Here is a 65,140-nt window from a genome sequence, read left to right as displayed (position 1 = left end):
GATGTGGCAAACTTCACTGTTGTCTTATTTTCAGAGTCTTCCCAGCCACTCCGTCTTCAGCACCCGCCACCCTGTCCAGGCAGCAGCCACCAGCACAGAGGCAAGACCCTCTGAAAACAGGAAGATTACGACTCGCTGAAAGCTCAGGTGATGATTAACATTGTTAGCAATAAAGTATTTTCCAAATTGAGGTGTGTACATTGTCTTTTTAGACATAATGGTATTGCATGCTTAATAGACTACAATATTATGCAAGTGTAATTTTTTTTTTTTTTTTTGAGAGAGAGAGAGAGTGAAAAGAATTTCAGGGGGAGAGGGCGAGAGAGTCCTAAACAGACTTCACACTAAGCACAGAGCCTGGTTGGCAGTTGATCTCAGGACCCTGAGATCGTGACCTGAGCTGAAATCAGGTCACGATTTCAGCTGCTCAGCTGACGGAGCCACCAGGCACTCCAGGCATAACTTCTCTATCCATCAGAACGCTATGGCCATGGCCATGACCTACCATATCAGGCTGCTTGGGATAGGTGTGTGTGCTGGGATGCTGTGTGACCCCTCTGCTGAGCCTCAGTGGGCTTTGGGCTCACGTCATCACATCGCCTGAGCAAGTGACCTAGGTATCATTTAAAAAGCTGTCTCTGTGCCACTGGTCCCAGTAGAAATCTAGTGGTAAGAGACATGAGCATGTATGCAACTGAAACCATCCACGATGAGCTGGGTGTGGTCCTATCCACTCAGTCCTGTTTGCAACCCACTGCTGAGTAAGTGGTGGGGCTGGGCGCCTGAGCAGGTTCAGAGGACAAAGACGTAGTTAAGTGCACACACCTACATACCTACCCTGTCACAATGATGCCTCTCTTCGGTGGTCATCTACAGCTTTGTGACCTGGGTCGTGTCTGGGCAGGGTGATATTTTGGAGTAGTGTTGCCCCACCATCACACCAGTGGAACTCTGAAAATTACCAGTGAGCACATATTTTGGTAATGAAAATATGGATAATACCCATTTTGTGGAAAGAGATCTGACTAGGTGTGAAGATGTACACAGACTCCCGGATAGTAGCTACTGCCTTGCCTAAATGATCAGGGGACCAGAAGGAGCAGCATCAAGTGGGAGGAGACAGGGTTGTCCAGAATGGAGGCATGTGTATGCATAAATGATAGGAGTGGGTGCAAAGCATTGGGGTCTTTGACTCAGATAGACATGTCCCCAAGATGGTCTCCTGGGTGGCTCAGTCGGATAGGCATCTGCCTTCTGCTCAGGTCATGATCCTGGGGCCCTGGGATTGAGTCTGCTTCTTCCTCTCCCTCTGCCGCTCCCCCTGCTCATTTTCTGTCTCTCTCTCAAATAAATAAATAAAAATCTTAAAAAAAAAAAAAAGAGAAAGAAATGTTCCTAAGAGAGTTCCCTCTAGACATAGTCCTTAATGACCCAGGGGACTGGATGGCTCATTGGGTAGGTGATAGCCAGCCTCTGTTCTTCCCTGTCCCAGTGTTTATGCAGTGGGTCTATGGAGGAAGTGGCAGAGATGGAGGGTGGTCAGGGGTCTCGTAATGTAGACTGAATTTCAAGAGTGACCCAACTACAGGCTCTTCTCAATGTCCGCCACTTCAGCAGTGGAGACCAACACTGAGTCCTCAATGTTTCTTCACTTGTTCATTGTTATTTATATATTTTCTTTGAGAACTGTCTCTTCAAATTGTTTTGCTCGTCTGGAAGGGTTTTCGTATTATTTGCAAAAGTCCTTATTTATTCTACAAATAATCCTTTATCAGACACACACACACATACACACACGCACTTCTCTTAGTCTTGGCTTGTTTTTTTACATTACCTAATGCTGTCTTTTGAAGAGAAAAGTTTTTAACTTTTTAAAGTCCAATGAACCCTTCTGTTGTTGTGCTTTTTGTACCTTGCTAAGAAATCTTTGTCTAATCCACAGTTGTAAAGAAAGTGTTTTTTAAAGATGCCTTATGGCTTTGACATTTGCTATTAGGTCTATGATCCATTTCATGTGAATTACTATGTATGGTGATGCTGTGAGGTAAAGGTCAAGGTTCATTTGTTTTTCCCAAATAGATTTCTAGTTGTTCCAGCAAGATTATCTTTTCCTCAAGCAAGTACTTCTGTCCCATTAAAAGTCAATCAATCATGTATGTGTGGGTTTACCTCTAGCATCTCTATTGTATATTTTTTCCACCTACCTATCCCTATGTAAATACTACACTGTCCATGAGATTTGTTCCTTCCACAAAAAGTCTTGGAGTAAGAAGATGTTCCAGGTTTATTCCTTTTCAGAACTGTTGTGCTATTATTGCTCTTTTTGTATTTCCACATACACATTAGTGTCAACTTTTCGACTGCCAAAACAGCTAGTTGGGTTTTTTAAAAATTTATTTATTTATTTATTTAAGTAATCTCTACACCCAACGTGGGGCTGAAATTCATGATACTGAGATCAAGGCTCACACACTCTAACTCTGATTGAGTTAGGCGCCCCAGCTAGTTGGGATTTTGATTTGCCTTGCTTACCAGTTTAGAGGGACTTGATTTCTTGACAATATTGAATAACTTTTTCTTTTTTAAAGTTTTAATTTTGATTCCAGTTAGTTAGCATACAGTGTAATATTCGTTTCAGGTGTACAATATAGTGATTCAACACCTTCATACATCAACCAAGGGTCATCACAAGCGCCGTCCTTAATCCCCACCACCCGTTTAAGCCTCCCTGCTACCCACCTCTCCTCTGGTAACCATCAGTTCTCAATAGTTAAGAGTCTGTTTCTTTTTATTCCTTTGCTCCTTTGTTTTGTTTCTTACATTCCACATATGAGTGAAGTCATATGGTGTTTGTCTTTCTCTGACTGACTCATTTCGTTTAGCGTTATACTCTAGCTCCATCTTGCTGCAAATGGTTAAGATTTCATTCTTCTTAATGACAATGTTGAGTCTTTTTAAATGTTTGTTTATTTATTTATATTTAAAGTAGGCTCCATGCCCAGCATGGGGCTTGAACTCACAACCCTGAGATCATGTTCCACCGACTGAGCCAGCCAGCCACTTCCAATGTTGAGTCTTTCAAGTAATGAATGTGGTATTTTTTTTAGTTCTTTAATTTCTCTTAGCTAAGTATTATAGTTTTTAGTCTTCAGATCTTATACATCTATACTTATACTTAGCTCTACTTGTGTATAGTTTTTGGAGTTATTATAATAGTATTTTAATTTTGCTTTCCAATTGTTCCTCGTTAATTTACAAAATAAAATTCAGTTGGTATTTCTTCCCCTTCTATCTGTATGCCTTGTATTCCTTTCATTTGTCTTACTGTTAGCCAGTTCTGAATAGAAGTTGTAACAGCATCATTGACTTGTATCACGGAAGTGTTCAGTATGATATTAAAGGTTTTTAGCAGTATGATATTAAAGGTTTTTGCTTTAGAGGCTCTTTATCTGATTAAGGAAGTTTCCTTCTCTTCCCACACAGCTGAGCATTTTATTTATCAAACTTTGTGCATTCACTTATATTATGATGCGTTTTTGCTTTGTTAGTCTTAAAATGGTGGATAACCTTTATTATTAGATGTCAAACTTGTCTGTCATCTGAGGATAATTCACACTTGGATGTATTGTCAGCTTTTGTTTACCAATATCTTGGTGAGGATTTTTGCATTTGTTTTTGAAGGATATTGGTCTGCAGCTTTCTTTCCCAGTACTGTCTTTGTCTGATTTGAATTTGGAGTAATGCTTGCTTATAAAATTTTTGCAAAGTTTTCCTTACTCTTCCACTTTCTGAAAGAGATTGTATAGAATTGTATTTTTTCACTAAATGTTCAGTGGTATGTGCCAGTGAGGACACTGTGGCTGGGAGTTTTCTTTGTTGGAAGGGTGTTTTAACTACAAATGCAATTTAAAGATGCAATTTATTTTACAGTGCAATAAAAATACAAATGCATTTACAAATGCAATGCAATACAAATACAAATGCAATTTATTTTAAAGAATATTAAGATTATTCCTTCTTGAATGAGTCTTGGTAGTTTGTGTCTTTCGGAATACCATGGTCCATCCATTGAAGGATGGACCTAAATGCTGTTATGCTAAGTGAAATAAGTCAGACTGAGAAGACAAATACCATATGATTCCACTTATAACTGGAATTAAAAAAACAAACAAATGAAAAGCGGAATCAGACATATAAATACAGAGAATAAATTGATGGTTGCCAGAGGAGGCAAGGATGGGCAAAATGGGTGAAGGGGAATGGGAAATACTGGATTCCAGTATCTCCAATATCCATTACTTATGGAATGAGTAAGGTACAGGAATAAAAGGGATAGCATAAGGCATATGGTCAATGATACTATAACAGTGATGTGATGGGACAGGTGGTAGCCACACTTATGGTGAACATAGCATATGTATAAACTTGCCAAATCACTAAGTTACCAACCTAAAATTAATGTAATATTGTGTGTCAACTATACTAAAATAAAATGGGTTGGATCATTCAACTTGCCAAATTTTGGGGCACGGAGTTTGTAGTGTTCTCTTCGGTCCTGTTAATATCAATGTGGTTTGTAGTGACATTCTGTCATTCATTCCAGATGTTGGCAAGTTGTGTCTTCCTTTTACCCATGATCAGCCTGGCTAGGCCTTGGCAATTTTCTTTTTGTCTTATTGAAGAATCAGCGGTGAGTTTCATTGATTTTTGTTATTTTTTTTCTGTTTTTGGTTTTATTTATTTCTGCCCTTTATCATGCTCACTTTGGGGTGAGTGGCTCTTTTTCTGGTGTCTTAAGATGGAAGTTTAGGTGACTAGAAACTATTTTTTTAAAATATGAGTTATTTATTTTAATATGAATATGCTGCTCCAACTTTCCCCCTAAACACGTTAGCTGCATCTCAAAGGTTAGAACGTGGTTTTCATTTTCATTCAGTTCAAAATATTTTCCAATTTTCCTTGAGCTCCTCTTTGCCCCATGAATTATTTAGAAGTGTGTTGTTTAATTTCCAAATAGCTGAAGATGTTCCAGATTATCTTTCTAGTAATAGATTTTAACTTAAATTCCATTAGGGTGTGAAAAGAAGCAATATAGGATATTAATTTTTTTGAATGTTAAGCTTTGTTTTGTAACCGAGGATATGAACTTTGTTGGCCAACACTCCAGGTGCACTTAAAAAGACTGTGTTTTTTGCTGTCGGTGGGGTGCTGCTCTCAACGTGTCAATTAGGTTGAGTTGGTGGGCAGTGTAGTTAAGGTTTCCTATATCCTTGCTGATGTGCTATCTATTTGCTCTATCAATAACCAAGAGAGGAGTGTCAAAGTCTGTGACTGTAACCGTTGGTTTACCTACTTGTCCTTCCATTTCTGACAGTTTCTGCTTTATGTACTTTGAAGGTCTGTGGATTTGTGCATTCACATTTAGAATTACTGCCTTCCTGGTGAATTGACTTTTTAAAAAAATCTCTGATAATTTTCTTATTCAAAAGCCTACTTGATCTGGTATCTTTTGCCATACTATCTTGGACAGCATGGCCACTGTGGTAAATAGAAAGCGGCTGATTGTTCCCAATTCCCAAAGGTGTCCATGCCCTAATCCCCAAAACCTGTGAGCATGTTACCTTGCAGGCCAAGGGGACTTTGTAAATGTGACTAAATTAAGTAGCTTGAGATGGGAACATTACACTGATTATCTGGATGAGTCCAATGTATTCACAGGCTTCTTCGTAGAGGGAGACCATAGGGCTGGAGTAATGGTAGGGGAGGTGAGAATGGAATCAAGGGGCTGCAGTGGTTGAAGGAAGGGGTTGGGGACCATATGCTGCAGGCAGCCTCTGGAAGCTGAAAAGGCAAGGGCACAGATTCTCACTGCAGAGCTACCAAAGCAAGCATCCCTGCTGACACCTCGGTGTTAGTCTGGTGATTCTGTACTTGCGACCTCCAGAACTGTAAGACAATAAGTCTTTGTTGTTGAAAGTCACCGAGTTTATGGTAATTTGTTGTGGCAGTCACAGGAAAGTAACACAGCCTCTTAAGCTTTCTTTTGATTGATGTTTGCAAACATATTCTTTAATTTTTACCTCCTGCACATTGTTTACCAACTGCACATGCCTGGGTCTTGGTGGTGTTAATCCAGTCCTACAGTCTCTGTCATTTAATTGTGCTTTCCACATTTACATTTAATGTAATTACCGATCAGGTTGATTTTAGGTTTTCCATCTTACTGTTTGCTTTCTGTTTGTCTTCCTCTTACTGTTTGTTTCTCCGTCTTCCCTCTCCTGCCTTCTTTTTGCTTTTTGGAATATTTTTAAGTATTCCATATTAGTTTATTGGTGTCTTTTTTTTTTTTTTTTTTTGAGAGGAGGGAGGGGCAGGGGAGAGGAAGAGAGCATCTCCGGCAGGCTCCATGCCCAGTGGAGAGTCTGACACAGGGCTTGACCTCATGACCCTGAGATCATGACCTGAGCTGACATCAAGAGTTGGATGCTTAGCCGACTGAACGTCCCAGACTCCCCTTTCTACTGATGTTTTAACTCTAACTCTTTGTGTGTTGTTCTTAAAATGGCTATGGCTACTGTAGATATTGTACCTATCTAATTTCAGAGTCTACATAGAGTTAATATTTCACATTTTTCAGAAAAAACAATAGCCTTACAACTTACGTTGTAGGTGTCCTATGTATTATATCTACATATATTCAAACCCCACCAGACCTTATTGGTTTTGCTTTCAATATTATAATGAATGTAACAGAAGTATGCTATTACATTTACTTAGATAATTACCTTTTTTGTTCTTCCTCTTTTCTTCCTAGTTTCCCCCTAGAATTCCTTTCTGTCTGAAGACATACCTTATCATTTCTTGTAGAGCATAGCTGCTGGCAACAAATTCTCCATGTGTTCCTTCCTCTAAGAATGACTTTATTTTGCTTCCATTCCTGAACAATATATCCAGAAGAATTCTGGGTTGGCTCTCCGTAACTTAAAAAACTTCTGACCAGGATGATTTCTTTTTTTTTTTAATAGATTAAAAAAAATTTATTTGACAGAGAGAGAGAGCACAAGCAGGGGGATCAGCAGGCAGAAGGAAAGGGAGAAGTGGGCTCCGTGCTGAGCAGGGAGCTTGATTTGAGGCTCGATCCCAGGACCCATGACCTAAACTGAAGGCAAATTCCTTTTTTTTTTTTTAAAGATTTTATGTATGTATTTGACACACACACACACAGATCACAGGTAGGCAGAGAAGCAGGCAGAGAGAGAGAGAAGCAGGCTCCCTGCCAAGCAGAGAGCCCAATGTGGGGCTGGATCCCAGGACTTTGAGATCATGACCTGAGCCAAAGGCAGAGGTTTAACCCACTGAGCCACCCAGATGCCCCTGAAGGCAGACTCTGAACCAACTTAGCCACCCAAGTTCCCCTAACCAGGATGATTTCTGATGTGAAATCTGTAGTTATTCAAATTGTTTTCCCTCTTATGTAACGTGGCATTTTCTCTTTTTTTTCTTTTTTGGTTTTGACCAGTTCAATTTTGATGTATGCGGGCATGGTTTTTAAAGCTTATCCTATTTTTCATTTGCTTAGCCTCTTGAACATGGAAATGTCTGACTTTCAACAAATCTGTAAAATGGACAGTTATTTATTTCTTGAAACATTTTTCCTTCAGTGATAGCATTCTCCTTTTGCTGGCAGATCAGTTATGTAAATTGTTCCACAAATCCCTCAACCTGTGTTCATTTTTTAAAGTATTTTTTTCTCTTCTGCTCAGATTGTAATTTCCTTTGTTCTGTTTTCAAGCTCACTGACTCCTGGCTCTGTTATCTTCATTCTGTCATTAGACACAAGGAATTTTAAAATTTCAGTTACTCAATTTTTCAGTTCTCCAATTTCCTCCCCCCATTATAATTTCTTTGCTGAGAGAAGTCTATATTTTTCTATTTTTCTATTTATTTCAAGAGTGTTTGTCCTTATTTCATGAAGTTTGATTATAAAAATGGCTTTGGGGGCATCTGGGTGGCCCCATCAGTTAAGCACCTGAGTGGCCCCGTAAGTTAAGCATCTTGATTTTGGCTCAGGTCGTGGTCTCAGGGTCATGAGATGGAGCCACACATTAGGCTCCGAGCTCAGCAGGGAGTCTGCCTGAGGTCCCTTCTCTCTCCCTCTCCTTTTGCCCTCCTCCCCCCAAATAAATAAATAAATCCTTAACAAGAAGAGGCTTTAAATTGTTGGTCAACTCAGGGTTGGTGTCCATTGAATATTTTTTCCTTTGAGTGTTACCGAGACTTTACTGTTTCTTTGAATATTACATTAGGAGGCACTGTGTTCTGATAAAGTCTTCTGGGGAATGTGGATTCTTGTTTGTTTGACCAGGTTGTCAACCTGGTTACATCCTCACTGACATTTTTAAAAAAGATTTTATTTATTTATTTGACAGAGAGAGAGATAGAGAGAGAGAGAAACAGAGAGAGAGAGAGAGCGAGAGAATACAGAGGCGGCAGTAGAGGGAGAAGCAGGCTCCCTGCTGAGCAAGGAGCCCAACATGGGACTCTGGGATCATGAGCTGAGCCAAAGCTAGATAGTTAACCAACTGAGTCACCCAGGTTGTCCCACTAACTGACATTTTTACCTGCTTTCGAGGATGTAGCTCCCAGTCACAGTTCAGCTTTCACAGCCCAGGCTGACCATTTCTCTGGTTTCACTTCCAAAAAACCCTTAACAACAACACCTGACTACTGCTACTGGATCATTCTCTCATTTTCTCCACTAAAATGAAGGACAAATGTGTCTTGGGACCTAGTTATTCTATCCTCCATGTGTCAGATTTTCTCTTTTTGGCTTTTATTTTTATGATGTCCAGCTGCATTCTGGGATACTTCCTGAGTTTCATTGTCTAATTCCCCAATTTTCTGATCAATTATCTAATGTCTACTATGGAATCGATCTTTTTATTCAATTAGTGAGTTTTTATCTATGAAATTTCCTTAGCACTCTTTTTTCCACTAAACGCTTCTTGTATCATGAATGTCATGTCTTCCTCTAACTGTCTGAGGTTTTAAAGCATGCTTATTTTTAAATCTCTTCCCAATTTTCAATTTATTCCCTTTGTCTTTGTTGGGAATTCCCACAGTGCGTGGGGTCTGTGCTCTATTTTTCATGGCATGGTTGTCACATGCACTTGGTCATTTTGCCACCGAGCTGATCTTTCACAGAGGTTGTCACCCCCATTTCCCTGCACTGTGAAGCCCTAAACAACTGACCAGCTTGCAATTGCTTCAGACTCACGGTTTGTAGGTGTGCCCGACGGAGGGCGCCGGCAATGCACGGCGGACTCAGACCTGAGCTCCACACATCGACGCCCGCCCATATTGCATGAAGGGCTTTTGCCCACAACTGGATAAAGGAGCTGAATTCTGGGAGTTAGCTCGTACCGAGGAGAGGGGACACTGTAGTCCCTGTTCAGACAGGCAGCAGCTTACACTGGGAACCCCGTGTCTCCTCTGGGGCTTTGCCCCCTGTCTCCACACATACACAGCAAAAATCCAGATCCTGGGCTGGTCCCTGGGACTTGCGACCAGGCCTACTCAGCGCTGGTCTCTGCTTGTTTAGGGATTCACGCTGCACTTCTGCCACTTCAGTTACTCTAATTCAACTGTGGCCATGAATCTAACAAAGCTTTCCGTGAGCTTGCCGTGGATGTTGGCTGTGGCCTTCAGCTGGCCCCATATGAACTCTGGAGCTGTGGTCATCTCAATGTCTGCAAACCACACATGAAATCACCCCAGATGAGCCCCTCCATGCCTCTGGGACCCCAGCGGTCCTGAGGGTAGAGGCCACTGTGTTGTCACTATGAGGAACAGGAGACTCAGAAAGGGGAATTATCTGCTGAAGAATGACATTAAGTGTTTCAGCTCTAACTTCCATCTCCGAATTGCCTCTTAAAACCCTGTGCCGGGGAAGGAATTCACAGTATGGGATGGAGAGCTCTGCCCAGGGGAGGACTGGACCCGAGGAGGCAGAAATGAACTGGAGGTTCAAAAGGAGCGATGATGATAAAGAGGGTGCTGACTTAGAGAAAGTAAGTCAGGGAAGGGAAGTGTGGGGGGCAGAGAAAACCCATGATCCCGGGGCAGGAGGAAGGGCCATGCTTCCTTCTGAGAAATGACGATTTGTCTTCAGGGCACCTCCCAAAGCCTGCCTCTCCCTGGGTCATCCTCCGGGGGTGGCCCCACTGGCTCCTCCAGGCACCAGACGGACGGTGGAATAGCCTGTGCTCCTCGTGCTCTGGAGCTCATGTCCACTCACTGGATACACCCGGCCCGAGACCCTCTTAACATGGTCCAGCCCATCCCAAGACTCAAGGAGCGGGGCTGCACCAGCGCGTCAGCCTCCCCCTGCGCCTCCAGCTGGGCTTCCTCTCCCCGGTTCATTCCTCCCCAGAGGATCCTTCTGATCACCAGGCTGGTCTGATCCTATGGGAAGCTCCAAACCCTCCTACACTCTCCTTCAGAAGGTCCAAGTTGCACCATCTCTTCCTCCAGGCTGTGACTGTTAGACCAAAGCCATCAGCCCCAGCAAACACAACTCACCCTCCAACATCTCCCCAAACACCACAAACTGAGCTATTAACAAGGCCACTTGCCTTCTCCGGCCCCTCAGCCAAGCTGCCCCTGGCCACCTCCTCTCCAACCTGCCATCCTGGCTCACTCTGCTCAACGCACAAGCGTTTTGTGTGACAGGTTTGTGTAAGGGCTTAAGTGAGGAAACTACACACACACGGCCTAAACACGGACCAACACACCACCTGGGGAGCAGGTAAATGCTGGGGGCGGGGGGGGGTCTACTAACTGTCAGTATTTCCTAGAGCGTTAGTCATTTCCAGACGGAAACTTGTTTGACTGACTACTGGTTAAAATCTTCCCAGGCGTGCTCCAATCCTGTGACAGGCCCCAGCCTCAGTTCTGAGAAGAGCTCGAATCGTTTTGGTGGAGGACGCCCCCCACGTCCCATCTCTGTGCTCATCTCTGCCCCAGCTCACGCCTTCCGTCACTCCATCCCCCAGGACTGCTCACAACAAGGACCCAGACTCTGAGATGTCTACATGTTACGATTCTCACGATTCCCTGTGTTCTCTTTTCTTTCAACTTGGAACAGTCTTACAAGGCTATAATAGAATCGTTTCCCACCTAAATATTTGTATTGTCTGTTGTCACTAGCCACAGCCCCTCTAGTCCAGGGAACGAGTCTGTCACCTCACCAATGAGTCCCCAGTGCCTGGCACCATGACCGGATGTGGCCACTGCTCACTAAACACGGGCTGATTGCCAGCGTGGTGGGAGGAAGGACGAAAACTTACATTGACAGAAGCTCAGGAAAGGGAAGTGTCTCAGCCCAGGTCACCCAGCCTCTGTGCGAGACAGGGCAGAAGGGGAACTGAAATTGGGCTGATTCCCAGGCTCTGCCCTACCTCCCCCAGCCTCGAGTCCTAGAACCAGTGTTGCCCTCTAGACTTGGGCTTGCTGGGGAGGAAGCAGACAGAGTGGGGTCTGGGGAGACAAGATTCAGTCTGTCTGAAAGATCCTAGGACCCGCTGCTCTCGGGTCACCCTTCAGGGAGAGCACAGAGAGGCCCTGGCAGGGGCTCTTCCCCTTCCTGTGAGGCCATCCCTCTAGGACCTGTGATGAGGAACACGGGGCCTGGGTTGTACCACACCCCATGCATCTGTCCGTCCAGCACACGCTGAGGACTTTATAAGCTGTCTGCACGGCTGGGGACCATGGGATGCAGCGCCAGGACCCTGACCCTCACTGCTCTTCTCTGCCTCGGTGAGCTTTCTGGAAAAGAGGAGGGATGGAGCCGCCCCACTCCTGCCCCCAGGTCCTGGTCCCTGGGAGACCTCGGGACTGGGGAGGATCAGTAGGGGCAGAACTTCTTGGGGGAGGCACGTACACAGCCCCAGATGTGACCCCAGCACCCAGGGGCCCAGACCAGGCTTGGAGCAGCTACGCGTGGGTGTGGGAGTCACTCATAGGAACTCTCTTCTAGGGCTGTGTCGGGGTCTGTGGGACCAGGCACAGACGGGTGAGTCTTCCCCAGATCTCCTGTCTCCACCAACAACCCCCCAAGCAGCGGGGGGGCAGGGGGAAGAGGGTCAGGGTTGATGGTGACTCATGTGGGAGGGGCCTTCAGGTGACAGGTGGGAAGCTGAGAGAAGGGCCCCCTTGCAACTCCCCATCTGATTCCTTTCCAGGGACCCTCCCCAAACCCTCCATCTGGGCTGATCCCAGCCCCATGGTCACCAAGGGGAGCCGTGTGACCATCTGGTGTCAGGCGTCTCTGCAGGCTGACGACTACTATCTGTATAAAGACAGGCTCTTTGTGCCCTTGGAGACCTTGGACCCCTCACGGGATTCCAGCAACAAGGCCGGTTTCTCCATTACACCCATGAGCTCACACAATGTAGGGAAATACCAGTGTTTATATAAGATCGGGAAGATCTTGTCACAGCCGAGTGACCTCCTGCCTCTGGCAATGACAGGTGAGGGCAGGAGCTGGTCCCCTCCCCTTGGGCCTTTCCTCCAGGCAGAAGGGAATGGACTGTGGCTTCAGGGGGACCCCTTGTTCACAGCCCACAGTACATGGGGCCCATGGGGTCCATGGGGTGATGGTCCTGTAACCAGCTCCCTCCTTCTCCCTCAGGACAGCATGAGGCACCCTCCCTCTCAGCCAACCCAGGCTCTGTGGTGGCCTTGGGAGGGAACGTGTCCCTCTCCTGTAGCTCATCGTGGCCACGGGGGTCATTCCGTCTGCTGAAGGAGCGGGAGGCTGATGTGCCCCAACACCTGGAGTGGATGTTCCGTCGTGAGAGGGGGCAGGGGATCTTCCATGTGGACTCCGTGAACACCTCCCATGCGGGGACCTACAGATGCTACGTTTCTCCCCAGTCGTACCCGGATTCGTGGTCACATCCCAGTGACCCTCTGCACCTTCAGGTCATAGGTGAGGGAGCCACAGCCTCACCCCATCTACCTCCTGGACCCCGATGACTGACCTAAGCTATATGCATAGTGGAACCCTGGGGTTGATGGGGGGTGATTGACACTGCTGTCCTGGGGCCAGAGCCGCAGGTGGGAGAACTTGGAAGGGGCCTATGAGAGCCTCACTGCAGGCCCTGGGCCATGCAGGGAGTGTGTCCCCAGTACCACTGTCCCCTGCTGTCCAGGTGTCTACAAGGAGCCCTCCCTCACGGCCCAGCCGGGCTCCCTGGTGCAGTCTGGAGACAGCCTGACCCTCCAGTGTCACTCAGAGACTGGCTTTGACAGATTCGCTCTGACCAAGGATGAGGAGCTCAGAGCTCCTCAGAGTCTAGAAGGGCAACCCAGCCCCAACTTCCTCTTGGGCTCTGTGAACCGCACCCACGGGGGCCAGTATCGATGCTACTGTGGACACAAGCTCTCCTCCACCTGGTCGGCCCCCAGTGCCCCTCTGGGTGTCCTGATCACAGGTGAGGAGCCCCCTGACCCATGTCCTAACTGTCTGCTCAGGGCCTGGGACCAGTTGCCCCTGGGTGATGGGGTCCAGGGAGAGGGCCAGGAGCACAGGCTGAGGTGGGATGTGGTCTAGAGACAGGGACTGAGAAGGGACGGTGAGGGCATGGAGATAAAGGACACCACTCAGAGAGATGGGAGGTGCTGAGAGGAGTCCTGCACAGAGTCCCTGGGAGAGGATGGTGGCCCCCCAGCCCAGGGTCAAGGGCAGGTGGGGAGGGGTGGCTCTTTACATGTCACGACCTTCCTCTCCCTCAGGAATGTATGAGAAACCGTCCCTCTCAGCCCAGCCGGGGACTTCAGTGTCCTGGGGAGAGAACGTGACCCTGCAGTGTCGCTCTGAGATCTGGTTTTATACCTTCCACCTGTTCAAGGAGGGGTCCCTCGCTCCTCCCCAGGTCCTTCGTCCGCAGTACACAGCAAAACATTATCAGGTCAACTTCACCCTGAGTCCTGTGACCTCAGACCTGGAGGGGACCTACCGGTGCTACGGCTCACACAGCAACCACTCCTACCTGTTGTCACAGCCCAGTGACCCACTGGAGCTCCTGGTCTCAGGTGAGGGGCCCCAATCCTGTCCTCTTTTGTCCTCAGGGGAGTGCCAGGGTGGGATGGGAGTGAGGGGGTCACAGGTGACACTCTCTGGCATGGCTTCTCTCTGGGGTGACCACAGGGCTCCAGGAGCTCTGAGCCTGGGCCAGGTGGCAGGTGGGGTGGTCATGGCAGAGGGAGAGGGGGGAGCCCAGTGCGGGGTGGAGCACCCTGAAGTGAGGAGCACGTAGCCCCTGCCCCTCACCTCCCTGTCTTGGTCCCAGGAGGCTCTGAGGATGCAGCGCTCAACCCACAGAGGGGTAAGCGGGGTCTCTGGTGGGAGGTGGTGGGTGGGAGGAGCTCAGCCCAGTCTTGCCTCAGCCCCTTCCCAAGATTACGGCAGGAGAAATCTCCTTCTCACTGGGACAATTCCTTGGATTGCAAACCTGACTGCAAAGGGCAAGCAGGTGGCTTCATCACTGTGCGCAGGGCAGGTGGGGGCAGCAGGCTCGCACGCAGGGTGTCTGAGCTTGCCTTCACAGGTTGGGGGTCTCGGCCTGAGAGCAGCTTGGGAGTCAACAACAAGGCTCGGAAGTAACACCCCCAGGTTTAGACCCCGGTTCTGTTCCCAGCTGTGGGCTCTTCGACAAGTCATGTCCCTCTCCAGGGCCCAGGCTCACCATCGGCACAACAGGCCTCCCGCCATCTTCCGCAGGCTTGCTGGGAGATTTCAGTCAAAGTCATGGCCCTCCCTCCTGCCCTTGCAGATGCGCACACTCCAGGTCCACACAGGCCCTGTGGGGGCGTCAGGCCTGTGCAGAGTGGGAGATGGATCTGGGCTTGGGTTTGGTGGACAGGTCTCCACGCCCGTGTTTTGTCGGGAGGGCAAAGGGGCAGCACGAAAAAACCCCAAGTCCCACGAGGGAACCCATGGCCCTGGTTCCAGTCTCAGTCCTGCTGCCTCCACCCTGGGCAACCCGAGACATGTGAATGACCTCTCTGTGCCTCAGTTTTCTGTCTGTGGAGTGGGCGGGAGGGGCAGCATTCGTCTGCTGGGTGAAAGTTGATGGGGTCAGAGCTGAATGCACAGAGCCAAGTAGGTGCCTGGCACACAGTAGGTGCTCAGTTAAATGGCATCACTGGCTCATTCATGGTGTGGCTTGTGCACAAGGTCACCACTTGTACCTGTATGTCCTCATTGGGGCCTCAGTGGCCTTCATCCTTCTGCTCGGCCTCCTCGTCGTCCTCCTGGTCCGACACCGGCGTCAGGTCAAAGGCAGGAAGCCAGGTAAGAAGGGAAGGGGGTGACAAATCCCAGGGGGTAGTGGCTGCCCAGTGGGCCGACCAAGGGTGGGCTCATGGCAGCGGCCAGAGGGAAACAAGAGTGGCATAGAAGGACTCCAGCATCTCCCAGCAAGAAGCTCTAGAAAGAAGGGTACACGTGGGCATGTGTGAATATTGTATCCTTTTGCCTTTTCGAAATTACAAAATGTTTGGAAACACATACAAGCTTTGTTTTTTACTGTTTAGCACTGCTTTCTCTGTATGGGAGGGGGGGACGGGCGGGATCATAAAGATCCTCAGCTTAAGGCCCTGGGAGTGTTCCGGGATGGGGGCCTGAGGCTGATTTTCAACTCCCTGCAGCAGCGGCAGCGTCTGAGGACACAGGCCTGTACAGGAGGTAAGAGCACCCTGAGACCCCGACTCTCGCTAGCCAGCGGCCCCCTCACTGCCGCTAATACCACTGTCTCCTCCCCAGTTCAGGTCCTGAGGCCACCACCCAGGAGGAGACCTTGTGTAAGGGGAAGCACGGGCTGCCCTGGGGGAGGGAGGAGGTGGGCCCAGGACAGGGGTGGGCAGGGGCAGGGGGTGGGGGGAGGGGGGCAAACAGCATCTGACTCCCTGTGGCTCTGTAACTGTCACTGTCTCTGGGCTCCTGCCATGTGACTCTTGGGGGGTCTTGGCTAGAGAGGGGCCGCCTTGTTCTGTCCCCACCAGATGCTGTCGTCAGAGACACACAGCCTGAGGACAGACAGCAGGACAGCCAGGTGAGCTCCCTGTGCTTCCGACCAGGCTCCCTGCTCACGTGGTAAACCCAGAGGACACTCCACCCAGCAGCAGGCCTCTCCCTTCTGGAAGTCTACTGTGCTCTGTGCTGCAGGGGACCCCACTCCCCTGGGCCTCTTCTCATCTCCAGCTGCTGGGACACTCGGGGCGAGTGCGCAGAGTGGCTAGTTAGGGCTGAACAGCCTGTGCCCTGCACAGAGGGGCGCAACTCCACGCCCTGGGCCTCCGAGAGGACGCCTCCGCAGCTCCACACACTATGGTCCTACAGCGACTCAGCCCTCTGCTTCCCGTTCCTTCTTTCCCCAGCAACCCACCGCACATTCACGCGCTTCACCCTGGCCACCGAGCTGAGCCCCCTGCAGCGGTCGCGGGGTCTGCCTTGATGGCCACTTCAATTCCTGCTCCAGCCTTCCCCATCACCTGATCCCAGGCCCAACCCCCAGTGTCCACACCACAGGCATTTCCACCTCACACCCCTCCCCCCCAGATACACTGAAGGAGGCAAGAGTGGGCTCAAGGCCACCCCTCACTGTCTAGCAGGGCCCTTAGCCCCGCAGGGAGTGCCATCCTCTCCTCCCCAGCCTCATGCCTTTCCTCTCCCCCGGCTCCAGGCTGCGATTTCTGAAGACCCTCAAGATGTAACCTACGCCCAGCTGAACCACTTGGCCCTCAGACAGGAGACAAGTGCACCTCTTCCCTCCCAATTAGGGGAAGCACTGGATGAGACCCTGTATGCTGCTCTGGCCATCCACTAGCCCAGCAGACTCATACCCCCCACTCCAGGGATCTGGAAGGCTCCCTGCAGGGACCCTGGAAGGCCCAGGAGCGGCCCCCAGCCAGCTTGCAGGTAGGACAAGAACCAGGAACTCAGGAGACCTTGTGGAAGTTGATTGCTTCCAGAATTTCAAGGACACAGCTGATCATACAATTCTGGAAGGATACATAGGAAGCCCCAAGTCTGTTCGTTACCAAGTGGCAACCCTTGTGGTGTAGTGGGAACACAGCACTAAGCTCCAAGAGCTAGGAACCTTCTGGAGGCTTCCTGGCAGCTTGGCAACATCCCAGGACCCAGGGCCATCACACTGAAACTGAGCACTTTCAAATGACCTGAGAGTCCAAGGCCTCAAAAGATGGGACTCGTGAGCAGTGAGGTTGCTCAATGGCAAAGGCTTCCCGTTTCCTGAGACCAAGCCCTTTCCTCTGTCCCATGCAGCTTCTCAACAAGGCAGAGAAAAGGGAAGCTGGTCTCCCTCCTGACCTTTGTTCAGAAACTCTAGATGCGGGGGAGGGGAGCAGGGTGCCTCAGCTGTCCCCTCCCAACCACACCAATATAAGCGTTGAAACCAGCCTGTCCTTCCCGTCCAGAGCTCCCCAGCAAATCCCAATTAAATGCGTTTACCCTCACCTGCAACCCAAAGGTCAGCCTTCAGCTCCTGACAACCCTAACCCTGACTTCTTTTTCTGAGGGCAAGATCCAAAGCCCTTAAGAGACGCTGGGCTAGCCTTGCCTCCACTTGCTACTTCCTCTGCCCAGAAAGGAATCACCCAACCCCCATGCAAATAACTGGCTCAAGAACTTCCCCTAACACTGCTGGTGTCCCCGCTGAAACACAGAAGTGGTGTTTTTGCTGCTCACCACTGTACCCTTGCCCCAAGGAGTGAGGACCACCAGCTGGCAGGCTCACCAGGCCCTTCTGAGGGGGTGGCAAGGACTAGCTGGAGGGAACCTGATCAAGGACCTGGCCTGTGCCTCTCCCCACCCCGAGGCTGCTATGTTCAGAAAATGGAGGCAGACAGATACACCAATAAATACCAGTTCCAAAGCATTGGTTCTTTTATTATGTGACTGGGAAACTAGACAATCCATGGGTCCTGGGGGGTAGGGGGTGGGGTGGATGGGAAGGGTAGGTTCAATCCTCTTCTTCGTCATCGCCGGCGCCAGCCCCACCCTGGCCCTTCTTGGCATTCTTCCTCTTCACACGCCCTGGGCGGCCACCCCCATACGGAGAGCGTAAGGAGAAGTCAATGTGCTTCTGGGAATCCAGGCGGACGATGAAGGATGGGATGTTCACCACTTGCTTTCGGACCCTGGAGGGGGGATGGCAGGTGAAGAAGGGATGGGGAACAAGACCCCAGTGGGAGGAAAACATTACCGTTTGCTGCTTGGACTCTGACTTGGTAGGAGGGTGTTTCTGACCCTGTAGTACCTGTGTGTTCTGGAAAGCTTTAGAGCATCACTCAACTCAACCAGACCACGAAGTAAGAAGGGAGAGCCCTGGTGGCAGCCAGTAACCCAGGGTCAGATTTTCAAGGTGGAACCAAGCCAGGCACAGGGCTTTACTCTCTAAGGTCAAGCCTCCCTGTCCCCGAAGCAGCTACCTGAGACTCCAGTTCTACAACATCTGACAAAGGGCAAACTGAGCACCCAGAGAAAAGACCCAGCTGTCCCCGCAAGCCAGCAGACTCCTATAGTCCTGGCACCTGAGCATCAGACCACGGGCTGTAGTCAACTTGGCAAATTAATGCTGGTTAACAATAACAGGCTCTGGACTGAGTCCACGAGTGGGTACAACAGACAGCTGTATCCATGAAGCCACCCACACCAGCTGATGCCCACCTGGGCACACCAAGCAGTTACCTGTCCAGCTGCCCGAAGAAGCCTTCGCAAGGTGTACGGCTCAGGCCGCAGTGACCCTTGCGCTGGGCTACAAGGTGGGGGATGAGGCTGTCCCCAGCACCCTATGAGCTGTTTGCAGGCGCCAATCTTACCCTCAAGGTGTAGTCACACCTTTTGTCACCTCTGAGGGCTGCATAGGAGGTAAGGACAGCAAACTTAGAGAGAGGAATGGATACAAGATAGACTCAGTCAGCTCCCTAAGGGAGTTACCTGATGTGGCGTTGGCGGATCAGCACACGGGCGTGGTGGATGGACTTGGCCAAGCCCAGCTTGAAGACCTGGGTCTGCAGACGCCTCTCCAAGAAATCCTCAATCTTCAGACCCAGGATATAATCCAGCTTCATCTTGCCCTCGTCCAGCACTCCAATGCGCACCAGTCGCCGAAGCAAGGCATTGCCTGGTAGGAGGGGAAAAAGCATTGATTGTGGTGTCTGGCTCACCTCTGACTTCATGGAGCTTAAGGAGCTCCATGGAGCTATGACGAGTGGGAGCTAAGAGCCCATTCCAATTTAAGAATTAATGTAGCAGCCACTGTGACCATACTCCCATCCTACCAGTGAGGGCAAGTGCCCACACACACCTCTGCTCCCATGTGAAACCACCACCTTCCCTGGAAGCGTCAGGAGAGTAATGAGACAATCCCTAGAAGAGCACTTAGTATCTCCCTGCAAAAAACTATGCTGCTATCACTTAACCATTATGCCCACAATGAAGCCTGGTGGTCAAGAGCCAATCTCTAATCAGGAAAGCTCTATTAGTACACTGGACTGGCAGTACCTAGCTTCTAGACCTGAGAAAAGCTGCAGGCCAGGTAATGCTTAACAGGAGACATGGTATCTTCCCATTTCCAAATATCAACAAATATAAAACACCTAGAAAAAGATTTAACCAAAAAGATGAAAAACCTGCACACTAAAAACTATTTAAGATATTGATGAGAAAAAGACTGAAGACACAGAATGAAAAGCTATCCCATGCAGAAAGTTTGGAAAAATACTGTTAAAACACCAGTGCTACGCCAGCAATAAATGAATTCAATATAATCCCTATCAGAATTCCAGAAGTATTTTGTTTCCTTTTTTTAAAAAAAGATTTTATTTATTTATTTGACAGAGATCACAAGTAGGCAGAGAGGCAGGCAGAGAGAGAGAAGGAAGCAGGCTCCCTGCTGAGCCTGGGAGCAGAGATCCCAGGACCCTGGGATCATGACCTGAGCTGAAAGCAGAGGCTTTAACCCACTGAGCCACCCAGGTGCCCCAGTATTTTGTTTCTTAACATTTATTTCAGAGAGAGAGAGAGAAAGAGCACGTACGCATGAGCTCATGTGCTATGAGCACAAGAGGGGCTTGATCCTGGGATGCTGGGATCATGACCTGAGCTGAAGGCAGAGGCTTAACCAACTGAGCCACCCAGGGGCTCCGCCAAAGATGTTGTCCGTGTAAGCAGAAGAATCAATCCTAAAATTTGTATGGATCACAAAAGACTCCATAGCAATCTTGAAAAAGAGAAAATGCTTGCAAATCATGTATCTGACATAGGTTAACACCAAGAATACACAAGCAACTCTTAATCTATAGCAAAAAACTCCAAACAATGTTATTTAAAAATGGGCAGAGACATACAGATGGCCAGCAGGTACATGATCAGGTGCTCATCGTCGCTGATCAGGGAAATGCGAGTCAAAAGCAGTGAGATCACCTCACACATGTGAGACTGGCTGGAACTAAAACCCAACAGACAATGGTGCTGGTGAGGATGTGTAGAAAAGGGAACCCCTGTGCAGATGGTGGGAATGCAAAGTGGCAATCACTATGGAAAACAGTATGGAGGTTCCCCACAAGTTAACTATGATGATGCAGCAATCCCGCTTCTGGGTATTTACCCAAAAAGGAAAGCGCTAACCCCATCTTCACTGCATTCAACAGCTGAAACAATGTTAAGTGTCCACAGACAGTTGAATGGATAACAGAGGGAGGGGAGTATATACACACAGTGGACATTATTCAGCCATAAAAAGAATAGAATCTCGCCACCTGCCAACAACGTGGATGATCCAAGCGCATTCTGCCAAGTGGACTAAGTCAGAGTCAAATCCCATGATCTCACTAGTATGTGGAATCTAAATCTTTTCTATTTTTTAAAGATTTTACTTATTTATTTGACAGATAGAGATCACAAGCAGGCAGAGAGAGAGGAGGAAGCAGGCTCCCTGCTGAGCAGAGAGCCCCACACTGGGCTCAATCCCAGGACTCTGAGATCATGACCTGAGCCAAAGGCAGAGGCTTTTAACCCAGTGAGCCACCAAGGCGCCCCTTGTATGTGGAATCTAAACAAAACCACCAGCATCACCAAAAAATACCTCAAGATCATAAAAAGAATACATTATGCGGCTGCCAGAAGCTCAGGGGAAAGAAATAGGTGAAGGTCGTCAAATGTACAAACTGCCAGTTATAATACTTACTGTATATTACAAAATTGCTATCTTAAAAAAAAAGGAAAAAAAAAAAAGATTTTTCTTATTTGTCAGAGAGAGAAAAAACACAAGCAGGGGGAGCAGCAGGTGCTGGATCAATGCAGGGCTTGATCCCAGGACCCCGGGATCATGACCCAAGCCAAAGGCAGACGCTTAACTGACTGAACCACCGAAGTGCCCTCTATCTTTTTTTAACGCTTTTTGAAAGCTGTTAAGTAAACTCACTGGGATCATTTCACAGTATATAGAAAAATCCAATTGCTATGCTATACATCTGGAACTATATAATGTAGTCTGTGATTACACACTGGTTAAGAAATAACTATAATACTCAAATATTAATTAAAAAAAAAAGCCCGACAGGCAAATAAAAACAAGTTTGGAATTATCTACCAGCTAGGACAGTTTTCTGTTCTTATGCTAGAGAACAGAAACTTCAAGAACTCGAAGTTTAAAATCTCTTCATAGACTTCTATGTAAAATGAAACCACTATGGGGCGTCTGGGTGGCTCAGTGGGTTAAGCCTCTGCCTTCAGCTCAGGTCAGAGCATCGGGCTCTCTGCTCAGTGGGGAGCCTGCTCCCCCCACCCCCCGGCCTACTTGTGATCTCTGTCAAATAAAATAAAACAAAAAACTCCACTATCATTAAAAACAAACGTTTTTCACATTTACTACTGAACCACCCACACACTGTTCAAAAACGGGGAGGCCCGGCCACTCCATCAACACCAAAAAGTTATATATGTATAATAAAAGTAAAGTAATTTTCAGTGCACACTGAATAAACTTTGTCAATAGGAGTACCTGGGCTCCACCTGGACAAAGCAAGGTCAGTCACAATATTTTACAACTGGATATTAACAGACACAGTCCTCAGAGGCAGAGGCCCTTCTCTGTCATGGCACAAGACAACTGAAGTGGCTTAGTTCCTGAGCTGAAAAACGTAAAGTACCAGTTTCTTTACCGCTGCCATCAGGAGAGAGCCCATACCTGGATGGACCCCAGGCCACGTGTTGGCTACAACTGGTTTAAGAGGTTTTTCAACAGACCAGAATCAGAGAAGCTTCTTGCCCTACTGCAGCTGTCAGTGGGAAAGGCTGGGCCTCAGGCCATACCAGTGACAAATGCCTTCAGACACTGGCAGAGACTGTGGGCCCCTCCTTCTTGTCCCATGGGGATAAATGGCTTCCTTTGCTAGAAAGCCTACAGCCTACGGTGCTGCCTTCCCCCTGTAGCTCCCACTTCTGCCACAGGAAACCACAAATACTCCCGGGTTACCTCTGGATCAACCCTGCCCAGCCGGCCACTCACCTGCCTCTCTAGGGCAGACTTGAGCAGCTCATCTACAGAAAGTCCTTCAGGATGTCCTCAACGACCTGTGGCTGGATCCCCAGACTGTGGGATAAATACCCACCCGAGCATCCCCAGGAAAAGGGATTCCTGAATTTTTCACCACTGTGTGAGCTATTTTTGGTTAAACAAGCTCCACACCTTTCTAAACTTTAAATATGCAGGGGTGGGGGGGGCGCACACGCCTCGGTGGCTCAGTGGGTTAAAGCCTCTGCCTTCCGCTCAGGTCATGATCTACAGGATCCTGGGATACAGCCCCATATCGGGCTCTCTGCTCAGCGGGGAGCCTGCTCCCCCCCCATTTGCCAAATAAACAAACAAAATCTAACAAAACAAAACAAAACCGTCTAACATGAGCGACCACCTATGCTCAGTCATGAGGCCTCCGGTGTCACGGCACATTTCCGTCTCAGGCGAACACCGGGAGAGGAACCCGATCAGGACGCTCGCTGACTTGGCGCGGGGTTCCCAGCCCCTCCCCCTTCCCACCACCAACCAAGGCTGCCCAAGCTCCGGCGCAGAGCGGCAACAGGAGGACGGCCGGCCATCCTAGGGGTCACCGCGAAACCAGTGGTGGCGCGTGTGCACTGTGCCCCCACGTGAGCGTCTACAAACAAGGCATCCCTTCCACATCTGGGGTCATCGGAGTCCCTTCCCGGTCACAGATACTGACGCGCGGGGTCCCGTTCCCCAGGCTCCCCGAGCACCGCAGCCCACCCCTACAGCCGGTTCGCGGCCTCCGACCCACCGCAGTGAGGGGCCCGGAGACGCTAACCCCGGGGGCTGTGCAGCGCCCCTTGACATACGAGGGCTTTAGAGCCGGCAGCCGGGGAACTGGCATGTGTCTGTCACACACACACACACTCACCCTCAAAGAGGCGCCGCGGGTCCTTCTCGTCCAGCGTCAGCAGCTCCCGTGCTGCCTTGCGGATCTTGGCCAAGGTGAACTTGACCCTCCACACCTCACGTTTGTTCCGGAGCCCATATTCGCCTGCCGAAAGATGGCGCTGCTAGCGTGGCCGGGCCCCGGGCCCAAGCGGCACGCTGGGGGCCCCACCCCGCCCCCGCCCCGGAAGCGGAAACCCGGTCTGGGCCTCTCACCGATCAGCTTCAGCTCTTGGTCGAGCCGCGACTTCTCGAAGGGCCTCCGAGGGGTCACGTAGGTCTTGCGACAAACCCAGCTCCGGGCCACCGGCATGTTGGCTGCGAGCCTGCGCGGGGGAAAAGCCGAGCGCGTGAGGGGCCGCCTCCGGGGCCCACACCGCCCGCACTGCCGCGGGGCAGTCCCGTTCCGCCCTCTCCCAGCTCGTCAGCGTACTCATCTAAGGTCAGGGGGTCCTCACGACCTTGTTACCCACACCCCGAGGAGATCGCAGCACAGCACACACCCCCCCGTACCGTAACGTCCGAGCTCTGGGAAAGAGGAGCACGCCCGCCCCGGCCACGCTTTTATAGCAACGATGCGGCCTGGTGACGTCATCGCGCACGCCGCAGGCCTGCACCAATCAGAAGGGGAAGCATTCGAGACGACAGGTCGGGCCAGAGCGGCGAGCTGAGCTGGAGGACCGTGGCCCCGTGGCCACGCGGGTCGCGGCGCACGCACGCTAGGAAGGGGGAGGGGCGTCTCCCCCACTCTCCTGCTTGGGATCGTGTGAGTCGCAACGTAATGGTCCCCTTCTCTGGGCCGCAACAGCACCCGCTCCGTGGAACACCCCCGCCCCCCACGACACCCCCAGGGCTGGAGCCTGGAACCTTCCAGGATAGGCCCGGTCAGTTCCCGACTCCCGAGGTCCACGGCTCTCAACGTCCCGTAGCGGCACACGGGTCTGGGCAGCCCGCGCAGAGGCCAGGCCTGCCGAATGCCTGGGTGTCCTGCGCCGCGCTGCCGCGTCCCCGCGGTGTTGCAGTCCTGCCCCCCCCACCGTCCCCACACCGGGAATCGGGCCTCACCCGGAGCAGCTCGCCTGGCGCCCACCGCCCCCACTTGGGGGAAGTCACCCTCCCGCGCCGCGGGCCTCCTTCATTCACTCCAAACCGCGGCTCGTATTTTGGGATTTCCTTTGGGTTTGCGGAACGGGGGAGATGTTCTGATCTTGCTATTTGTTCGTCTCCAGCTTGGCGCTGTTTATCGCCTGCAGCAACTTGACCTTTCTGGACATCCAGACCACCAAGAAAGCACGTAGTAAAGCAAGACAAGGGACTTTTGGTTTCCCAGGGCATTTAAAAGTTCTATTCATGTTACAGGGTGGTCTATGACGTGCGCAACAGCATGTCTAAAAAACCCACAATGCACACAGCTCAATTTTAAAAATACTTCATTTTGGTAACAAGTGCTGACCATCATCTGAGCCTTCAGGGTGGTAATCTTTCTGCTGCTGGAGAGGCTTGCTGTTAGGGGTTAATTGGACATGTAGGTCCTCAGGGTCAGGGTCCCCAACAAGAAAACACAGAGCCAGGACAGCTGAGAGAAAAACCGCACTAGCATCCTGTTTCACAGCTTAGACAAAACCATGATAGCATTCTGACTAGCAGCCTCTGCAGAAGCGACTTTTGCAAAACATCCCGAAATAAAACAATTAACGTAAAACATTGGTCACCATCACAAGTTGAGGCATTTAGTCTCCAGATCAGCCCTAAAGATCATCAACAAGCAAACAACCCAACAGGTGAATGGGTGCATAATCAAAACCCTGATTGGGATTTCTTAGCAGCCAATCTACAGCAGACCCAACTCAGGATGCTTAAGATAGTTCCTCCAAGGAGCTTATAAGATCCCTAGACTTGAACTCCAAAACAGCGACCTTGGGGTCCCTCCCTCTCTGCGAGCTTCGTACTATGCTCAATAGACTTGACTGCCCATCACTCTTCGTTGGGTCTAACTCTTCATTCTTCGAAGCAGTGTGACCAAGAACTGTGGGCACTAAGGGAACAATCCTATAATGTTGTCTCCACCATGTTGGTGGCTGCTACCTGGACAGGGTCAGGGATGCTGAAGATGGAGTGGCTGGGAATACTCTGAAAATAAGACAACAGTGAAGTTTGCCGCATCAATCGACTCTTCCTGTCCCAACTTCTTGGTGGCCGGTGATGCTGTTTGCCAGCATTTAACCGCAATAGGACTGCTTTCTGTAGCTGCTTTTGAAATTGGAAGTCGAAGCTCTAAAACTCTGCCGCTGCTTTACCAAGTCTGTGTGATAGTCCAAATCCTCAGTTGTCATTTCAACAACGTGCACAGCATCTTCTCCAGGTGTAGCTTCCGACTCAGGGAAACCCTCTCTTTGCTACTCCTTCAGAAGCGGCTCCTCGTCCGTTCGAGTTTGACCGCGAGCTTGCCGTGGTGCAGTCCCTTCTTCAGGCTCCACAGCAACTTCAGGTTCTCTTGCTCTTCCCACCACTCTGATAGTGACTTCGTCCCTGAAGCCTTGAGCCCTTCAGAGTCACCCATGAGGGTTGGAATCCACTTCTTCCAAACGCCTGTTAAGGTGGGAGCTCTTCCCATGAATTACCAATGTTCTTTTATTTTTTTAAGTAGCCTCCATAGGTGTAGAACTTGAACTCACCACCCTGAGATCAAGACCTGAGCTGAGATCAAGAGTTGGATGCTTAACCGGCTGAGCCACCCAGGCACCCCAAATCCCAAGTGCCCTTAATGGCGTCTAGAATGCTAAATCTTCTCCAGAAGGTTTTCAGTCGACTTTGCCCAGGTGCATCAGAGCCATCACTAAGGCAGCTACAGCCTTGCAAATCGTGTTTGCTCATGCTAAGACCTGAATGTTGAAAGGACGCCTTGATCCATGGGTTGCAGGACGGGTGTTGTGTTCGCAGGTGTGAACACAACATTAATCTCGTTGAACATACCCATCGGAGCCCCTAGGTCACCAAGTGCATTGTCACCAGGGACAAGGATGGTTGTTTTCCCTCTGACCAGTAGGTCTCAAGACTGGGCTTAAAATATTCAGTAACCATGTTGTAAAGAGATGTGCCGCCATCCAGGCTTTGCTGCTGTGCCGACGGAGCCCAGGCAGAGGAGATCGAGCATCATTCCCGAGGGCTCTAGGAGTCTCAGAGTGTCCCTGAGCACGGGCTCCACCTCGAAGCCCCTGCTGCCTTAGCCCCTGGCAGGACTCAGCCTGTCCTCTGCGGCTTTGAGGCCGGCACTGACTTCTCTCTAGTAATGGGAGTCCTACATGGCATTCTCTGCCAGCAGGAGGCTGTCCTGTCCACACTGGAGATCCGTGGTTAGTGCAGTCGCTGAGGCGGATCACATCAGCTGGCTCCGGGTAACTCGCGGCGGCTCCTGTGTCAGCACTAGCTGCTTCGCCTTACACTGTCCTGGGGACGGCTTCTTTCCTCCCACCTGCTGACCCACCTCTGCGGGCTTCAAACGGGTCTGCAGGCTCCACGCCTCCCTGGGCCTTCACAGAATTGAAGGGAGTCAGGGCCTTGCTCGGGATGAGCTCTTGCAATAGTGTTCAGAACCTTATCCTTTGTGCTTACAGCTGGGCCGTTTGGCACAACAGACCTGGCTTGGGCCTGAGATTGGCCTTCGACCCACCTTCCTCCCTAAGCTTAGTCAGTTCTCGCGCTGGATTTAGAGGGAGAGACGTTCAGCTCTTCCTTTCACCGGACCCTGGCAGGCCATGGTGGGAGTATTAACCAGCCTGATCTCAGTACTGCCGGGTGTCAGGGAGCAGAGAGGCCCGGGGGAGAGGGCGCGAGACGGGGAACGGTAGGTTGATGGGGCGTCGAGAACCCACATTCATTGTCTTATGTGGGTGTGGTTTGTGGTGCCCCCAAAACAATGATGATAGTGACATCCAAGCTCACAGATCACCATCACACACACATACACAATAATGATAATAAAGCTTGAAATATTGGGATAATTACCCAGATCTGACCTAGTGAGACGAAGTGAGCAAAAGCTGTTGGGAAAATGGCACCAGTATATTTTTGGATGTGTCTGAAGCATGTGTGTATGTGTAATGGCTCCTTGAAGCATTTCCATTGCATTGGCCTTGGAGTCCTTGTCTGAAACAGTGTTGGTGGAGAGCTAGCATCTATGCACCTGCTCTTTTTCACTCCAAGGAGATTTTCCTGGCTCTTGTTATGATGAGTGACCTTAAAATTTCTTTTCTTTTTTCTTTTTTTTTATTATTTTATTTATTTTTATTTCTTTTCAGCGTAACAGTATTCATTGTTTTTGCACCACACCCAGTGCTCCATGCAATCCATGCCCTGCCTAATAACCACCACCTGGTTCCCCCAACCTCCCACTCCACGCCCCTACAGAACCCTCAGATTGTTTTTCAGAGTCCATAGTCTCTCATGATTCATCTCCCCTTCCAATTTCCCTCAACTCCCTTCTCCTCTCCATCTCCCCTTGTCCTCCATGTTATTTGGATGAGTGACTTTTTTTTTTAATGGAGACCTGGCGGGTTTGGATGTGATGTTTTGAGGGTCTGGATCTTTTATATCTTCGGTCTCAGAGGCCTCTCCTGGCACATTGCTGGGGTGCTGACTCATTACTGCCATGTGGAAGGCACAGAGTCCAGGGGCCCCACGTGCCCTCCTGTGACCTCAGCTGTGTCCTTCCTGGGGTCTTCATAGTCTGAGCCTGGCGGCCGATTTTGCTCCACTTTTCAGAGTACTCATGGGTCTTGTTTATAGTCTGTGGGAGTTTCACCTGTGAACAATGGGGTTCTGCAGGGAAACGGGTGTCCACTTCCTCTTGGCCCCAAACAGGACCTCCGAGATGCAATTGATTTTTGTATATTGATTGATGTTTCAAGTGACGTGGCATAAATCCTTTTCAGATTAGAGTAATAGGTCTTTACCTTATTTTGGATAGTTCATGCATACAATTTTGTGATCCATGAATAATCATACTATTCATTCATTCATTCATTCATTCATTCAGTTTCCAGAAGGAAAGAAAACATTATTATTATAGAAACCTAAGAGAACCCAAGTCAGGATGCTTAAGATAGTTCCTCCAAGGAGCTTAAGGAAGAGGAATAGAAGAGGAAATGATTCCACACATCGATGAAGGTAATAGGAGGCAACAAATGAGAATTAGGCAAAGTAACGTCGAATTGGGCACTTACAGCACCCAGTCTCATCAGCTGGGGGTGTCCAGGTGGAAACAGCCAGGCTGGAGTCCCTAGTCTATCCATTCAGTACTTAGCACGTTTTCCCCCCTTTACTTAATTGGTTGGTTCTTCTCGTCAGATTCTCATGTCAATTTTTGTTTTTTCAGGCCTGATAAAACGGGCTGGGGAAGTACTCCATCTTTCTCTATTCTCAGGGGAAGCCTGTGTGAGTTCGGTATGTGTGTGTGCACGTGTGTGTTCGTGTGTGCTACATGTTCATGCGTGTAGACATGTCCACAAGTGTGTGTGTGTTCACATATTCACGAGTGTAGGTGTGTCCATGTGCTCGTGTGTGTATATTTCACAAGTGCGTCAGTATTTGGGGGCATTCACCAGTGAAACTTTCCAGACTCAGTTCACCACTTTAGTGGGAAAAACTTTAACTGCATACTCACTGCGTTTTACACACAGTGATTCCGATTTTCTATTCATCCTGGTGTCTGTTAGTTTGGTAACCTGTATTTCTGAGGATTTTGTCTGTTTCATCTACCTTCTCTAATATTTTGGCATAAAATTGTTCATAATATAATAACAATTAATAAGAGTGAACATAATAAACTCTGTTATCGATTTAAAGTGTGTAGGATGTGATACTGTCCTGACTGGTGATGTGTTGTGTGCCTTCTCTCTCTCTGTTCCTTGGCCATTGTGACTAGGATTTCAACATATGATGAATATATACAAAAATGAACATTTTGGGCTTCATTGATTCTTCTCTATTTTTTTGTTTGACCTCATTAGTAGCTTCTCTTATCACTTTAATTTCCATTCTTCTACCTTCATTTGGAATAATTTGCTATTCTTTTTCTAAATTCTTGGTACAATAGCTTAGATCATTGACTTGGTTCTTAATTTTCCCATTTCACTGGTTTGATGTATAACATTTACATTATCCTTCAGTGTAAACATTTTCTTGTTTCCTTTTTGATTTTCTCATTTCTTTCATGGGTAACTGGGAAGTCGGTTTGATTTCCAAAGTGTAGGGTTATTACAATCTTTGATGGCAGAATTGGTGACTCCCAGGGGGTCCCAGGAGTTCTTACTGGTCCATGTGAGGAGTCCAGGCTGGCTAGGGTCATTAGGTGGCACCCACTGTGGGCAGCTCCTGTGCCTTCCAGGGTCCCTGTGGTCCCCCTCTCTGGAGTATGAGGTCTGGGTCCCTGCGGGGCTAGTGGATGGTCAGAGCAGCATACACACTGGGCTCTGCTGGGGGGGTCCCCTGATTGGGAAGGAGCGGATGCCCATGTCTCCTATCTGAGAGCCAAGGGGTCCAGCTGGGCGTAGGTCACATCCTGGGGGGCGTCAGATGCAACAATCTGCAGTGGGGAAGAGAGGGAAGGCTTGTGATTGAGGAGGGGGATGCCTGGGAACTCAGAGAAGAAGGGACCCACCTGACAGTCCATCTGTCTGTCTTCCTCTGCTTGTCTGTCCTCTGAGTCCAACAGTCCCTCCGACATGGGGGAAGGAGAAGTGGCCAGTCCATACCTGAGTCTTGATCTTGACCGGCTCACCTGGACGTACGTTGTTCCCTGGGGGTCTTCATCTTGTGTCTTCTGCTGCAGACAGAGAGTGAAGCGGAGGTTTGTCTTTTTGATTCCCCTTGACCACCTCAGACAATTTTCCCCATGGTTGCCAGAGCGATGCTTCAAACTTTCCTGCCCATTAGGTCACTTTCCTGGTGAACTCCCCAGGGGCTTCCTGAGCCTTGGGGCATGTGATTCTTACTCTGGCTCTGATTCTGTTCCGGACAGTGTTTCTTGCTCATTTGGTTGCAGCTGCATGGGCCATGCTCCTGATAAAGCATGTTGCTGCCTCAGGACCTTTGCACCTGCTATCCTGTGCCCTGGTTTTATCTTCCTTGGCCACACGTTGCCCTCGAGGATGCTGCCCACTTCCATGCATATTGTCCACCACCCACAAAGTGAACTCATGGAGGGTGGTCAGATTGGCTCACAGCTATGCTGGCAGCACTAGGTGGGACCTGGCAAATGCTGCGCTCCCTGTATTATTTGCTGGGTGAATGAATGAAGGGACTTAGTGACCAGTGGGAGAATCACTTCTTCATGCACTCTCTTGAGACGTGAGTATGGACCCCGATAACCAGAAGTCAGACAGTGGTTGGGGAGCCAGACAAGGGGAGCACAAAGGAGGCCCCACAAGGTCACAGTGGGCTGATCCTGGGTACCCAAGAGCGTGAGGGCCTCTGAGGGACACTACTGAGACTGGGTGGTGTGAGGACATGGAAGTGTCCACTGGATTCAGTTTGGCACCATGAAGACCCTGGGGTCTGCTTGAGAGTGGGGGTCTCACCCGATGGTCCAGCTCCACCCCCTCCTCAGGCTGAATGTCTTGCATGGCAACATCTGCTGGGACAGAAAAGGGTGTGTCTCTTGGCAAGGTCCCCTGAGCCCTCCTCTCAGGGCTGCAGACCCCACCCTGCTCCCAGATAGGGAGCTCTGGGCTGCAGACCCCACCCTGCTCCCAGATAGGGTGTCTGCCGTCCCGGAAATTCAGCAGTGGCCTGAGGGGCATGTGGGAATTCAGTCCTCTCCCCGGACCCGGGCCCTCCCAGCCCACCCCCAGCGCGGCCCCCTTCATCTCACAGAGGCTCTCCTCCTGGGCGGCAGGGGCTGGGCTGGAGCTGGGGAGGAGACAGGGTGTTAGGGGGGCATAGCAGAGGCAGGTGGGTGGGAGTCTGGGGGACTACAGGCAGGAGTTACCTGTCGTGCAGGCCTCTGTCCTTGGGCTCTGGGTCTGCAGCCCCTGCAGGATGTTGGGAATCAGTGTCCCTCTGGTCTGGGAGGGTATGACCCCCACCCCCAACCATGTGATTCTAGGGAAAGGCGCCCTTCACACATACTGTCTGTGTGTTTCTCCATCTCCCCAGTTTGAATGGAGGGAAGTATCTTCAACTGGCTCGTGGGGGCCGACCTGGGGGTTTCTTTCTAGATTCTCTGAGTTGAGATTCTGCACAGGTGTCCTTCTATGCTGGCCTTTCCCACCACTCTGGTTTCCCTCTGGCCGCTGCTCTGAGCCCACCCTCTCGGCCCACAGGGCAGCCACCACCCCTGCAGCCCTTCACCCCCTCCTCTTCTCACCTGGCTTTCTGCATCTGACCCGATGCCGGTGTCGGACCAGGAGGAAGACGAGGAGGCCAAGCAGCAGGACGAAGGCCACCGAGGCCCCAGTGAGGGCGTACAGGTACCAGTGGGGACCTTGTGTACGAGCCACACCATGAATGAGCCAGTGATGCCATCTACCTGAGCACCCACTGTGTGCCAGGCACCTGCTGGGCTCTGTGCACTCAGCTCTGACCCCGTCAATGATCACCCAGCAGACGACTGCTGCTCCTCCCGCCCACTCCACAGACAGAAAGCTGAGGCACAGAGAGGTCATTCACATGTCTCAGGTCACCCAGCCTGGAGGCAGCAGAGCTGAGACTAGAACCCGGGCTGTGGGTTCCCTGAGTTCTCCTCATGCTGTCCCCTGTGCAGACACCAGCTCGGGGCTCTGGGCTCCTCATCTGGGGCCCGGCCTGTCCCAGCATCTTCTTCTGGAGCTGAGGGTCCTTCCAGATTCCCCTTATTACCTGAATGCCCCCAGCCATTGTCCTCCCTCCCCTCCGCTTACAATGTCACTGTCATTGCTGCAAAGGGACAGAATTCCCCATAGGACATGACCTGGGGGGCTTCCCCATAAGCCCTTCTCTCCCAGGATCAGAGTCATGGTCTATGGGAAATCTCTGTTCACGACTCTCTCCTTTACAGTTGGGGAGACTGCCAGTGCCTCCGGAGGACCCTGAACTGAGGGACAGCTCAGAACTCGTTCCCCATGGACCCACCAACCAAGGCAGACAGAGATCCTCACTCACCCTCAGAGCCTCTGGGGTCAGTAAGGGTGAGGCGCCGGGCCTCCCGTGTTCCGCACTGCACCTGGGGGCACCTCACCCTCCCTCTGCCATGACCACCCTAGCCCCCTTCCACCAGCCTCAGAGCTCCTGGAGCCCCATTGTCCCCCTGGCATCTCTGAGAGCCTAGAAGAAAAGTCCCTGGAGAGCAGCTCTTGTGACTCACCATCTGCCGAGCCTGGCCCTGTGGTCCAGGGGCCTGTGGTCGGAGGGCCGGGGTCCGTAGAGGGTCCTGAGGAAAAGACAGGAGTGTGGAGGGGCTGGAGCTTCCCCTGAGACCCTGTCTCTGCTCTCACTCTTCCTCCTCATGTGCCCTGTGACCCCCAAAGCTCCTCCTCTCCCAGGAGAATCCTGGGGCTGGGGCGGGGGACGGGCAAGCTTGGGAGGACCCTGTTTCCCTCCTGCACTGTGAGGGGTGGACCCTCTGCGGACACTCCCTTGGAACCCCTCACTTCCATCCTAGACCAGATCCCTCCTGGTCCCAGGGCCCTGAAGAAAATGTTGGGACACAGAGGGGACAAGGTCAGGGACCCTCACCTGAGACCAGGAGCTCCAGAGGATCACTGGGCTGTGACAACAGGTAGGGGGAGGTGCTGGCGGAGCCATAGCACCTGTAGGACCCCCCATGGGCTGAGGTCACAGGACTCATGCGGAATTCAGCCTGGTGCTGCCCAGCTCGGTACTGTGACCTAAGACGCAGCGGGGGATCGGCTGCCCCCTCCTTGGACAGAAGGAAAGTGTGCACAGAGCTCCATGATTGACACAGCAGGGTCACATTCTCTCCTGGGGCCACCATGGGTCCAGGTTGCACTGAAAGGGAGGGTGTGTAGGAGAGCTGTCCTAGGGAGAGGAAGGGCGGGTGAGGGACTGTCCAGCCCTTGATCTGAACTGCGTCTGTCTGTGTCCTCCGAGTCTGTCCCTTCCTATCCCCTGTCTCTCTCTGTCTCTCTCCCTCCCTGGTGGCCCCACACCCCTGGTCCCGGCCACCACCACCTGGGGCTCGCCTGGCAGGACCTGTGCAGAGTCTGGAGTCCTGACAGACGCTGTGAGACCTCACCTGCCAACAGGATGTCCACGGGGTCACTAGGGGCCGACCATTCAGAGGAGAGGTTGTGTCCACCGTAGCACTTGTACCGGCCCCCATGGGAGGGTCTCACCAGGCCCAGGTAGAAGGTTGCCCCCGAGAGCCCAGGCTGGGTCTGCCGCCTAAGCCGCCGTGGAAGGTCAGGTGCCCCCTCCTTGGACAGAGCGAATTTGTCGTAGCTGACATCAGAGCGACACTGGAAGGTCAGCCTCTGTCCAGAGGTCACGACAGTGTCCTGCTGGGTCAGGAGGGAGGGCTTCCCCGACACACCTGGGAGAGACCAGCCGTGGATGGCAGGGGCTGCTTCTCCCCAAACCTCCCTTCTCCCGTCCTGATCCCCAGGTCTCACCGTCCATCACAGTCAGTGACGCTGACCTGCGAGTCCCCGTGGTCCCCTCACCCACCCTCTCATTGGGGCTCCCCTGGGAGCAGAGTCCGCGTTAACCTGTCTGGTGCCTCAAAACACAGATGAGGCAACAGTCAGACTTTCTCACCTGAGACCAGCAGCTCCAGGGGGTCACTGGGGACCGACCACACCTGGGGGGTGTTGCTGTAATAGCCGTAGCATCGGAACGTCCAGCTGAGGCTGGGGGTCACGGGGCCCACAGGGAACAGGGCCTGGGTCCCCCCATGGGGGGCTGGCTGGGAGCCCAGGGTCCAGGAGGGCTGGCGCTCTCCTTCCTTCATCAGGATGAACCTGTGGAATCCCATCCGTGAGGCACACTGGATGGTCACATTCCCTCCTGAGGTCACGACAGGGCTGGGCAGAGCTGAGAGGCTGGGTTTGCTCTGGGATTCTAGGAGAGGAGGAGGGGGTGGTGTGAAATGAGGCTCAGACCCCCCACATTATCCCCAGGCTGGGCTGTGAGAGGGAGACCCCTGAGAGCCCCCCTTCCTGAGGGCAGAGCCTGGGGCTGGGACCCTGAGTGGGCTCGCACCTGTCACCACCACCAGCTCCAGGGGGTCACTGGGCTCTGACCAGCCAGTGGGACTGAGATAGTCACAGCGGTATCTTCCTGCATATATGTCTGCCATGTGTGTGATGGGGAATTTGACCTTGTCTTTGGATTCCAGTGGCTTCTGTCTGTCCCAGGTCTCTAACTCTCCCTCTTTATGCAGGCGGTACTCCTGGACTTCCAGGCCCCCCTGACACCAGATGGTCACAGATGTCCCCCAAGGCATCACAGAGCCTGGCTCAGCCCAGACAGTGGGTCTGGGGAGGGTCCCTGGAAGGAAACAGAGGCTGGGACAGAGACCTTCCCCACCCCCAGATCCCAGCTCAGCCCCAAGCCCCCAGACATTGCCCTCGGTCAGCCCAGAACATCTGTTCTCCATCCCCTGCTGCCTGGTGGGTGACCCCTCTCCCCAGTGAGGACATGGGACTGGGATCCCTGGGATCAGCCTCACCTGTCTGGGCTTGGTTCCTGGAGCCCAGACTCAGCCCTGGAAGAGAGTTCTGTGAGAGGTTTGCCCCGAATCCTAGCAGATCCCCTCCTCCCGTGAGCTTCCTGAGCCTGGGATCTCTGACAGACCAGGGCCTGTGTGTGGGGTGGGTTCCTCCCAGACTAGAGTGTCCCCTCTCCTCCCCAGATCTCACCGAGACAGAGCAGGGTTGTGAGGGTGAGGGTCATGGCGTCTCCTCTCTCTGGTTCCGGCTGTGCAGATGGAGGGTTGACTGTGACTGCAGGACAGACAGACACACCGGGTGTGGCCACGGGGAGGCCAGTCTTGCTTGTCACAGGGTTGTCACGTCATCAGTCCCAGAGGAAGAGGAACGCCCCTCCTCAGGCCCAGTCTGTTTTTGGTGTCCATGATGGTGCAGCGGGTGGACCTCTAGGCTTCCTGAGATGCCCCATCTGGGTGAGGATACCAGGGCAGTTCCTTCCCTCCCAGAGCCTCCTCCATGGGTCTCCTTCATCCCCAGCACACCCCTGGGTCCTCACCATGGATGGGTCCCCAGACCCAGAGCTGCTGCAGGGGACATGGGTTCCTGCTGTGCTGGGGAGCTCATGTCAGCACAGATACTCATGTGACATCTCTGAATGGCTCAGGTCAAGGTCATGGTGACAATGAGCCCAGAGGAGAGATATGGGCACATGGGGAATGGAACACTACCCCGCTCATGGCCCCGGAGTGTGGGCTCTCTTTATGACACTGCTTCTAAGGACTTCTCTGTTTTGCTCTGTTTTGCTCCACCTCTGGCCTTGCTGGGAACATCCCAGACCATCCGTCCTGGCTCCTTGGTGCCCCTTGTTCCTGGGGCTGAGCTGACCTCCTCACCCTGCGGTCTGTGTGCAAGCATCAGGGGACGTGTATTTGGGCTAGAGCTCTGATTTTGCAGGAAAGCGGATCTTCACCGAACTATTCTTGGACTGTCCACTGCCAGCCTGACCTTGGGCGGCGTGTCCTTGCTCTGCTCCTCAGTTCCCATCTGCTGATGTCGTCCTGAACTGCATCCCCCAGAGTGAGTGTGGGGATTGGGTGTCGGGGTCATGGGAGGGATGGGGAGCTGTGAGTTTCCAGACCAGGTAAGAGGAGCATGGGCTGGGGGTCCCGTCGCGGTGATGGGGTCCCGGGTCCAGACTCTGCATCCAGGTGGCTGGTTCGTGTGCCCGCTGGAGACCTTGTCTTCTCTGAATACCGGATTGCCGCTCATAGCACATCTGAACTATGCAGACACAGAGACATGCAGGTAAAGGGGAAATGAACTTCTCCAGAAGCAATTGGAACCCCAGCAGAGGCAGAGAACTAAGCTGAGTCCCCGCTGCTGCGTGGGACCACAGAGGGCTGGTAGGGATGATTTTTGCACCCGTGTGGATGCAGAGGGGTTCCCCAGGGTCCTCTCAGTGGGGAAGGCATGGGGATCCTGGAGGTCAGGCTGCATCCTCAGGAGAGACAGGAAGGGCTTTGGGGGTGGATCCCTCAACACACAGAGGGAGCCTCTGCCCCTAGGACTGCGATCATACCCTCCGGGGGGTGGGGGATGTTTCCCAGCATCCCACTATAGAAAGAGAATGGGAGAGAAGGCATTTTCAGAAATTCATGTTTTTAGGTAGTGGACTATTTTCAGTCTGTGAACGGGTGCCAAGTGTAGTTCACTTCACTTAGAACAGGAATCCAGGGGGCGCCTGGGCTGCTCGGTGCCTTCAAGTCTCTGACTCTTGATTTTGGTTTAGGTCATGATCTCAAGGTCGTTGGATTGAGCTCTGGGTCCAGGCTGAGGTCAAGCTCTGTTTTCTGCCCAGAGTATGTTTGTCCCTGTCCCTCAGCGCCTGCCCTCACTTTCTCTCTCATTTAAATAATAAATAAAATCTTTAAAAAAATTAAGATTAGGAACCCAGATGTGGACAGGAGCCCAGGCGTGAACAGGAGGCCAGGATGGAGAAGGTACAGCATGAAGGAAAAATGGCAGACACATAAGCACTGGAAAATATTGGAGACAGACACAGCCGCACACACAAGCATCCCCACATGCGCACGCGCGTGCACGCGTGCACACACACACACACACACACACACGTGCACTTTGGGGTCTCCAGTGAGGTGTGTCCCCTGCAGGATCACATTCACTAGTGAAGATGGTGTGTCCATGACTCCCACCTGGGTGCACAGTGCATTCACATGGCTCCTTGATGTTGCCCATGATGGGTGTGTATACGCCAAAGAAATGGGCAAATGTTATGAATCACAACTTAAAATAAACAAACATTTATTCCTTGCACCTCACACATCCCTGAGCTCACTCAAACTGATGGTGTCTCTGGAAGATTCCACCAGGTGTCACAGCACGAGGACAGAAGAGCTCTGTGAGTCTAGAGAGGGTTCAGGGAATGGTTTTGGAGTCATCTGTTCCAAAGCAGGCCTGATTTTCACCAACTTATTTACTTGTGAAAACAGAGTCTGTGTTTTGGGCTGAAGGAATGGAGGACAATAGTGGACATCAGGGAAGGTGGAAATGGAAAGTGAAGGAAAATGTATCCCCTGAAGGTGGACCAGAGCTGCCGCTGTAAGAAGGTATGAACCAGCCCTGCTGTGTGGGATGAACCCTCAAGTCACAGGGATGAGGAAAGACGGGGCAGTCAAGGATGTCCAGCAATGCAGGAGGGAAAGCACCACAGGTCACGGGGGACAAGTCCTGGGCAAGAAGCAGCCCAGACATGTCCTGCACCTGAACCAGGCTCCCCCTCGATGTTGTCAGCAGACAGATCAGCGAGGGTGAGCTGCAGGCTTTCCTCCAGATCCCTCTGGGCACCTGGGATGCATGCCCACAGCTCTGCCATATGGAATGGTGGCTTTGTTCCCCCTCATGTTTAGCTCCTGGCTGTGTCTGGGGTCCTTCTCTTGCTGTGCTGAGCCTCTAGCAGCAGAATCCCGAGGACCACCAGGATCAAGGCAGCCACGCCCATGCAGGCCAGATTCTCCACCGTGTAATCTCTGGGGTCCAAGCCTAGGAATGAGGACAGAGAGGTTGCAGAGGTCAGAGAAGACCCACATCCCCCATATCCTGCATGTCCACGCAGGGGACCTGCCTCCCCTGGACAGGACACCCCTCTCCACAGCAGTCCCATCACTTAGAATTTCTCCTAGTCTCCACTTCTGGGGTCTGACTTGTTTTGGGGTGGGCTCATGGTGCCAGCTGCTTCTGCAAGTAAGATGGAAGCTGATGGAAGGAGTTGGAGACCCCCGTCTAGCCTGTCCTCAGCTTGTCACTATGGATAGTTCCTGAACTAGCCCTTCTCTGCTCTCCTCACTGGATTCCTTAAGCCTCCTTGTTCTCATTAATTTCAGACTTTGCTCCTGAGTCACTCGGGATAGATTCTGGTTGTGCCCCACCAGATCAGGGTTGCAGAGAAAAATGGCCTCCCAGCACAGAAATCATCATGTCCTTGCATGTTTTCTGCTCAGTATGGTCTGTCTGTTCCTCAACAGGAGGGTGGTCGATCTGTGGCATGTGGAGACAGGATGGGGACAGGAGAGTCTGGACTCAGGCTTTGGGGAACTAGAGGCAGGTCAGGGACATGTGCCCAGAAGAAGGAGTCTCCATCATCATCTCGCTATTTGGGGACAAACTCTAGAAATCTCATGAGATTTGAAGTTGGGATAGATAATCATTTTGTTTGTTGAAAAGACAACCTCTGTTCCCACTAAATCACAGACCAGACCTGAGGAAGTGCATACATGTGGATTTCATATACGAAATCATTGACATCTCTTAACCCAGTTTTCATATGAAAAGCAAGAAAGTAAAAAAAAAGGAAAAACAAAATATGAACCAATTCTTATTATAAAGATTCATCCAAATAGTCTAAGTAATATTACCTTATTGAATTCAGAAAATACCAGTGAACAGTAAATGTTATGTGGTTGGGTTAACCCCCAAATGTCTGAAACCAGGAAGCCTTTCTAAAGAGCCTTGTATTGTTAAAATCAAGGAAAAAGCATAGCTGTTCAGCAGACAGACATCTTTCAGGAAAATAATGCATTAAAAAAAATTTTAAAGATTTTATTTATTTACTTAACACAGAGAGAGAGAGAGAGAGAGAGAGAGAGAGAGATCATAAGTAGGCAGGGATGCAGGCAGAGAGAGAGAGCGGGGGAAGCAGGCTCCCTGCTGAGCAGAGAGCCCAATGCAGGTCTCGATCCAGGACCCTGAGATCATGACCTGAGCCGAAGGCAGAGGCTTAACCCACTGAGTCACCCAGGTGCCCCCCAAGAATGCATTTTTAATAAGATCCTAATGAAGCAGGAAAATGAGTTGAAATAGATAGGTCAACAGTGCTTTCGATATAAAAATAGATTTTTTAATATAATTTTTTATTTTTTATAAAAAAATAGATTTTTAATGAGCTTGCTTTTAAAGTCAGTTTTGGGTATAAATCAAGTTGTTTCCGTGACGTGAATCTTGTGGCTATTTTCTCTGTCCTTTGAAGCGAGAAACATAGCTGTGCATTTTAGACATGAGACAGTGAAATTTCCACGTGTTTGTGGTTATGATCATTTTCGGCAGCATATTGAACAGTGGTTGAAAGGGAGAGAGCACAGTGAGTTCACAGGATATAAAAATACACCCAAACTCACACTTCTCTTAGGCTTGCTCAGCAATTACTCAGACAGCTGACGTACGTGGTGTTAGAGTGGGTGAGATGTTCCTATAACAGACTATGAAGTGACACCACTTAAAGGAATGAAGTTCAAAGACTTTGAAGTTCATGTATGTGACAAATCACTGAATGTTATACATGGAAAAATAACAAAGTGAGACTCATCGAAAATGTGCTAAGACTCGGTAGCACCAATAGAAGAGTTAGTAAAGGATCTGTACTCAAGGGACTACAGAACACTCATGAAAGAAATTGAAGAAGACACAAAAAGATGGAAGACTATTCCATGCTCATGGATCGGAAGAATAAACATTGTTAAAATATCTCTACTGCCCAGAGCAATCTATACTTTCAGTGCCATCCCAAACAAAATACCACCAGCATTTTTCAAAGTGCTGGAACAAACAATTCTAAAATTTGTATCAAGCAGAAAAGACCCCAAATCGCTAAGGAAATGTTGAAAAAGAAAAACAAAGCTGGGGTTATCATGTTGCCTGACTTCCAGCTTTATTATGAAGCTGTGATTACCAAGACAGCATGGTACAGGCACAAAAACAGACACACAGACCAGTGGAATAGAGTAGAACCCAGATATGGACCCTCAACTCTATGGCCAACTTATCTTCAACAAAGCAGGGGAAAATATCCAGTGGAAAAAAGACAGTTTCTTCAATAAATGGTGCTGGGAAAACTGGACAGCTGTGTAGAGAAGGATGAAACTTGACCATTCTCTGATACCATACACAAAGATAAACTCAAAATGGATAAAAGACCTCAATGTGAGGCAGCAATCTATCAAAATCCTAGAAGAGAACATAGGCAGTAACCTCTCCGACACTGGCCACAGCAACTTCTTTCAAGACATGTCTAAAAAGGCAAGGGAAACAAAAGCAAAAATGAACTTTTGGGACTTCATCAGGATGTAAAGTTTCTGCACAGCAAAGGAAACAGTCAACAAAACAATGAGGTAACCCACGGAATGGGAGAAGATATTTGCAAATGACACTACAAACAAAGGACTGATATCCAAGATCTGTAAAGAACTCCTCAAACTCAACACCCAAAAAAACCAGATAATCATGTCGAAAAATGGGCAGAAGACATGAACGGACACTTCTCCAAATAAGACAAACGGCTAACAGACAAATGAAAAAATGTTCATCATCACTAGCCATCAGGGAAATTCAAGTCAAAACCACATTGCGATACCACCTCACACCAGTAAGAATGGCCAAAATTAACAAGACAGGAAACACCAAGTGTTGGAGAGGATGTGGAGAAAGGGGGACACTCTTACACTGTTGGTGGGAATGCAAGCTGGTGCAGCCATTCTGGAAAACAGTGTGGAGATTCCTTAAGAAATTAAAAGTAAGGCTACCCTATGACCCTGCAGTTGCACTACTGGGTATTGACCCCAAAGGTACAGATGTAGTAAAAAGAAGGGCCATCTGTACCCCAATGTTCATAGCAGCAATGTCCATGATAGTCAAACTGTGGAAAGAGCCAAGATGCCCTTCAATGGATGAATGGATAAGGAAGATGTGGTCCTTAAACACTATGGAGTATTATGCCACCCTCAGAAAGGATGAATACCCAACTTTTGTAGCAACATGGATGGAACTGGAAGAGATTATGCTGAGTGAAATAAGTCAAGCAGAGAAAAGTCAATTATCATATGGTTTCACTTATTTGTGGAGCATAAGGAATAACATGGAGGACATTGGGAATTGGAGAGGAGAAGGGAGTTGGGGGAAATCAGAGGGGAGACGAACCATGAGAGACTGTGGACTCTGAGGGCTTCAGAGCGGAGGGGCAGGGGGTTGGGAGAGCCTGGTGGCGAGTATTAAGGATGACACGGATTGCATGGAGCACTGGGTGTGGTGCATAAACAATGAATTCTGGAACACGGAAAAATAAAATATAATTTTAAAAATTAAATTAAAAAATTAAATTTAAATTTAAAAGATTTTTTAAATTAAAAAATAAATAATAATAATAAAAAGACCTGGGAGTGCCAAAGCTTGTTCCCCACAAGGACTGTGTGAATCCAGTCTAACCCCAATGCATACAGGAGAAAGAGGACTGGTTTCTGAGTCTGGCGTCCTTGTCACCTGAGTTCCCTTTGCCATCATCTGCAGGTGCTGCTCTAGAAGGTATGAGAAGCAGACACAGGGACACTGGACCAGCGACCACACACAACACAGAGTGGACACCAGTGTACATGGACATGGGGTGCAGCCTCCCTGGGGACTCCCGTGAGCCAGACTCCACCCTCCTGGCTCTCAGGTGTGCACCGAGGGGCATGGAGGCCCCCAGGTGAGCACGGGGGTGGGGGCAGCAGAGCGGTGCCCGAAGGTGGGGAGGCTTCTGTCCAGGAGAGCGTACCGGGGGGCTGACAACACCATCAGATTCTGCTATGGAGGGACAGGAGGTGAGTGGGAGGCGCTGTTCACTCACCATTGTCCTCGCTCACCGCCCACGCAGCCCCTACTCCTTACTCTGCTGAGACTGCAGGATGGGGGACCCCGGGTGCACACTGTGGATCTCCCCAACCTTTCAAGGGCAGGATCCTCCTCTGTGGAGCCCCTGCAATCCCCACATGTGTTACTACGTCAGGCTTTCCAGAGACTTGTGTCCTGAGCTGAGCACAAGGTCAGGGCCGCTCACCTGAGACCAGGACTCCAGGGGATCACTGGGCTGTGACAACACATGGGGGAGTGGCATGTGCCAGCCAGTGCCACCAGAGAACTCTGAACTGAGAGGCAGCTCAGAACCCGCTCCCCATGGACCCACCCACCAAGGCAGACAGAGACCCTCACTCACCCTCAGAGCCTCTGGGGTCAGTAAGGGTGAGGTACCGGGCTGCACCTCCCCCACTGGGCCCCTCCCCCTCCCTCTGCCACGACCACCCTAGCCCCCTTCACCAGCGTCAGAGATCCTGGAGCCCCATCATTCCCCTGGCATCTCTGAGAGCCTAGAAGAAAAGTCCCTGGAGAGCAGCCCTGGGGGGGCCCGTGGTCAGGGGGCCGGGGTCTATAGAGGGTCCTGGGGAAAAGACAGGAGTGTGGAGGGGCTGGAGCTTCCCCTGAGACCCTGTCTCTGCTCTCACTCTTCCTCCTCATGTGCCCTGTTACCCCCAAAGCTCCTCCTCTCCCAGGAGAATCCTGGGGCTGGGGTGAGGGACAGGCAAGTGTGGGAGGACCTGTTTCCCTCCTACACCATGCATGAGGGGTAGACCCCTCTGCTGACATTCCCTTGGAACCCCCCACTTCCATCCTAGACCAGACCCCTCCTGGTCCCAGGGCCCTGAAGAAAATGTTGGGACACAGAGGGGACAAGGTCAGGGACCCTCACTTGAGACCAGGAGCTCCAGAGGATCACTGGGCTGTGACAACAGGTAGGGGGAGGTGCTGGCGGAGCCATAGCACCTGTAGGACCCCCCATGGGCTGAGGTCACAGGACTCATGCGGAATTCAGCCTGGTGCTGCCCAGCTCGGTACTGTGACCTAAGACGCAGCGGGGGATCGGCTGCCCCCTCCTTGGACAGAAGGAAAGTGTGCACAGAGCTCCATGATTGACACAGCAGGGTCACATTCTCTCCTGGGGCCACCATGGGTCCAGGCTGCACTGAGAGGGACGGTGTGTAGGAGAGCTGTCCTAGGGAGAGGAAGGGCGGGTGAGGGACTGTCCAGCCCTTGATCTGAACTGCGTCTGTCTGTGTCCTCCGAGTCTGTCCCTTCCTATCCCCTGTCTCTCTCTGTCTCTCTCCCTCCCTGGTGGCCCCACACCCCTGGTCCCGGCCACCACCACCTGGGGCTCGCCTGGCAGGACCTGTGCAGAGTCTGGAGTCCTGACAGACGCTGTGAGACCTCACCTGCCAACAGGATGTCCACGGGGTCACTAGGGGCCGACCATTCAGAGGAGAGGTTGTGTCCACCGTAGCACTTGTACCGGCCCCCATGGGAGGGTCTCACCAGGCCCAGGTAGAAGGTTGCCCCCGAGAGCCCAGGCTGGGTCTGCCGCCTAAGCCGCCGTGGAAGGTCAGGTGCCCCCTCCTTGGACAGAGCGAATTTGTCGTAGCTGACATCAGAGCGACACTGGAGGGTCAGCCTCTGTCCAGAGGTCACGACAGTGTCCTGCTGGGTCAGGAGGGAGGGCTTCCCCGACACACCTGGGAGAGACCAGCCGTGGATGGCAGGGGCTGCTTCTCCCCAAACCTCCCTTCTCCCGTCCTGATCCCCAGGTCTCACCGTCCATCACGGTCAGTGACGCTGACCTGCGAGTCCCCGTGGTCCCCTCATGCACCCTCTCATTGGGGCTCCCCTGGGGGCAGAGTCCGTGTTAACCTGTCTGGTGCCTCAAAACACAGATGAGGCAACAGTCAGACTTTCTCACCTGAGACCAGCAGCTGCAGGGGGTCACTGGGGACCGACCACACCTGGGGGGTGTTGCTGTAATAGCCGTAGCATCGGAATGTCCAGCTGAGGCTGGGGGTCACGGGGCCCACAGGGAACAGGGCCTGGGTCCCCCCGTGGGGGGCTGGCTGGGAGCCCAGGGTCCAGGAGGGCTGGCGCTCTCCTTCCTTCATCAGGATGAACCTGTGGAATCCCATCCGTGAGGCACACTGGAGGGTTACATTCCCTCCTGAGGTCACGACAGGGCTGGGCAGAGCTGAGAGGCTGGGTTTGCTCTGGGATTCTAGGAGAGGAGGAGGGGGTGGTGTGAAATGAGGCTCAGATCTCCCACATTGTCCCCAGGCTGGACTGTGAGAGGGATACACTTGAGAGCCCACCCCCTTCCTGAGGGCAGAGCCTGGGGCTGGGACCCTGAGTGGGCTCGCATCTGTCACCACCACCAGCTCCAGGGGGTCACTGGGCTCTGACCAGCCAGTGGGACTGAGATAGTCACAGCGGTATCTTCCTGCATATATGTCTGCCATGTGTGTGATGGGGAATTTGACCTTGTCTTTGGATTCCAGTGGCTTCTGTCTGTCCCAGGTCTCTAACTCTCCCTCTTTATGTAGGCGGTACTCCTGGACTTCCAGGCCCCCCTGACACCAGATGGTCACAGATGTCCCCCAAGGCATCACAGAGCCTGGCTCAGCCCAGACATTTGGTTTGGGGCGGGTCCCTGGAAGGAAACAGAGGCTGGGACACAGACCTTTCCCATCTCCAGGTCCCAGCTCTGCCCCAAACCCCTAGACGTCCCCCTCGGTCAGCCCAGAACATCTGTTCTCCATCCCCTGCTGCCTGGTGGGTGGCCCCTGTCTCCAGTGAGGAGGTGGGACTGGGACCCCTGGGGTTAGACTCACCTGTCTGGGCTTGGTTCCTAGAGCCCAGACTCAGCCCTGGAAGAGAGTCCCTGTGAGAGGTTTGCCCCAAATCCTAGCAGATCCCCTCCTCCCGTGAGCTTCCTGAGCCTGGGATCTCTGACAGACCAGGGCCTGTGTGTGGGGTGGGTCCCTCCCAGACTAGAGTGTCCCCTCCCCTCCTCATATCTCACCGAGACAGAGCAGGGCTGTGAGGGTGGGTGTCATGGCGTCTCCTCTCTCTGGTTCCGGCTGTGCAGATGGAGGGTCGACTGTGACCGCGGGACAGACCGACACAAAGTGTGTGGCCATGTGGTGGCCAGTTCTGCCTGTCATGGTGTTGTCACGTGAGCAGTCCCACAGGAAGGGGAACAGTCAGTCCCTCCCCTGAGCCCTGCTTTGGTGTCCATGACGGTGTGTCTGGTGGACTCCCAGGCTTCCTAAGATATCTCATCCAGGTGAGGAGACCAGGGCAGGTCCTTCCCTCCCAAAGTCTCCCCATGGGGTCTCCTTTTCACCAGCACACCCCTGGGCCCTCACCATGGATGGGTCCCCAGACCCAGAGCTGCTGCAGGGGACATGGGTTCCTGCTGTGCTGGGGAGCTCATGTCAGCACAGATACTCATGTGACATCTCTGAATGGCTCAGGTCAAGGTCATGGTGACAATGAGCCCAGAGGAGAGATATGGGCACATGGGGAATGGAACACTACCCCGCTCATGGCCCTGGAGTGTGGGCTCTCTTTATGACACTGTCTCCAAGGACTTCTCTGCTTTGCTCGGACACTGTCCACCTCTGGCCTTGCTGGGAACATCCCAGACCATCCGTCCTGGCTCCTTGGTGCCCCTTGTTCCTGGGGCTGAGCTGACCTCCTCACCCTGCGGTCTGCGTGTGAGCATCAGGGGACGTGTATTTGGGCTAGAGCTCTGATTTTGCAGGAAAGCGGATCTTCACCGAACTATACTTGGACTGTCCACTGCCAGCCTGACCTTGGGCGGCGTGTCCTTGCTCTGCTCCTCAGTTCCCATCTGCTGATGTCGTCCTGAACTGCACCCCCCAGAGTGAGTGTGGGGATTGGGTGTCGGGGTCATGGGAGGGATGGGGAGCTGTGAGTTTCCAGACCAGGTAAGACGAGCATGGGCTGGGGGTCCCGTCGCGGTGATGGGGTCCCGGGTCCAGACTCTGCATCCAGGTGGCTGGTTCGTGTGCCCCCTGGAGACCTTGTCTGCTCTGAATACCGGATTGCTGCTCATAGCACGTCTGAACTATGCAGACACAGAGACATGCAGGTAAAGGGGAAATGAACTTCTCCAGAAGCAATTGGAACCCCAGCAGAGGCAGAGAACTAAGCTGAGTCCCCGCTGCTGCGTGGGACCACAGAGGGCTGGTAGGGATGATTTTCCACCTGTGTGGATGCAGAGGGGTTCCCCAGGGTCCTCTCAGTGGGGAGCACTCAGGGCTCCAGGAGAAGGTTGGGCCACAACCTCTTGAGAAACAAGAAGGTGTAACTGTCCCGCAGAACAATGTATTACTTAAAATATAACCCATGGGAAATTTTACTAGTTACCAAGTACATTTAGATGCAGTCTCAAGAAAAATACATACCGGCACCAGGCCTCTGGGGAAGAGGACGATATAAGGCCTTGAAGCAGAGCAGCTGGGGATGCCGGGTAGCTCATGCTTCAGTTTTTGGTTATCTCCACTCCCCGACCCCCTGCCCAAGAGGGCCTGTGACTAGTTAGATAAGTCCTTTTTTTCTTTCTTTTCAGCCCAACAGTATTCATTGTTTTTGCACCACACCCAGTGCTCCATGCAATCCGTGCCCTCTCTAATACCCCCACCTGGTTTCCCCCAACCTCCCATCCCTCGCCGCTTCAAACCCCTCAGATTGTTTTTCAGAGTCCATCGTCTCTCATGGTTCACCTCCCCTTCCAAAGTCCTTTGAGTGTGCTTGTTCAACTCTAAACTTTATACTACTTTTACAGACATGTTTTGCCCTCCTTGTTTATCTACAAGGCATGTGACTAGTGTTTGGCCTTCTTCAGCTCTTCTGTTGGTTACTGTTTGTTTCTATCTAATAAAAACAGGACTGAGGAGTTGTTTGGGGTGACAGTCTTCTCTACTGTTGTCTCCTGCGCCCTTTCTCTTGCAGCTGACTTGTTTGTGCCTCATTCTTCTCCCGTGCGACGCCAGGAAGCGGCAAGTGGCGACTGAACAGGGACCAGAAATGAAACTGGAGAAGAAACCCCAACGTGAGTTTTGCACGGCCATGCCTTTTTCCCGCTGGTGAGTTGTGAGTACTTAGCGCAGGGTATGGGGAGTCTAGAGAGCACAAACGATTATCGCCCTTACGTTTGCTTACTGAGACGGCTCCTAAAGGCGGGAAGAGCAAAAGTCAGAGAGGGCCAACTAATGGAGCTTTTAAAAGTAATTTAAGAACATTGCTCCTGGTTCCCTATATTAGGGACTTTAGATTTATAAACATGGGAAAAAAGTAGGTCATGACTTAAAACTTTTGTATGCTAAAGGAAAACCAATTCCAATTATTATATGGTCTACTTGGACCCTCATTCACTCTGTTTTGGAGCCTTTACAAACCCCTGATTTGGAGAATGATATTGAATGTTCAGGAGAAACTAAAAAAGAGGAACCTGAACATGCCATCCAGGAGGAGAAAGAAATTACTAAGGCCACCGTAAAGGAATATATAAGGGAGGAATCTCCTCCTCCTCCTCCAATAACAGAACAAAAGGTGCAAATGGCACTGCCACCATTGGCCCCACCATCCTATAAGAAGGCACCATTTAGTGAAAAAGATGAAAAAATACATGCTATCAGCCATTCAGAAAGGCCTCCTTGAAGCACAGCGAGCGGGAGACCTAGATGCCTTACATTTTAATTTCCCAGTTATTATTAGAGAACATGTCGCTCCAGGACATGATCCTAACAACCCTAATGGTGAGACCAGGCATGAGCTTTTTTCCCTTCAAATTATTGAAGGAACTAAAACAGGCAGTACAAAACTATGGAGTTAATTCTCCATTTACAATGGGAATCACTCAAGGCATTGCAGAAGGCAATTGACTCATTCCGATTGCTTGATCATTGTTAGCAAAAACAGTTCTATCTTCAAGTGAGTTCTTGCAATTTATTTATTTATTTTTAAATTTTTTAATAAATATATAATGTATTTTTAGCCCCAGGGGTACAGGTGTGTGAATTGCCAGGTTTACACACTTCACAGCACTCACCACAGCACACACCCCTCCCCCCAATGTTCATAACCCCACTACCCAATCCCAACCCCTCCTCCCCCCAGCAACCCTCAGTTTGTACTGTGAGAATAAGAGTCTCTTATGGTTTGTCTCCCTCCCGATCCCATATTGTTTCATTTATTCTTTTCCTACTCCCCAACCCCCCATGTTGCATCTCCACTTCCTCATGTCAGGGAGATCATGTGACAGTTGTCTTTCTCTGATTGACTTATTTCGCTAAGCATAATACCCTCTAGTTCCATCCACGTCATTCAAATGGCAAGATTTCATTTCTTTTGATTGCTGCATAGTATTCCGTTGTATGTGTATACCACATCTTCTTTATCCATTCATCTGTTGATGAACATCTAGGTTCTCTCCATAGTTTGGCTATTGTGGACATTGCTGCTATAAACACTCAGGTGCACGTGCCCCTTTGGATCAATACATTTGTATCTTTAGGGTAAATACCCAGTAGTGCAATTGCTGGGTCATAGGGTACCTCTATTTTCAACTTTTTGAGTTCTTGCCCTTTAAAACATGGTGGCAAGATCATTCAGAAACAGCAACTGCCCATAGCAGAGCTAGTAATGTTCCTATTTCCATGGAGCAGTTCATAGGTGTTGGGCCATGGGCCTGGGCGCAAGACCAGGTACAAATGAATGAACAAGCTATTGAGCAGCTCCGGCATTGTTGTTTGAGAGCCTGGGAAAGAATAGAATCTCAGGGAGAGAAGTGCTCTTCTTTTCAAAAGGTGGTACAAGGTTCAAAAGAACACTATACGGATTTTATTGTGAGATTACAAGAGGCTGTCAAAAGACAGATAAATAATCTGGAGGCTGCTGATACCAGTCTTCAGCTGTTGACTTATGAGAATGCTAATGCTGATTGTAAGAAACTGATAGCACCCTTTAAAGCAAGGGAACACTGACGGATTATATTAAGCTATGCCAAGGAGTAGGAACAGAGACCTATAAAGCTGATTTGTTAGCTCAAGCAATGGCTGCTCTGACCACAGGAAAATTTCAAGGACAATGTTTCAACTGTGGGCAAGTAGGGCATAATAAAGCTCAGGGTAGGCAAAAAGGAAAATTCCCTCCATCAAATGTAAAAAATAAATCACCTGGTCTCTCTCCTAACTGTAAAAAGGGAAATCATTGGGCAAGTCAATGTCATTCCAAATTTAGCAAGGATGGATCCTGCCTTCAGGGAAACTTATTTTGGGGCAAGCCTTCAGCCCCAAAAAACAAGGGGGCCAATTCTCCCTTAATGCCCAGCTTTCAAACAAATGTACTGTTTCATATTTATTACATGCTATGGCTTGTAGTGCTGGATTAGATATCCCCATTCCCAAAGATTATCTCTTAATGCCTACCAAGCTTCCTGCTAAAATTCCAACTAATATTTATGGCCCTTTACCAAAGGGAACCACTGGGTTACTTTTGTGGGAGATCTGGCCTTACTTCAAAGGGAGTACTAGTTCATACTGGCATTATTGATTCAGATTATACTGGTGAACTTTCAGTGATGTATACTACTGCGGCTCCATACCATTTTCAAAAAGGAGACTGAATTGCCCAGTTGCTATTTGGGCCCTATCTACAGGGTCAGTCTAAAAACAAACAAAGAAACTCCAATGGGTTTGGAAGCACTGGGAAAACTGGAGCATATTTGACTGAGAAAATTTATCAAGATAGACAAATTTGTCATCCTAAAATACAAGGAAAGGAATTTTCAGGTCTAACTGATACTGGAGCTGATGTCTCTATCACAAGCTCATTACATTGGCCTAAAAAATGACCTTATAATTCCTCTTCTATTACTATTACGGGATTATGGCAGGCTAGCAATGTGTGTCAGAGCTCCAATATTCTTTTCTGAGAAGGACCTGAGGCTCAAAAGGGTTATCTGCAGCCATATATTGTAGACTTACTCATTAACCTTTGGGGGCGAGATTTATTAAATCAATGGGAAGCCTCTCTGGTTATACCTTCCCCTAAGGAGGATTACCAGATTTTTCACTGAGGGCCGCTGCTCCTGAACCCATTAAGTTACATTGGAAGAAGGACAAACCTGTTTGGGTGGAGCAGTGGCCCTTAACACCAGAGAAACTACTTACTTTATAAGCCCTGGTCGAGGAACAGATAAGAAAAGGGTATATTGAAGAATCTCACAGTCGTTGGAATTCACCAGTGTTTGTTATTAAGAAAAATCAGGAAAATGGAGAATTTAACAGAACTTCGTATGGTTAATTCTGTTATCCAGCCCATGGGGTCTCTCCAACCTGGATTGCCCTTGCCTAATCTAGTCCCACGCAAATGGCCAATAGTTATCATAGATTAACAGGATTGCTTTTATACTATACCACTTGTTAAGGAAGACTGTCTCCGTTTTGCTTTCACTATTCCCAGTGTAAATTTAAAAGAACCAGCCAAACGATATCAATGGAGAGTTCTACGACAGGGAATGTTAAATAGCCCCACTATGTGTCAGGAGTATGTGGCAAGAGTTATACAGCTGGTTAGAAATCAACTTCCACAAATTTATCTCATCCATTATATGGATGATATATTATGTGCAGCCTCTGATAACATGAAATTGCAGGGGGCATTTAAAATGCTTCGATTACAATTTGAAAAATACAAACTAATTATAGTTCCGGAAAAAATACAAGTCACTACACCTTTCTCATATTTGGGCTTCATTATGGATAGGACCTCAGTTAAACCACAGAAAGTTCAAATCTGTAGAAATAAAATTACAACCTTGAATGATTTGCAAAAATTATTGGGAGCCATTAATTGGATAAGACCTAAAATTGGAATTCCCACCTATGCTTAGCAGCATCTATTTGCCTCTTTAAAGGGAGATCCTAATTTAAACAGCCCTAGTACCCTATCAAAAGGGGCCTTAAAAGAATTACAATTTGTTGAAAGCCAGATTCAATCAATGCAAACAGAGTCCAGCTTGAGATACCATTAGATCATCTCATTTTTCATACCCCACATAAATGCATGGGATTAATTATTCAGGAAAAACTAATCATAGAATGGGTTTTTCTTCCAAATAATACTGTTAAAACACTCACTACCTATATAGACCATATTGACAGTATTATTCAATTAGGAAGAAAAAGAACCCGCCAAATACAGGGATATGATGCGCAGGTTATTGTTCTGCCTTTAAATAAGACACAAATTGAAATGGCATTCCAAAATAATTTAAATTGACAAATTGCCCTTAGTGGCTTTCCTGGAAACACTTCTTCTCATTATCCCTCTTTACCTGTTGTTTCCTTTTTAAAACCTACCGCTTTTGTCCTTCCTAAAATTACTTCTAAAAATCCAGTAACAGATGCCCCTACTTACTTTTCTGATGGCTCCATCAAAGGTGAAGCCTGTTATAATGGTCCTACCTCAAAGGTCATATCTACTATCGGTATCTCAGCACAGAAATCAGAATTAATGGCGGTTATTACATTGTTTCAAGATGTTTCTTCTGCATTTAATCTGTTATCTGATTCTTTATATACAGTGTATGTTTTACAGCATATTGAAGCTCCTACTATTTCTACACTGATGTCTCCCTCCACTCATTATTTCATCATTTACAATCCCTTATTCATCAGGGCTCTGCCCCTTTCTATGCTACTTATATCTGACGTCACACTGGACTTCCTGGGCCATTAACCAAAGGTAATGAAATAGCTGATTCTCTTGCTTTCTCAGCTTTTCAGGAAGCTTCCGATTTTCACTCTCTTACACATGTAAGACTTCATTGACTTCAACACAAATTCCCTATCGCTAAGGAACAAGCAAATTCTATTGTCCACTCCTGCCCTTCTTGTGTTGCCATCAATCTGCCTACACAGCCAGCGGGCATCAACCCACGAGGCATAACAGGCAATGAAATATGGCAGATGGTTGTTACTCACATCCCTTCATTTGGGAAACAATCCTTTATTCATGTTACTGTAGACACATATTCTTGCTTCATATGGGCTACAGCTCAAACAGGAGAAACTGCTGCACATGTTGTCAGACATCTCCACTCTGCCTTTGCAGTCTTGGGAATGCCCAAAGCTATAAAAACTGATAATGCACCTGCTTAGGTTTCCAGTAAGCTTCAATCCTTCTGTAATTTATGGAATATTAAACATTCCACTAGCATCCCATATAATCTTCAAGGACAAGGAATTGTAGAGTGGGCTAATCAAATATTAAAATTACAGCTTCATAAACAAAAAGAGAAAATACAAGGTCCTTCTCAAGAAATATTAGCACAACTTTTATTTACTCTTACTTTTTTGAATTGTGATGATAAAAACACTGCAGCAATAGAAAGACATTTTAGTAAAGAAAAACAAGACAAGACCTATCCTCCAACCTGGTGGAAAATTATTACTTCTAATCAATGGCTCCCTGGTAACTTAGTTACCTGGGGAAAGGGATATGCATGTGTATTACCCGACGATTCCGTCGAGCCCAAGTGGGTGCCCTTTCATTTCATAAAGTTTCGTCATGAGCAAGAGGAAAAGATTCGGATTTGAACCAGTCCCACCTACCATCAGCTTTGAGGGTCTCACCTTAAAGAGCACTCAGATCACAATACCTGGGACAGACAGAGCAAGGATTCAACTTGGGGCCAGATAAAGAAGCTGACCAAGAAAGCAGAGGCAGTTCTGGAGAATGAGCAGCGTCCTTTCGCCCCTGACAACATGGTGGTAACTATGATGGCTCTCCTCACGGTAGCCGTAAGTCTTCCTGGGTGTTATGCACAAATAAATGACTTTACTTATTGGGCTTATATACCCAATCCTCCCCTTCTCCTTCCAGTAGAGTGGGGAGAAGATATAATACCAATTTGTTTGAGTGCCTCAAAATGGGTACCTGGAATTTTGGATCCTAGATTGCCACGATTGTCACTAGAGGAGGGCAGAAATATTAATCTTACCTTAGGATATAAAAATAGACTAATACGTATCAACAATCATTCCAGTTGTCTTATCCCTGATGATTAAAGATGGTCGGTGGACTTTCCTACTGATAATTATCGGACTGAAGTTCAGTTACATTTACTCTCCACTAGAGGATTCCTAGCCAATGAATATCAGGGTCCTAGCTATAGCACAGCAGCACCCCCTATTCCCGAACTCAAACTGACACAAATGTGGTCTGATGAGGGAATTCACTCTTTATGGGAGGATTGTGGAGCTCCTCACCCCAGTATTGTTATTAATGATTCCTATGGAATTGTATGGGACTGGTCCCCTAAGGGGATGGCAGTCACCAGTTGCACTGGGAGACCCTGTTCCTCTCATCGAAATTTAAAATGGCAAGTTTTTGATGATCTCATTTTACCACAAACCTTAACCTCAGGAGATGCACCTCTGGCCTGGCTTGGGCAAGGACTTTCCATGCCATCCCCTTTTGTGAATTATCATAAAAAAACAAAAGAATTTATGGAAAGTCACCACTGCTTTAAATCACATAAGAGTTTGGGATGGCTCTTACATTTGTCAGTGTAATAACTATGCATTCTCCTTTTTCCTAATGAAAGAAGAATGGGTAAAAGCTTGTGTTAGAGATCCCTATGTTTTTGTTATTGGAAAAATGACTTTTGATCATAAAAATAGAGAAATAAACTGATGTAAAATGTTCACCTGTGTGGATGAGAATGTTTATGCAGACAATTCTATCATTCTTATAGCTAGAAGAAGAATAGGCATCTGGTTACCAGTGAAACACCACCGTGTTTGGGAAAGCTCTCCAGATATGCATGTACTTTTAACTGGGTCCATAGAACAAAAAGATTTCTTGGGTTGCTTATAACAGCTATTTTAGGAATTATTGCCATTACTGCTACAGCTACCACCACAGGAATAGCCTTGCATCAAAATGTACAAACCACACAAGTTGTACAAAAGTGGCACAAGAATGCTAGCAAAGCTTGGAATCAACAAATGATCATAGATCAAAAATTAGATGAAGGTATTTCTGATTAAGAAGCAGCCATGAGGGCGCCTGGGTGGTTCAGTGGGTTAAGCCGCTGCCTTCGGCTCAGGCCATGATCTCAGGGTCCTGGGATCGAGTCCCGCATGGGCTCTCCTCAGCAGGGAGCCTGCTTCCTCCTCTCTCTCTCTCTGCCTGCCTCTATGCCTACTTGTAATCTCTCTCTGTCAAATAAATAAATAAAATCTTTAAAAAAAAAAAAGAAGCAGCCATGATATATATAGGAGATGATCTTCAAAATATAAAGCTTAGGCTTCACATTTTATGTGACTGGAATGTTTCTTCCTTCTGTTTTACTTCCCATGCCTATAATGAATCAGAAATATCATGCAGCAAGATTCGCTGTCATATCACTAATCATTATGGTGATAATCTAACTTTAGATATTAAATGACTTCAAGATACTACTCAAGGCATTACTCACTCATCATTACAATCAGTTCCAGGAGTCAGTGTTGCACAAAGGATTAACGATATTCTGTCTAATTTAACCTTTTTACTTGGATCAAACAAACTGGTCTCAGTGTTATAGGTGGAATGATTATTCTTTTTTTTATTTATTTATTTTTTATTTATTTTCAGCATAACAGTATTCATTATTTTTGCACCACACCCAGTGCTCCATGCAATCCATGCCCTCTATAATACCCACCACCTGGTACCCCAACCTCCCACCCCCGCCCCTTCAAAACCCTCAGATTGTTTTTCAGAGTCCATAGTCTCTCATGGTTCAGCTCCCCTTCCAATTTCTCCCAACTCCCTTCTCCTCTCTATCTCCCCATGTCCTCCATGCTATTTGTTATGCTCCACAAATAAGTGAAACCATATGATAATTGACTCTCTCTGCTTGACTTATTCTACTCAGCATAATCTCTTCCAGTCCCGTCGATGTTGCTACAAAAGTTGGGTATTTGTCCTTTCTGATGGAGGCATAATACTCCATACCGTATATAGACCACATCTTCCTTATCCATTTGTCCGTTGAAGGACATCTTGGTTCTTTCCACAGTTTGTTGACCGTGGCCATTGCTGCTATGAACATTGGGGTACAGATGGCCCTTCTTTTCATTCCATCTGTATCTTTGGGTTAAATACCCAGTAGTGCAATGGCAGGGTCATAGGGAAGTTGTATTTTTAATTTCTTGAGGAATCTCCACACTGTTCTCCAAAGAGGCTGCACCAACTTGCATTCCCACCAACAGTGGAAGAGGGTTCCCCTTTCTCCACATCCCCTCCAACACATGTTGTTTCCTGTCTTGCTAATTGATTATTCTTTTTATTGCTATAATCTTTTTATGCTTAGTCCTCAGACACACGCAAAAATCCCTCCAATGACTGATGGATCAAGAAGTTGCTAAATCAACTTTTCTACTTCTGTACAAACAAAAAGAAGGAAATGTAACTGTCCCTCAGAACAATGTATTACTTAAAATATAACCCATGGGAAATTTTACCAGTTACCAAGTACATTTAGATATAGCCTCAAGAAAAACACATACTGGCAACAGGCCTCTGGGGGAGAGAATGATGTACGGCCTTGAGGCGGAGCAGCTGGGGATGCCCTGGCTCGCTCAGGGTGGATCTCCACCTGCCTCATTTTTCCGTTATCTCCCCTTTCCCCCCGGAGAGCACCTGTGACTAGTTAGATAAGTCCTTTGAATGTGCTTGTTCGACTATAAACTTTATACTGCTTGACCAGAAATATTTTGCCCTCCTTCTTGTTTATCTACAATGCGTATGACTAATGTTTGTCGTTCTTCAGCTCTTCTGTTGGTTACTGTTTCTATCTAATAGAAGCGGGACTGAGGACTTGTTCTGGGCAACAGCCTGTTTTACTGTTGTCCCCTGCTCCCTTTCTCTTGCAGCTGACTTGTTTGTACCTCGTTCTTCCTCCTTGTGCCATCATGAAGTGGCAAGAAGGGATTCAGGACTGATTGCCTTAACACCCAGAGGGGGCTTTCTGTCTTAGCACTGGAATCTTACACTCACACAAGGGGAAGCGGTTGCCAAGGGCAGAAACCGCTGTGGGCATGCCCACTTTGCCATGCCTAAGTCCTAGAGAAGCTATAGGAGGAACCTGTCTGGAAAATCAGGTGAGTGGAAATTCAGCCTTCCAACAAGGGTCACCACAAGAAGGAATCCTAACAACAAGAAAGAGCCCTACTAAAGACAACCGTAATGCTCATTAAGAATGCTCTCACTGTACATCTGAAAGTAGAATGCTAGGAAGATACAGAGTTATCTTAAGTGAAGGCTGTGCTTAAACGTCTGAGAGAAAAAGGAGGACGCTGACTTTTTGAGACAAGAGGCAATTGTAGAAATGAATTAGAAATCTTAATGGTGGGCACCTGGGTGGCTCAGTGGGTTAAAGCCTCTGCCTTTGGCTCAGGTCATGATCCCAGCATCCTGGGATCGAGCCCCACATTGGGTTCCCTGCTGAGCATGGAGCCTGCTTTCTCCTCTCCCTGCCTGCCTCTCTGCCTACTTATTATCTCTGTCTGTCAAGTAAATAAGCAAAACCTTAAAAAAAAAGATAAAAATGAAAAGCTAAACAGGAAGCTAGAACAGAATATTGAAGAATTTTTCCAGAAAGTGGAATATCTAGACCAGAAAAGGAAATTTCAGGCACTTGAGGTAGAATGAAGACGACCAAGGTCACAGGTAGCATGTCAGGAAGAAAGACCTGATAACGTTGTCTGCCAACAGCGTAAGAGGTAAGTAGTGGAGCATTTTCCACAGATGAGGAAAGACCATTTAAATGGTAGTGGACACATATTTAAAAATAAAACCCGTATCTTGATACTTCATAGTAAAATGCAGAAATCCAGGGTACATTAGCTTTTAAAATTCTACATTTTATCATACATTTCAACATAGTTAATGTTATTTGTGAATTTCACCTCAATTGAAAAATATGTAATGACGGCTGGTCTGGGCCACCAAAACTTCCTGAAACTCCTTCCTGGGGAAAATGCAAATATCATTCATAAAATGAGGTGCTCACTCAAAGGCAGAAAAAGGTTTCAGAAGATACTGAAAATCATCGCCAAGGAATTCATTATTGGGAAAGGATTTTACACTGATCCAGGTTTCTAGTGAGGGCGAACATGAGAACACCGGCAGAGACAGATTCCTTTGTTCTGGGACCAGGAGACATATCTGCCCTGTTGGGACTCCAGTCCCCTCACTCAAGTCAGCGTGTCAGGCTGTGCCTTCAGGAGAGATGGAGAGGAGCTGTGGGTTAGATCCTCAACCACCAGTTGGCTTTTCCCTCCAAACAGTTGGGTCTTGTCCTTTCCTTAGGGTGAGAAGATGTTAAGAAATATCTAGATAAAGAAAGACAACCATACCTGCCAGAGGAAATCTTAGCAGTGATTTCCGAAGTCTTCCATATTACCCAGTCCTTTCTAAACTTCATATAATTAAAGAAAAAAATTTTTTTTAAGATTTTATTTATTTATTTGACAGAGAGAGATCACAAGTAGGCAGAGAGGCAGGCAGAGACAGAGAGGAGGAAGCAGGCTCCCCGCTGAGCAGAAAGCCCGATGCGGGACTCGATCCCAGGACCCCGAGATCATGACCCGAGCCGAAGGCAGCGGCTCAACCCACCGAGCCACCCAGGCGCCCAATTAAAAAAAATTTTAAGTGTAGTATCTATTTTGAAAACTTGTTTTTACTAATAAAATGTCCTTTAAAAAATTCAAATTCAATTAACCAACATGTAGTACATCATTCATTTCAGATGTAGAGCTTAGCTATTTATCAGTTACATAGAACACCCGGTGTTCACTTAAAAAAAAATCATCATGCTAGTTTGTTCTAGTGTGTAGAAGAGAAATTGTCACTCCTGAGACCTGGATTTTTTTTACTGTGTTATGTTAGTGACCATACAGTACATCATTAGTGTTTGATGGACTGTTCCATGATTGTTGTTTGCAGGTAACACCCGGTGCTCCATGCAGTGCATGCCCCCCTGAATACCCATCACCAGGTTCACCCTCCACCAGTCCCCCAAAACCTTCAGTTTGTTTCTCAGAGTCCATAGTGTCTGTTTCTCTGATTCCCTCCTTCACTTTTTCCTTTCCTTCTCCTAATGTGCCCCATGTTACTCCTTATGTTCCACAAATAAGTGAAACCATATGATGATTGGCTCTCTCTGCTTGACTTTTTTCACTCAGCATAATCTTCAGTCCCATTCATGTGGATGTAAAAGTTGAGTATTCATCCTTTCTGACGGCTCACTATGGATATTCCATTGTATATATGGGCCACATGTTCTTTATCCATTCATCTGTTGAAGGGCATCTTGGCTCTTTCCACAGTTTAGCTATTGTGGATATTGCTGCTATGAACACCTTATAAACATGTAAATTTATAGTGTAAGGTATTGATTGACACATACTGCAAGGTGATTACCACCACGTCTTTAACTAATACCTGTTGCATTTTTCTCCTCCTCACATGGGAGAGACCACTGTAATCATGACTTCCTAACTCTGCATTCAGTGAATTCCCACAGGCGGCTTCAAGTTGGCCACAGAGCGAGTATTTTCACCAAAGAAATCAATAAAGGCCTTAAATCAGGACTTTTGCAAGAATGGCATTTTCTTTTTTTTTTTTCTTTTTTCTTTTCAGCATAACAATATTCATTATTTTTGCACCACACCCAGTGCTCCATGCAATCTGTGCCCTCTGTAATTCCCACCACCTGGTACCCCGACCTCCCACCCCCACCCCTTCAAAACCCTCAGATTGTTCTTAAAGCCAGTTGACCCACAGCTTGTGGTTCTCACTACACACACTGGATGCTCATCCCAAGTGATGATAACACTGGAGAAATTGTATCATTTATCATGTGATGAAGAGGGAATGTCTTGTGGGTCCAGATTCTTCTTTTCCAGAATGATTTTCAATGTATTTTTTCCAAACTGGACTTGCTGTGCATCCATCTGTTCAGTATTTAAACAGAATCTGTGTTCTGAGCTGAAGAGTACACACACCGGAGAATTGAGGAAAAAGCATTCCACGAAACTGGACCAGAGAAAATGGGTGGAGCCAGAGCTACTGGGGGGGATTAGCCTCAAGTCATAGGGTTGAGGAAAGAAGGAAGCTAGTCCAGAAAGTGTCAAGGAAAAGTCACAGAGAAATTACCACAATTTAATTGCCGAAGAGGCGCCATAGCACCGACCCAGACATTTCCCTGCACCCAAGCCATGTTAACACCCAGAATATTCTCAGTAGAATGTTTCCCCAACTTATGCACAGATATTCTTCCAGAAACTCTTGGTATCATTCATTCCATTTTCAAAGTTCTACTTCACTGTCCGTCTTCTCACTCTCACGTGTATGTCCCGGCTGCATCTTGGGGTCTTCCCTGACGGTGCCGAGCTTGAAAGAGCAGCACCCCGAGAACCATCAGGATCAAGGCAGAGATCCCCAACCGGATAAGATTCTCCATGGTGTAATCTTGGCTGTTTGACACTAGAGACCGTGGACAAAGAGATTGTGGTGGTCAGAACGTGTTGACGTGACCCTGGCAACCTACACGTCCACCTTTCTGCATTTATTGACAGGATGTGTCCCTGTGAGCCCACCACATCACTCAGAATTCCTCCTTATTCATCCATTCTGGAGGCTGACTTGTTTTGTGGTTCTCTGAGGGCACCAGCTACACCTGAGAGGCCAAAACAGAGCCCGTGGTTGGGGAGACTTAGATACTTAAGTAATCTCTTTCCTCTTCTCCAGGGAGTCCCTGAAACTTGCTAATACCATCTCAGTCCTTTAAGTGAGCGTCTCTAGAGTCTCACCCTCCATCTAATTAGGAAGCAATAATAAACATGGGAAGCTTCATTTTTATCCTGAGGACCAGGAACATGGAGGAGTGAAAAGCAGGGTCCACCTTTTCATTCCCGTACATCCGCCAACTCCTTCTGGTCCCTGAGTTGGGATTATATATTTCTACATCACTTTCCATCTTTATCTATATATGTGTTCTTTTTTGAAAATAACATGTGATCTGACGAACACTGGCTGTTATACACAGCTAATGAATCATTGAACATTACACCAAACACTAATAATGTACTTATATGTTGGCTAATTGAACTTAATAAAAATAAATGGTGGATTATATAGCACACATCAGGCATTTTCCTATGAGCAAGGATTCCCATAATTCACATCACTGCTAACCATTCACTCAATGTGTTGTCTAGATATGAAGGCGGATGAGAAACAAACAAACAAACAAAAATAAACAAAAAAACCCCACAACCTCCCCAATAAAAGATAAAAGAAAAATGTCAGATGGGCACATGGATGAACATACAGAGATCTGCCTCCAAGTATCTAGAAATACCAGGTACCTCTAGGGTGGGGGAGGGAATGCTAGACATGAATTCTCATGGAAGATGTTTTGGAGGATGGCCTGATCCGCTGACACATTGGTGCTCCTGGAAATTGGGCAGAAATCCAGCCTTTCTCTCTTTCCTTTCACATCAGGCCAAGAGTTACTGATGGAGAAAGGGCACGTTCAGATACAGAAGTCCCAAGAAAGAGGAATTCCAGAACATCTCCCAGAGAACTCACTGGTACCAAATTTCCTATCTGGTTTAGTCTTTTGAAACCCAGGGTAGGATTCAACCTTTGGTAACTGGGAGAACAAAGTCTCGGATATGAATGGAGTTTTGTCAGTGTCTCAGTCAGGAGTGGCCGGTCCATCTCAGCTCGAGCTGCGACTACCAGGGACTCCCCAGCCTCCCGACCTAAAGATGAGAGTCACCCTTTACTGTGCTCTACCTACGGTGGGCCTGGTTCCACAGGTGCCGTGATAGTCTGACTTTCTACATAGCAGCACCCAGGACAGAGAGAGCCAGCTCTTCTCTGCACCTGACCTGGGCTTCCTCAGGCTTTTCCTCTCCCACTAACACACAGTGTGCCCCCACGATCTCAATGTTGCTGGAGACACGAGGCAACTCTCTTCAAATCGCCCCAACCCCCATCTCCAGTCCAGTGGAAACGACCCCTCTGTGAATATATGAAGTGTGGAGGATCAACTTAGTTCAGCCCAGGACTGGAGAGGCTGTGTATGCTCTAGGCTAAGAGGACTCTGTTCCCAGCAGACACGAAGATTGTCTGTGGGGTGCAGGAGTGTAGAGTCCAAATGCTGCTTGGAGGAAGGGGGTGCTGTGGGGCTGTGCTGGGTCTTCTGTCCCACTCAGCCCTACTGCTCCTTGTCACCGCTTGTCTTTTATATTCTTTTGTCTCCTCCCTGCAGTCACCTAGTCCTCTGTCCCTCTGGTCAGGGTAAGACATGGAGAGGGCATGGCCCTGTCCGTCTTTTCATCCACCACAGAGAGGGGTAACCCAGTGGCTGAACTCCTTGTTGTCCCCTCCATCCCCTCCCAGCTCAGAGCTCTTCAGGGACAGGACTGTGACTCAAGCGTTAGAGCCGTCAATGGACATGGGGTGTGGGCTCCTAACCTGAGATCAGGAGCTCCAGGGGGTCACTGGGCTGTGACAACAGGTAGGAGGAGTTGCTGTTTGAGCTGTAGCATTGGTAGGTCCCCTCGAGGTCTGAGGTCATGGGACTCAGGGTGAAGTTGACCTGATAAGGTATTGCTCTGTCCTGCAGATGAAGGACCTGGGGAGGAGCGAGAGACCCCTCCTTGGAGAGGTAGAAGGTGTCAAACCAGATCTCAGAGCGACACTGCAGGGTCATGTTCTTTACTGAAGTCCCTGGCCGGGCCGAGAGGGATGGTTTCTCATAAATTCCTAGGGGAGGGAAGGTAGTGATATGTAAAGAGCCATCTCCCTAAATGCCTTTGACCCTGAGCTGGGGAGCCACCATCCTCTCTCCAGGGACTCTGTGCGGGACTCCTCTCAGCACCTCCCGTCTCTCTGAGTGGGTCCTTTATCTCCATGCCCTCACCGTCCCTTCTCAGTCCCTGTCTCTAGACCACATCCCACCTCAGCCTGTGCTCCTGGCCCTCTCCCTGGACCCCATCACCCAGGGGCAACCGGTCCCAGACCCTGAGCAGACAGTTAGGACATGGGTCAGGGGGCTCCTCACCTGTGATCAGGACACCCAGAGGGGCACTGGGGGCCGACCAGGTGGAGGAGTTCTTGTGCCCACAGTAGCATCGATACTGGCCCCCGTGGGTGTGGCTCACAGGGCCCAAGAAGAAGTTGGGGCTGGGTTGCCCTTCTAGATGCTGGGGAGCTCTGAGTTTCTCGTCCTTGGTCAGAGCGAATCTGTCAAACCCGGTCTCTGAGTGACACTGAAGGGTCAGATTGTCTCCAGACAGCACCAGGGAGCCTGGCATGGCTGAGAGGGAGGGCGCCTTGTAGACACCTGGACAGCAGGGGACAGTGGTACTGGGGACACACTCCCTGCATGGCCCAGGGCCTGCAGTGAGGCTCTCATGGGCCCTCCCATGTTTGCCCACCTGCGGTTCTGGGCCCGGGACGACAGTGTCATTCATCCCCCATCACCCCAGGGATCCACTGTGCATATAGCTTAGGTCAGTCATCGGGGTCCAGGAGGTAGATGGGGTGAGGCAGGGCCCCCTCACCTGTGACCTGAAGGTGCAGAGGGTCACTGGGATGTGACCACGAATCCAGGTACGACTGGGGAGAAACGTAGCATCTGTAGGTCCCCGCATGTGAGGTGTTCACGGGGTCCACATGGAAGATCCCCTGCCCCCTCTCACGACGGAACATCCACTCCAGGTGTTGGGGCACATCAGCCTCCCGCTCCTTCAGCAGACGGAATGATCCCCGTGGCCATGATGAGCTACAGGAGAGGGACACGTTCCCTCCCAAGGCCACCACAGGGCCTGGGTTGGCTGAGAGGGAGGGTGCCTCATGCTGTCCTGAGGGAGAAGGAGGGAGCTGGTTACAGGACCATCACCCCATGGACCCCATGGGCCCCATGTACTGTGGGCTGTGAACAAGTTTCCCCCTGAAGCCACAGTCCATTCCCTTCTGCCTGGAGGAGGGGCCCAGGGAGAGAGGACCAGCTCCTGCCCTCACCTGTCATCACCAGAGGCAGGAGGTCACTCGGCTGTGACAAGATCTCCCCGATCTGATATGCACACTGGTATTTCCCTACATTGTGTGAGCTCATGGATGTAATGGAGAAGCCGGCCTTGTTGCTGGAATCCCGTGAGGTGTTCAAGGTCTCCAAGGGCACAATGAGCCTGTCTTTATACAGATAGTAGTTGTCAGCCTGCAGAGACGCCTGACACCAGATGGTCACACGGCTCCTCTTGGTGACCATGGGGCTGGGATCAGCCCAGATGGAGGGTTTGGGGAGGGTCCCTGGAAAGGAATCAGATGGGGAGTTGCAAGGGGGCCCTTCTCTCAGCTTCCCACCTGTCACCCGAAGGCCCCTCCCACATGAGTCACTATCAGCCCTGACCCTGTGTGCCCCCCGGCTGCTCAGGGGGTTGTTGGTGGAGACAGGAGATCTGGGGAAGACTCACCCGTCTGTGCCTGGTCCCACAGGCCCCAACACAGCCCTGCAAGAGAGTTCCTGTGAGTGCTTCCCGCACCCACACGCAGCTGCTCCAGGCCTGGTCTGGGCCCTTGGGTGCTGGGGTCACATCTGGGGCGAACACATCCTCCCCCAAGAAGTTCTGCCCCTACTGATCCTCCCCAGTCCTGAGGTCTTTCAGGGACTAGGACCTGGGGTTGATGATCCGGTCCCTCTTCTTTTCCAGAAAGCTCACCGAGGCAGAGAAGAACAGTGAGGGTTGGTGAGGCAACTTTTCTTGGCAGCTCGCCAGGCGCCATCTTTTAATGGCGGAGGCCAGCCCCTGGCCAGCCCCTCCGACACTACTGATCCTCCCCAGTCCTGAGGTCTTTCAGGGACTAGGACCTGGGGTGGATGACCTGGTCCCTCTTCTTTTCCAGAAAGCTCACCGAGGCAGAGAAGAACAGTGAGGGTCGGGGTCCTGGCGCTGCCTCCCATGATCCCCAGCAGTGCAGACAGCTTATAATGTCCTCAGCGTGTCCTGGACAGACAGATGCACAGGGTGTGCTACAACCCAGGCCCTGTGTTCCTGGTCACGAGTCCTAGAGGGGTGGCCTCACAGGAAGGGGAAGAACCCCCGCCAGGGCCACTGTCTGCTCTCTCTGAAGGGTGACCTGAGGGCAGTGGGTCTTGGGACCTATGAGACCAGACTGAATCTGGTCTCCCCAGACCCCACTCTCCCCAGCAAGCCCAAGTCTAGAGAGCGACACTGGTTCCAGGACTCAAGGTTGAGGGAGGTAGGGCAGAGCCTGGGAATCGGCCCAATTTCAGTTCCACTTCCGCCCTGTCTCACACAGAGGCTGTATGACCTGGGCTGAGACACTTCCCTTTCCTGAGCTTCTGTCAGTGCAAGTTTTTGTACTTCCTCCCACCATGCTGGCAATCAGCCCCTGTTTAGTAAGCAGTTTCCACATCCGGTCATGGTGCCAGGCACTGGGGACTCAATGGTGAGGGGACAGTCTTGTTCCTTCCCTGGATGCATGGGGCTGTGACAGTGACAGCAAATAATACAAACCCTTGAGAAAGGGAAATCAGCCCATAGTTTTTGTAAACCATAGAGGAGGAGAGAAACCGAGGACAGAGAGGCTCAGAGCCAGGTCACATCTCGCAAGCTTAGTCACAGGTGATGGGGACCCTCCGGGATGGAGAGT

The 65,140-nt window shown here is 49.6% G+C and overlaps 5 protein-coding genes across 14 annotated transcripts; 1 reads left to right on the top strand and 4 right to left on the bottom strand.

The window, feature by feature from the left end:
* The first annotated feature begins 11,389 nt into the window (after positions 1-11,389).
* LOC101673770 (leukocyte immunoglobulin-like receptor subfamily B member 3) lies at positions 11,390-17,963 on the top strand. 2 transcript variants are annotated; one of them, XM_004779775.3, is made up of 12 exons: positions 11,391-11,817; positions 12,038-12,073; positions 12,243-12,530; positions 12,692-12,991; positions 13,215-13,496; positions 13,798-14,097; positions 14,355-14,390; positions 15,242-15,358; positions 15,715-15,751; positions 15,830-15,867; positions 16,069-16,118; positions 16,749-17,963. In XM_004779775.3, the coding sequence occupies exons 1-12, from the start codon at positions 11,769-11,771 to the stop codon at positions 16,890-16,892; spliced, it is 1,677 nt and encodes a 558-aa protein (XP_004779832.2). In that variant the 5' UTR covers positions 11,391-11,768; the 3' UTR covers positions 16,893-17,963. The 2 variants fall into 2 exon arrangements, with proteins under 2 accessions (XP_012905028.2, XP_004779832.2); XM_013049574.2 differs by lacking the exon at positions 12,038-12,073 and having other exon boundaries at positions 11,390-11,817.
* Positions 17,948-24,107, bottom strand: RPS9 (ribosomal protein S9). 2 transcript variants are annotated; one of them, XM_004779773.3, is made up of 5 exons: positions 24,036-24,107; positions 23,739-23,848; positions 23,506-23,628; positions 19,025-19,211; positions 17,948-18,225 (listed from the first exon to the last, which is right to left on the bottom strand). In XM_004779773.3, the coding sequence occupies exons 2-5, from the start codon at positions 23,833-23,835 to the stop codon at positions 18,048-18,050; spliced, it is 585 nt and encodes a 194-aa protein (XP_004779830.1). In that variant the 5' UTR covers positions 23,836-23,848; positions 24,036-24,107; the 3' UTR covers positions 17,948-18,047. The 2 variants fall into 2 exon arrangements, with proteins under 2 accessions (XP_004779830.1, XP_012905043.1); XM_013049589.2 differs by having other exon boundaries at positions 23,956-24,046.
* A 3,852-nt stretch (positions 24,108-27,959) lies between these two features.
* LOC101690366 (leukocyte immunoglobulin-like receptor subfamily B member 3) lies at positions 27,960-35,466 on the bottom strand. 2 transcript variants are annotated; one of them, XM_045076963.1, is made up of 13 exons: positions 35,378-35,466; positions 35,188-35,223; positions 34,719-35,006; positions 34,275-34,577; positions 33,754-34,050; positions 33,234-33,536; positions 32,863-32,928; positions 31,888-32,004; positions 31,510-31,552; positions 31,393-31,430; positions 31,100-31,152; positions 30,181-30,345; positions 27,960-30,105 (listed from the first exon to the last, which is right to left on the bottom strand). In XM_045076963.1, exons 1-13 carry the CDS (start codon positions 35,409-35,411, stop codon positions 30,040-30,042), a joined length of 1,809 nt encoding a protein of 602 aa, XP_044932898.1. In that variant the 5' UTR covers positions 35,412-35,466; the 3' UTR covers positions 27,960-30,039. The 2 variants fall into 2 exon arrangements, with proteins under 2 accessions (XP_044932898.1, XP_044932897.1); XM_045076962.1 differs by having other exon boundaries at positions 27,960-30,345.
* A 7,631-nt stretch (positions 35,467-43,097) lies between these two features.
* On the bottom strand, positions 43,098-45,517 carry LOC106004417 (leukocyte immunoglobulin-like receptor subfamily A member 6). Its single transcript, XM_045076976.1, has 4 exons — positions 45,384-45,517; positions 44,277-45,011; positions 43,756-44,052; positions 43,098-43,538 (listed from the first exon to the last, which is right to left on the bottom strand). The coding sequence occupies exons 1-4, from the start codon at positions 45,499-45,501 to the stop codon at positions 43,222-43,224; spliced, it is 1,467 nt and encodes a 488-aa protein (XP_044932911.1). The 5' UTR covers positions 45,502-45,517; the 3' UTR covers positions 43,098-43,221.
* Positions 45,518-59,597: 14,080 nt separating this feature from the next.
* LOC101682024 (leukocyte immunoglobulin-like receptor subfamily A member 6) lies at positions 59,598-64,747 on the bottom strand. 7 transcript variants are annotated; one of them, XM_004779808.3, is made up of 7 exons: positions 64,379-64,747; positions 63,940-63,975; positions 63,488-63,775; positions 63,028-63,327; positions 62,526-62,807; positions 61,937-62,227; positions 59,598-59,935 (listed from the first exon to the last, which is right to left on the bottom strand). In XM_004779808.3, exons 1-7 carry the CDS (start codon positions 64,425-64,427, stop codon positions 59,793-59,795), a joined length of 1,389 nt encoding a protein of 462 aa, XP_004779865.2. In that variant the 5' UTR covers positions 64,428-64,747; the 3' UTR covers positions 59,598-59,792. The 7 variants fall into 7 exon arrangements, with proteins under 7 accessions (XP_004779865.2, XP_044932904.1, XP_012905033.2 ...); XM_045076969.1 differs by having other exon boundaries at positions 63,488-63,658; XM_013049579.2 differs by lacking the exon at positions 64,379-64,747 and adding an exon at positions 64,186-64,357 and having other exon boundaries at positions 61,937-62,120.
* Between the last annotated feature and the right edge of the window lie 393 nt (positions 64,748-65,140).

The sequence above is a fragment of the Mustela putorius genome, unplaced genomic scaffold (assembly GCF_011764305.1).
Source record: "Mustela putorius furo isolate JIRA1106 unplaced genomic scaffold, ASM1176430v1.1 tig00000196_pilon_pilon_pilon, whole genome shotgun sequence".
NCBI lineage: Eukaryota > Metazoa > Chordata > Mammalia > Carnivora > Mustelidae > Mustela > Mustela putorius.
The sequence above is the reverse complement of the archived record's forward strand: the minus strand, read 5'-3'. Positions and strand labels throughout refer to the sequence as shown.

Bases quoted from the DNA above. Each gene is read 5' to 3' on its own strand.
- LOC106004417 (XM_045076976.1), bottom strand. From the start codon at position 45,501: ATGGCCACACACTTTGTGTCGGTCTGTCCCGCGGTCACAGTCGACCCT. The intron at 45,012-45,383 runs GTGAGATATGAG...GTTTCCTTCCAG, and splicing joins CACAGCCCTGCTCTGTCTCG to GGACCCGCCCCAAACCAAAT. The intron at 43,539-43,755 runs GTGAGGTCTCAC...TCCTCTCCCTAG, and splicing joins CGTGGACATCCTGTTGGCAG to GACAGCTCTCCTACACACCG.
- RPS9 (XM_004779773.3), bottom strand. From the start codon at position 23,835: ATGCCGGTGGCCCGGAGCTGGGTTTGTCGCAAGACCTACGTGACCCCT. The intron at 23,629-23,738 runs GTGAGAGGCCCA...ATCTTTCGGCAG, and splicing joins CCAAGAGCTGAAGCTGATCG to GCGAATATGGGCTCCGGAAC. The intron at 18,226-19,024 runs GTAACTCCCTTA...TCCCCCCTCCAG, and splicing joins ATCCGCCAACGCCACATCAG to GGTCCGAAAGCAAGTGGTGA.
- LOC101682024 (XM_013049578.2), bottom strand. From the start codon at position 64,249: ATGGCGCCTGGCGAGCTGCCAAGAAAAGTTGCCTCACCAACCCTCACT. The intron at 63,328-63,487 runs GTGAGGGCAGGA...CTTCTCCCTCAG, and splicing joins CCTGCCTCTGGTGATGACAG to GACAGCATGAGGCACCCTCC. The intron at 59,936-61,936 runs GTTAGGAGCCCA...CACGGTCTCTAG, and splicing joins CCTGGAGCTCCTGATCTCAG to TGTCAAACAGCCAAGATTAC.
- LOC101690366 (XM_045076962.1), bottom strand. From the start codon at position 35,411: ATGACCCTCACCCTCACAACCCTGCTCTGTCTCG. The intron at 34,578-34,718 runs GTGCGAGCCCAC...CTCCTCTCCTAG, and splicing joins GGAGCTGGTGGTGGTGACAG to AATCCCAGAGCAAACCCAGC. The intron at 30,346-31,099 runs GTGAGACCCCCA...CTCTGTCTGCAG, and splicing joins GGGTGGAGCTGGACCATCGG to CAGAAGACACAAGATGAAGA.
- LOC101673770 (XM_004779775.3), top strand. From the start codon at position 11,769: ATGGGATGCAGCGCCAGGACCCTGACCCTCACTGCTCTTCTCTGCCTC. The intron at 13,497-13,797 runs GTGAGGAGCCCC...CCTCTCCCTCAG, and splicing joins TCTGGGTGTCCTGATCACAG to GAATGTATGAGAAACCGTCC. The intron at 15,359-15,714 runs GTAAGAAGGGAA...AACTCCCTGCAG, and splicing joins GGTCAAAGGCAGGAAGCCAG to CAGCGGCAGCGTCTGAGGAC.